The sequence below is a fragment of the Callospermophilus lateralis genome, unplaced genomic scaffold (assembly GCF_048772815.1).
Source record: "Callospermophilus lateralis isolate mCalLat2 unplaced genomic scaffold, mCalLat2.hap1 Scaffold_62, whole genome shotgun sequence".
NCBI lineage: Eukaryota > Metazoa > Chordata > Mammalia > Rodentia > Sciuridae > Callospermophilus > Callospermophilus lateralis.
Genome location: NW_027514663.1, coordinates 994485 through 1066573, shown reverse-complemented (window position 1 = coordinate 1066573; position 72089 = coordinate 994485). Strand labels below are relative to the sequence as shown.

The window sequence follows — 72089 nt, the reverse complement described above, 5'->3', positions numbered from 1 at the left end:
TAGTGCAGTAGAGGAAGGGGATTGATTTGGGGGGGGGAAAGAAAAATGGGGAAAAAATAAGAATGGAATTAATCTGACCTAACTTTTCTATGAACATATATTAATATGCCACAGTGAATCTTACATTTAGGTATATCCACAATGCACTAATTAAAACAAAAACAACAAACAAACAAACACTAAGTGAATGGTTGAAAGATCAGTAGACCAAGAGGGAAGGGAAGTGGGGAGAGAGTATGGGAAGCAAAGGGATATTATTGGGGCTGAATTAGAACAAATTATATCACATGTTTTCATAATTATGTCAAAATGAATCATAATATTATTCATAACTAAAAATAACTTATAAAATGAATTTCAGAAAAAAAAGAAATTATATTAATGGTAGGAATTTTCACTCAAATTCTTGGTTAGTTTGAGACAGCATAAATTACTGTTGTTTTAAAAAAATATCATATATAGCAAATCAAATAATCTGTCATAAAACAAACTTGGGATTCTTCTGAACCTGTTTCAGACATTGTCCTGATGAAATCTTTTTGTTGTGGTTGTTACTATTTCTTTCTTAAACTGGGAAAGTACTATGTCTGAAAGAGATACATTAGATAAATTTCACTTGGGAAATAAAAATGCTAATGTTATAATGAAAGAAAGAAAGAAAGCTGTCCAAGATAATAGGAATATTGATTGCATATTCCTTACTTCACAGGACAGCTGAGGGACTACGGATTCAGACCATCAGGTTATACTTCAGGGCCCGGGTGAAATACTGGGCAACACTCTGGAAGATGTCTTATTTCTAGTGAAGAGGGGAATAAAGCATGTGTTATCCTACACAGTTCTTTCCTCACTCAAGATGTCGCATTCCATAGGAAGGACAAGAACAAGGCCAGGAATGTTTCAGCTGGTTCCTCTCTGTCTCAGAATATTATGTTTAGAGAACATTCTTCAGTTACTCTTGAGAACTATGAGCAAAAAGGGAGAGAACTAAGTCAGTCTGATGTGGTCTATGGAATTGTCCAGCAATCTGAATACAGCAAAATAAGCCAGATCACCTGAGAAGATAGGTCATATTACTTAAACCTAAAAGAAGTTGCACCGTAAGCTAAAGTTTCAGTATCGCCATTGAAAAGGAGAAACAAAATACAATGGTGGTAGATACTAAGGTTTTATAGTCACTTTCTTACTTCCCTGTGGGGAAATAACCATGGATAATGAAATCTTTATCAGATCATAGTAATAATGACAATAATTATTGTTATTGTCAATCATTATATTAATGATAATAACCAAAACTTCATTGGTCTCATCACTATAGTAAATACTTCATACATTTTATTCCTCTTAAGAAACTTCAGAGCACAATTGATTTTTTTTTTTAATTTTAAATCACTGTCATTATAGAGATGAGGAAAATGATGCTTGGGGAGGTAAAGAATTTGCATAAGCCTTGCAGCTGATCAAAGACATAAAGAGGAGATTTACACACACATTTGTCTATCAGTAGACAGATTAAAAGGATCTTACCCAAGTACATATGAACTTTAATTGGAAGTAGGACAGTTGGCAGTTCTGAAGAATAGCTTAGACATTCATTCATTTATGTGGAAGACATATAAGTAGTAACTGATTACCTTTCTCTCTTTGTCCACTGAAACTATATCTTTTATTTGGCCAGTGAAAACTATTCTTTTTATTTTCTTTTCCCTCACCTTTAGACAGAATGATTCATTCATTTACTTGCTTAGTTATAGTCGTGGGTTTCTATGTGTCTTACTACTCTTTTTTAGTCACCTTGAAGAAGTGCTGTGTGAACCCCACCCTCTCATCCACACATGTCCATGTAGCTCAAGATGGTGTGTCTTCATCATGCATAGACTTCACCAGGCTGCTTCTGAAGGAGCCCTGTTGCCTCTTCTTCTGACTATAAAATTATCATCTTCTTTGTAGTTAATTCAGGATGCCTTTCATCATCAGAACCATTAAATCATCTTTTGGACCCAAATCTTGCTGAGAGTGGTTTCCCCAGATAATCTTGGAAGTCTTATTTTAAACGAGGACTGTCTACTGAGTATACTAAAGTAGTTGTGCTTCAAAGGAGCTTGTCCTGGTCTAGTTTGAGAAAATTCTAGTTTGCCTTTAGAAGTGTATATGTATTCTTTCAGAATCTACAATCTCTACTTCATGTAATAAAGGCACTCTCAGAGTAGATTTTTGTCAACCTGCACTCCACTGAAGTAATACTCCTAAACTTGTTTTAAGTAGTAGAGGCTGCTTCCCAGTAAGGACTTCTTCCTTCAAAATTTGGCACTTTGTATTCCAAACAAAACTCTTAATATATCAACCATATACTCATTCAGGCTTTGATAAAATTAGGGATAATGGCTTATATCTATATCCCTCAAAGTTCTCCAGGGAAAAACAAGTAATACAAGATAAGTGTGTGTGTTTGTGTGTGTGTACATGTGCACGCATTTGAGAGGAAAAAAAATTTACTTAAGGAATCCTCGTATGGTCATGAAAGCCAATAAGTTCCATGGTGTGCCATCTGGAAGCTGGAGAACCAGGGAAGCTTATTTTATCATTCGAGATAATTCTGAAAGCCAGAGAATTGTGGGGCCAGCTGCATATATCTTATTCTGATATATGCAGTGATGCACTTATTCTGAGTCCAAAAGCCTGAGAACCAGCAGTACTGCCATCCAAGGGCACAGGAATATGATTTCAAGCAGAGAGTGAATTGTCTTTCCACTTTTTGTGGTTTGATACCTCAGAATATTGGCTGGTATCTGCCCGCACTGGAGAGGGGCAATTGCTTTACTCAGTTCACCAAATTAAATGCTAGTCTCTTCTACATACATATTCACAGACACATCCAGAAATGATATTTTACCAGCTGTCTGGGCATCCTTAGCTCAGTGAAGATGACACATAAAAGTAGCCATCTCATAAGCTAACCCTTAATAATTAACACAATTGCATTTTACCTTCAGGTTTCTGAAGAAGATACCATTTGTCATGGTGGCACTGTTATAAATCCCACACAAAAGAGCATACTATCTAACCCCTGCAGAACACAGTTGCAAACTTGGGACACCGGATTTTTAAAGCTTTGTGGATAAATGTGAAGAAAGAGAAATTATTAAAATAAGGATTTATAGAAAAATTAAATTGAAGGTATTCATATATGTATAAAAGGAATTAAAACCCAGATTGGTACTGAAATGCACTTGAGAAACCTTGAATTGACAATCTGAAATGAACTTTATTCTTGGTAATAGCAAATTTTGAATTTTCAGGGCAGTAGCCATGATTTAGTAGGCACCATTTTATAAATTGCCTCTTTGCTCCCTATTTCTCCTAAGAATCTGTAGGGTACACTACTTTCTCCTACTTAAATGTTTGTGGCAACAAAATGTTATTAAAATTGCTTTTTTGGCTGACAGAATGAGACATGATTTGTTAATCCGTGATTCAGGTTCATAGATGAATTGGATATGGATCCTGTATTCTAAGAACATAAAAACCAGAAAGAGATTTTTTTGTAAAATATTTAATATATTTCCAAAAGTAGATTATGGCTTGGAAACATACATTTAAGGTGTTATAGAGGTAAAAGAAAACAGAGCTTTTATTCTACTATGATAAAGAATAAAGAATAGCCAACAAATATCTAATCAAGACTTGTCTTTTACTACACATCTAATATTTTCTGAAGTTCTATTATATTATTCAATATATTCTTCTCCCAGATGGCTGGAATTCTGTCATTAAACTGATATCCAACTTGGAGATTATAGGAATTACCTTACTAAGGTTTCCAGGGTTGTAGTGGAGTCAAGAGGGTGGCAGTGGCAGCTCTGTCTACACTCTGGTTAGCTCTAGAAGGAAGTGGAGCAATGTTGACAGTTGACAGGATGTTTTCAATCCCCTAGCTTTGTGTTTCTGTAGTTGAATATGAATGAATATGTATCTCATCTGTATGTAACCTTTTAAGAACAACAATGTAATTATGTTTGATGATAACAGAGTAATAAAGGAAGGCTAAGCTAAAAGTCTTTAGGGCATGTTTCTTTAGGAAGGAGAAAAAGGAGCATCACATTTCAAGGCTAAAGAAGGACAAATTTATTTTGGATTCAGTAGTATACCTACTTCATGCATCAATTTGTCATTCCCCACCTTACTTTTCACAGAGTAATGAGACAACTTTCATAGAAGTCACCACACATAGTTTAATTAAGAGGAAATATATTTGGAATTGCAAGTTTAATAACTCTGGTTCCAGTGAAGCAGATCACAATGAGGGAGCAGCTGCTTTGCAATTCAAAACAGATGGTGCATTTCTTTTTCTATTCAGATTTCCCTTTTCTAAATGGCATGTCCATTGAATACCAGAAAAGCTAGGACTTCAACACTTCTAGGTCATGAACATGCTTATGGAAGATGAATGTTAGAAATGTTTTGTGCTTTATATGCATGCTGCCTTTGACCACCGGTTTGTGACCAAATATTGGAATTGACTTTTTCCCACAAAACTGTAAGAAATTAGACCCTGCAAAGAAACCTGTTTTGAATAGTTTAAAAGCATAAGTTGCCAGCTATTTTTCTACAATACATTAACTGATTTTGATATGAAGGTATATTATCTGAGGAGAGAACATGAAAGAAATAATATGGTAGGAAGTCATAGAACCAACAGGTTGTTGCTGATGCTTCATCAGAAGGGCATGTTTTCTTAAAACTCATGAAGGAACTATGAAACCTGTGTGGAAAGACAGATGATTGGGGCTGGGGTTGTGCTCAGTGGCAGAGTGCTCGCCTAGCATGTGCAAGACCCTAGGATCAATCCTCAGAACCACATAAATATAAATAAATAAAGGTATTGTGTCCAACTACAACTAAAAAATAAGAATTTTTTAAAAAGACAGAAAATTTGCTATAAATATTCAGACAATTTTATAAGATTTATTCTAAAAGTCACCTCATTATCAAGATTCTGGCTTAGCTTATTGTATATTTTTCTGAAAGAAGCGAAATCTGTTCAAGTCATCTAAATATACAGTGCAAAGATATAAATATGGTTTTGGAGCCTCAGTGCATCTGTAAGCAAGTCTTGGACATGTGAGCAAAGTGGAGGCTCCGAGGGTTGGGTCTGTCAGGCTGCTTGGTATCCTGCAAAGTCAATTGTCTAAAGTCAGACTCAAGTTTTAAATGTGTGGTTTGATAATTTGTCAGGTTGGCTGCATTTGAGCTGACCTTTAAATCTAAGTGGCAATCCTAAAATACTCTACATTAGCTTTTATATAGTCAGCTAAGAAAAGGTCTGAGATTAAATGTGCACTGATCCTGTTGACAATGAGAAGCTTGTTGAGCTTTTAATTGGAGTTTTGGTCTTGACGCTACTCAGAATGACTGATATTTTAAAGCAAGATTTTTATTTTAAAGACATTCTATATTAATGATTTAGAGCAATAAAAAACTTTGAAACAGTCTTTGTAAATCCAATTTCTATAAGAAAGAAAAGTCATTTTTATACATATGCACACAAACTCACACACACAATTAGGCCTGGCAATATTCCCTATGATAAAACTTTTATGACCTGCTTTCAACCTCTGGTCATACAGTGAGAATCCTTCTAGAAGGTGCATTCATTATATGTTAAAATTGCTTTTGGGTTTAAGAAATCTAAGTTTTTTCCATATACTATGTCCCTCTAGACAACATTTAATATTGCAGTTTAATATTCAAAAGAAAACTATTTTTATAGCACTATAGACTGTAGAAAATAGAGAAAAGCAAAAAAAAAACTATTCAATTTTAACTTTCACATTTATATAAATTCTTCACGTCACAGATCTTGGATAGTGTGTTTTAATAATGCTAACTGAATAAACATATATGATGATTCACTTACAATATCAAGGCTTAACTTTTTGAAATATCTTAATTTAAAAATCTGATACATTGAAGACATTGGTAATGGTTCTCATTTTGACAAGAAGCATGTTTAGACTGACTTCTTAGCCATGGGTCAGGAATTCTGGTAACCAATATTCATAGATAATTAGTCATAATAGAATGCATTATTATTTTAATTTAGGTCATACTTAATCTCAGTGAATAGGTAATGATTCAATAGTCTTAGCATTTATTATAAGCCTGCAACATTATTTTGTAATATATTAACTCTGACTACAACTAGATATATACATTTAAAGCAGTAGAGAGAGTGAAGCATAAAGTATTACCTAAAACTAAAAATGCTTTGACTATATATATATATATATATATATATATATATATATATATATATAAACAAAAAAATGAAAAAAATGAAAATCTCTTAATAGAATATTTTGTGAAGACTTTTTAAAAATCTTGAGATCAGGTGAGGTATAAGGGCAGTGAAAGCCTGAATCCATACTTCCATTCATTTGTCTCATGAATGAGTCCGAATTTAATTCACTTTAAACAAGGATATTGGACAGATGCTGATATGGAATAAAAGTCTTGTTCTCAAATTAGTTTCTTTGGATATTGTAACTGTTTCAGCCACAACATTTTCTTTAGTTCTACTTTTATAATTTAAGATATCTCAAAAGACATATTAATGTATGTATATATGCACCTTGTGCATATAGAATTTAGAAAGAAACACATAGAAAAATATGCCTGCCTTATCAAGAAAAACAATAATCATGATTAAATGAGGGCAACAGAATAATGTGTATAAACATGTGGAAGTATGGTATAAAACATAAAAGATTAAATTAGGAGGGTTGTTAGTGGTTGGCCAAAAATCGGCACTAACTATTAGTTTGCAGCATATGTGCACACACACACAGAGAATATGTTGAAATTATATAATTCACAATGGCTACGTAATTTGAGAATATTCATCCATTCAGGAAAGTATGCTATTACCTGTAATTGAGATTAAAAGAATGTGTTTACACGGATTCCCAGAGATCGTAGTATACAACAGAGTACATAGAATTTTCTTCAGTATCATTAAAATGAACAGAACAGTGTATTGTATATGACTATATTTTTATTATATTCGATATTAACTGCATTTGTTGACGCAGAATTTCTTAGATGTGGCACCAAAAATAAAGAACTGATACATTGAATCTGATCAAAATCTGAAACTTTTGGTCTGCAACAAATGCTTCTGCTAAGAACAATTCAAGCTACAGGAAGGGATTAATATTTGCAAATCACACATCCAATAAAGGACTAGTATCTAGAGTATATAAAAAAATTCTCAAAACTCAATGTTAATAGAGGTAGAAAAATGTTGGAGGTGAGTGATATCTGTATATGATTCACAGGTGCCTATCTGATGCCAAAGTTGTATACATTAAATAACTAGAGTTTTTATATGTCAATCATAGTTCCATAAAGTGGTTTTTAAAAAGGAAAAAAATAAGAGTAATAAACAGACTTTTCAATGGGAAGATGGGTAAAAGACATGAACTGACAATTTACCCATGAGGATAGATTGTAAATAAATGCAAGGAAAATGCTCAACATCATTATGTATCTAAGAAACTCAACTAAAAATCACAATGTGATATCACTGTACTCATATCAGAATTGATGAAATAAAACACAATGATAACCTCAAATACTGGAAAAGACAGAGAAATTGATCACTTGCACATTGAATGTGAAACACTATAATTATTTTGGAAAATAGCTTATCAGTTCTTTTAATAAAGTACACATGGAATTATGAGCTATTATATAACCCAGAAATGGCCCAGTTGTGATCCTGGGCATATTACAGAGAAATAAAAACTTAAGTTTACTCATAAACTCATACATATTTGTTCATAGAGGACGTATTTACAATAACCAAGAACTGAGAGAATCTACAATAGTGAATGAGTAAACAGACTGGCAAGAACACAGAATGCGTCAGTATAGAGGAATGAAATATGGATATATGCAACAATTTTGATCAATCTCCAAGGAATTTTGATGGTTGACAAATGCCACTTCCAAAGGCTTACATACAATCTGATACAACCCATATACTATTTTTGAAAAGACAGAGTTATAGGAATGAATAACAAAAGAACGGTTTTCAGGGATCAAAACTGGAGTAGGAGCATCAAGGGAATAATGGGTGGATGGTGACAGGCCACATGAGATTTTTTTTTTTTTAATTTTGGGTGATAGAAATATTTTTGTACCTGGACTATATCAATGTCAATTTCCTGGTGTTTATATTTTACTATAGTTTAAGAGGACATTATATCTGTAGGAAGATAGAAATTACAACATCTCTTTTGTTTCTAACATATGCATAGGAATCTATAGGCAGTTGAGAGTCATAAATAAATGAAAGAAAAAGGAAGAAAAGAAAAGGAAAAGAAAGGAAGGAAGGGAAGCAATCAAGTTTTTTATGACATTCATTATTTTAATTAGTAATGATTAACTGCTAAGTTTTATGGCTTAACAGAGCACTGTCCTGTTTTTCTGGTCACGTTTCTTTAAATCTTGAAGGGCAGTAACCTAATAACTAGAATGGCTGTCAAAATTTGAAAAAAAGATACTTTCAGCTTAAAGTAGTATGTCATAGTATAAAAATCCATCATTTAAATCTAATTCAGAGAGAGAGATTCTCTTTTATGCATTTTATAAGCATATAGATGTCGAAAAAAATCCTAAGTTTCCAAACTTTATTTCCAAAGTTTACCTAATACACAATTGAGAAAAGAAGAAAGAATAAAGTAGAAAAAGATGTGCCTGGGAAGATGATTTTGGATTCTCACTCTTAACCATCACCTCAGGTGTTACCTCCTGAGTTCATTAATATTAAATATTGGTCACACCAAATCACAAATACTACAAACGTTTAAAATTTAAGTATTATATTAAAGAGGAAAAACATGTGATGGTGACACACATTTCATAGATGCACACCTTTAGTGTCATGTATTTTTAACAAAGATGATCTATCTAATTAGTTTAATATAAAAAGTTCAAAGGAGGCTCACTAGTTAAGTACAAGCAAATTCTTTCCTAAATTCAAGGAGGGATTGTGTATTCAATAAAAACATAGGAGGGTTTTCTTTGTAATTTTATTTTAATATTGGACCCCTTCTGTGAGTCTTAGTATTAATTATCACCATAGAAGCATGGATTTTAACAGTGTAACAAAAGTTGTGTATGACTAGCAACTTTGGAGAATATTAGAGGAGTGATAGATGTGCCAAATCATCTTCCCACAGTTGTGAACTTCTCCAAACATTCTTAACATTACACTGTCACATACTTGACCAGAGCTAGGACATAAGCTTAAAATATTCAGAAAAGGAGTACTATGACTGGAAACCATCCTACTAGATATCTTTCAGAATATTTGAGCATTGATATTGCTACTTAATTTGCAAATTTGATAACAGGAATAACATAATATATTTTGCTCATTTTTTATTTATCAGATATTATGCTAAGAACTTTCTAGATTTAATCAGATATTATGCTAAGAACTTTCTAGATTTAATCTTTAAAAATTTAAGTATAGGTATTATGGTTTAATGAATAAAGAACTAAGAAATGAGAGGAACCAAAAACAAGTGTCACAAAGTTATGGCATGTCCCCAGCCAATCCAATTCTGATATTCTAGCTACTAGGTTCCCTGAGATAGCATGTGATAATTGGGATTTGTAGTTTTCCCAGTCATAAGTAGTTCCTCTTCCTTGCCCCAAGTCATGGCTGATGTTTAAGGGAACATAAGGAGGACAAAGCCACACAACAGTGGAACTTGGTCAACACTTTTCTTATATTCAATACCTAGGAGAGGGTACTAGTAGAAGACAGAAAGAGATAACTGGGAAAAGAATCAGGAAAATAATTATGGAAAGTAAGGAAAAAATCCACCCCCAAATGGATTTCTCATCCTTCAATATCCAGAAATACAATCTCCAATTGGTGTTCAGGTATCTTCTCTTCCCAGGATTGCTCTGGGTACTGAGGTGCCTGTCTCAAACAAAAGCAAGCATTTTTTTTCCTCTTTATTATTTTCTGCTGTCTTCCAAACACCAATGTTCCTTATATATATTTTGCCTTGTTGTTTATTCTTTAAAATAGTGCTAATGGGTAGATGTGTCATGGGGAAGAGTGTCATGCAATTCTGGAAATGAAGTTATGTCGCTTCTCTTAGAGATAAAGAAATCACCTTCCTCATAAAATCCTAGAAAACATGAGGGGGCTTCCTTGGTATTTCTGTTCTCCTAATAGTTTTGATATTATACCTTTGATCATAGTGACTTTATCCTTAAAATGACTTCCAGGCAGAGTAATCAGCTTGTAAAAAATATTGACTTTCAACTCTGAAGCAAACTAACTTCAAATGACTGTACCTTAAGGAAGACAGGTGTGGTCATAGGTGGGGTCAGATTAAACAGGTTGTAATGTGATTGAGGAGAATTGTGATTAGATTGATACTAGTGAAACCAGGGAAAGATTATAATAATAGGTGTTAGTGTATTACTTTCTTTTCCTGATTTCACACAATTTGAAGAGTTTGGTCTGGAAATTTTCTGATTTATTTTACACACACACACACACACACACACACACACACACAAACACACACACACTCCTTAGTGGCAATTGTGTATTTTAGAAGGTGTTCTAGGAAATCATAGACGTGTCATATTTTGATGACATATTTAATTTGACCAACTTTAAGGAAAAATCTTGAATTAAAATAGGAAGTGAGTAGATGTCATTCAAAAATATAAGGGAGGTGACCAGGGTCAGTCCCATTTACACTTGAATTTTGCTTTTATTATATGTCTACAGTAATGCTTTCTATTTTTACTCATAATTCTAAGGAAGGATCTTGTGCATATAGTTTCTTTCAGTTAGCATATTTCCTTGTCATAGCATGTATTATGATTTTATTCCTTTTTATTGGTGAATTTACAGTATTACATTGTATGGCTGTCTCATGTTTTATGTGCCTATTCACTCATTAGTTGGTTGACATTTGAATTTTGGTTATTATTAATAAAACTGCACTGAACAATCATGTACGATATTTTATGTGGACATATTCTTCATTTCTCTTGAATAGATACCTATAAGTAGAATTGCTGAGTCATATGTTAAGTAGGTAACTTTTTACAGTAGCTGTCAGATTTTGCAAATTGGGTGTACCATTTTATATCTCTACCAGCAGTATGAAGGTGTTTTCTGTTTCTCTGTATAGCAGCATTTATTGTCTTTTTGATTGTAGCCATTATCAGTATACTTAACTATAGGTTTAATTTACATTTTTCTAATGACTAATAATGTTGAATGTCTTTTCATATGCTTATTTTTCCCTCTGTAAATCTTGTTTGTGAAATGTCTGTTCAAATCTTTTACCTATTTTTAAATTGAATTATCTCTTACCTATTGAGTTGTAGGTGTTCTTCATGTACTATAGATAAAAGTTCTTTATTTTTACAATGTTTCCTCCCAATCTGTTGCCTAATTTTTGAAAACATGATTATTTTAATTTAGTCTCCTTTATTCTGATTATTAGTATTTATTTATTTATTTTAAAATATTTATTCTTAAGTTTTAGATAAACACAATATCTTTATTTTACATTTATGTGGTGCTGCGGATCGAACCCAGTGCCTTGTGCATGCTAGGCGAGCACTCTACCACTGAGCCACAACCACAGCCCTGATTATTAGAAACTCAAAAACAATTTGCTGGAGAGGACTTCTAAAACTTTTGAGATACAAAAGTATAATTGAATCAAGGGACGGTATTCTCTCACAACCGGTATAAGGGCAGCTACCTTGGGCTTTGCTACAGAAGTGGTACAATCAGATGGATGTAAGGAGAGGCAACTATGGGTGGGTTCAGAACTGCTCAGATAAACTACGTAGAATGCATTATAGCTTACTAATAGAATAAATACAAAAAAGGCTTTAGAGGGAAAACTACTGTTTCTTTGAATAAAAAAATAAATCTGCCTTTCCTTGAAAATCTATCTTCCTAGCTGACATCACCTTTATTTAAATGCTATTTTAAAATTAGAAGTTATAGTAACTTCAGCATTGCCTTGTGTCCTGTAGAGGTTGAAAGATACATTCAAAATTGGTGTTTGTGACTTAAATTTTATTTTACATGGTTAAAAATGGCATAAGCTATTATATGATTTTCCTCTTACACACAGCTGCTGCTTCTGATATTAAATGGAGGCTATATAGATTGAATTCTTCCTAACGGACTCATTCTTTTTGATTCTGAGTCATCTTCAGAAGTTTAGAGATTTTGTTTCACAGAGATTTTGTTTCACACTGAAGCTTTTGCCCCTATTTTGAGAATACTTAGGGGACATAAAAAGAACAATGATATGTTCTAGGTTTCAACAATCCTATTACTTTCTAGAACTTTAAAGAATAGAAGAATATGGTCTAGCAGTAAACATAAGTACCAGGCTTTTATAATTTTATTTAAATCTTAAACCTCTTAAAATGCACTGTTAAAATTGCTGTAATTAAAATTACAGCTCTGGAGAGCTAGTTCTTAGAAACATTGTTTTAAAGACAGTAGTTACAGATTCAGGACTTGCTTTAATTGATTTCTAAATAAAATATATTTGAGTATCTGTAAGAAAAAGAATTTAATTCAGCCCATAGTTGCTGATTAAAGACATTATAAGCCTTAGAGTTTCATTTATTCTTTCTCAGAGGATTATAGTTTTCTAATTTTTTTATCATATTTCTTGAAAATCAGTGGCAAGGTATGGGAAAGAGAAGAGTGTGTGTGTACATTTTTTAAAAGAAATTTCCTTATTTTTTATAGACACAACATACCACCCTATATTTTACCGTTATAATGCAATAATGGCAAAAGCAGTAGAACTTCAGGTCAAACAACTCTTGCTACTAATGTAAACTCATTCTCAGAAAACCATTCTCACATGGACAGTGGTTAGAAAAAAGTACATGAATGTGCTACAAAAATAGAGCCATAAGACTTCTCACAAATAAAAGAAATTCCTCTGTATAAGTCCACAGTTGACCAAGGGCCAGCCTCCTTAACAGTGAGCAACAGGAAATATGCTGCCAAGTAACCATCTTCAGTTCTGAGAGTGAGTTTACATGCTTCCCCAAAGGCACAAAGTCTCATGACGATCCAATGAATCAACAGACACTTGGGAAATATTAATAAACAAGTTTTTATGAACTATTACAACAAAGAACTTCAGCAAGAAGGAAAATGAAGTTTATGATCCTTGAGTAAACATTTTTAGTGTAACAGTCTCTGCGACCAGATATTTAAAGAGAAAAATTAAGGTTATAAAACACCATTTCTCTGTTATCAATTGGAATACACTAAAAATAGGATAATGGAAATACATGTTCTTAAAGCATTTCCACAGGAAATGTCCATAATTATGACATTCTAAACCATTTAGCAATTGTATATGCTACATTAACTAAAACAAAGGTATTCCTTATCGCACATTTTAAAGGTGGAAGGATACTCTAGTTTAAGTGGGGGATATTTAGGGGGAAAATATTTTGGCTCCAAATGTATACTGCGCCAAGGCAGCTTCATTCTAAAAACATAAACCATTTAAAATAAACTTTTATATTTTGAAGCCAATAATCCTTCAACACAATGAATAGTTCATAGTCCACTTTCTGACTAAGTGTCAGAGGTTAATTTTATGGGCCCTGTTTTAAGGCCTGTGAACAGCCCTCACTACTCTGAGAATCGGGTGTAGGTGGAGGTTCATCTTTAAAGCCTGAAGACATTAAGTCTTTTGCAGCAGGTGGTGGCCCATAGTCTTGGGGACCATGAGTTGGAGGTGGTAATGGGGCACCAGGAATGAAGTACTCTCTTGGGCCAAATGAGCCTAAAGGTCTAAATGGTGCAGGTCCTGGAAAAAAATCACGAGGGTCAAAAGGCAAATCCCGTTGTCCAGGTGGAACACCTGGTGCATATTCTCTGAAGCCTATTGGTGGACGCATTCCAGGACCTGGAAAATAAAAAGGAAGTTACGTAAATACCCAGAAATTTCTGAACTTGGGTGATTTCAAGTATGTTAAAATAGTCTTTAATTTCTCCCAAGCCTAGAACATCAACTGGTGAACATCCTGACTTGCCAGATGAGGCAAACTGAAATGGAACAAGTTTAGGTTATAGCCTGGCCAACCAGCCATGAAGCAACATATTAAGGATTTAAACATGGCTCTACCTAGCTCCAGGCTTATCTTTTTTCTTTCCCTACTATATAATTGCAGAATTATTTCTATCTCACAAGAGCTCCATTTATATTTGGAAGTACTATATTACCATGACAAGATGATAGACTATGAAATAAGAACTTTACTACATCAAAGAAATTTTGATAAAAGGAAATCTTACTATTTATTACTGTATCTATTAAAAATTCATAAAGTATTTCTGCATGGACTTTACACATGCCATCAGAATCAAGGTGCATGCCCTCCTGGAAAAGGCCTTCCACAGCCACCTAATTAAATCAGCAACATTTATTAGGTCACTGTTAAATCCTCCTCTTTAACACTTCCCTCTGACTTTTCTCAAGGTAAGGAGGGTTTGACTTTTCCTTTTCTATATTCTATAACCTACTGCTTATGCTTCCATTATGGGTGATTACAAACTTTATGCTATAGGATTTTCATATCTGTAACAAAATTTTAAGTTATGTCATGTGTCTCATCCACCTTTCCATCTATTGCAGTGCATATCAACATATTTTCAACAAACATCTGCAGAAGTATTATTTCTGGCTTTTCTCTATATAGCCCCTTATCCTTGTCTATGAGATAGCTATTGCCTATCTCAGTATAAGATTATGTAGTGTCCCATATGTCCCAGAAAACTGGAGGAAAAGTTAAAATGTACTCAGCTGTATCCTTTCATTGTTAAGACCTGAGATAGCAACCAACTGTTTTAGCAAGCAATAGAAATGAAAGATGAATGTGATTTATAAGTCAATCACTACTGTTCAGATCATCATACCAAATGGTGGAGGAATTGGCCGAGGCCCAAAAGGCCCACCGAGCTGAAATGGCGGTCCATACCAAAAGGGAGGTGGTGGAGGCCGTCCCATCGGGGGTCCCATAGGGGGGCCCATGAAGGGTACCCCTGAGAAAGGAGGGGGCCGTTTCATAGCCATATTAACCTGCAATTTAAGATTTTAAAGCAGTTAAAAGTTTTTAAATTCCTATGTATTAAGACAAAGTACCAACACCGATAAAAACTAAAACCCAAAACAGGCACCTGTCCAGAGAACACCATCAGTGCAACAAAACTCTACCCACCCCTCCTGTGTATTCCCACTGACAGCTTACAGAAGTTAGAAGGATTCCACAAGAGGGAGCAGTTTGTAACTGATTATATCTGCACAGGAAAGGGAAAGGCAAGAGGACTGGCAGAGGTTATTAACACAGATGATTTCTGACCAGTATGTCATGCTGTATTCACTACAACCTATTTCAAAGGGAGTCCTCCCCCTCCCCATCACTTCGTTTTCATCACAATAGCTCATTACTTCCATATTAAGAATGAACAGAATAAAATGAAAAATCCATTCTCTACCCATGTAATAATAGCTACTAGAGTATCTTCAGTAAGTCTTTCATATATTATTCAACCTCTGAGATCTTTAAGTAGACTGTCTTGTTTTAAATAAGAGGAAACAAAAGCAAATGGATTATCATAATTTGTTGAAGGCCACACTGCATATTAAAGGGTCTCAATCCCAGGTTTGCCTCCAAGCCATGCTTTTCCCACCTCTACTCATCTCTAACAATGGGTCTTTGCTCTCTTTTAAGTCTTCTACTACAAAGGGGTTTGGGGGTCTTATCTAAGCTGCCCTTAGATTGCTCCAGAGATGTATATTCCTGGAATATGTATACACTGGAACTTGAGAAGTATTTTCCAACACAATGCTATATACACAAATTAGGAAGACAAGGCTTTAATAATTTACTTTCATTTACTGTACACCATTTGAGATATTGATTTATCATTTCCTATGAGTAGTGGGTTTGAAACTAAACAATTAAAAATTTGTTTTATTATAGAGCTGCAGAAGACCTACCAGATATAATAGCAACACAGTTACAAGAGAATGCACTTATGTGAACAAATGAGACCATTGCTTGGGACTGGCTCAAGAGGTCATTTCAGATTATCATTGTTGCACTGAATCAGTATTTCACTTTCAGAAAATCTGATACCAATCTAATTCAAATCACTCAAAATAGGGTTTGCACAAATGGAGGAATTCTTAAATAGCATTCTTCCAAACAAAAGTAAAAATGATGAATTATATAATTTATGATGAATTTACTTTGCCTTAGATCATTCAACACAAAACACCATATAAAGTTAGAGTGATAACTTTTCACATTCTGTAGTTCATTATAGTTGTACACACTTAAGCCACATTTCCAAGTTAAGGAGAAAAGTAAGCTCAATATTGCATGCCATTTAAAGCAAACAAGATCAGTGTCATGCTCTGAATATCCTTCCCAGAAATGCACAGAATAAAACCCAATTCAGTTCTCAACCTCTAAGTACTTACTCCAACTGGATGCTCAGTCAAAGAAGTAATGGTAGAAACTGAGAGGGTCTCAGGTTCTTGGGGAAGAGTTTGCTTTTTAGAAAACAAATGGGATAGTACAAATAGAACACAAAGAAGGATAAAGCAAAGAGCAAGTACTGTAGGAAAGCTACATGTTCCTGCACGACCACGTGATTCACAGTAACTACAGAACTTACCTTGCCCTCATCCGTCACCTTAGCTGGAGAAGAACTTCTGGAGCTGCTGTTCATGTGAGCTGGACCACATCCTGGGTCTGTTAGAGATCAAAGAATGGATTCAGACTTATTCTAACATGAAAAGAATAAAAATCCTGCATCCACAATTACAGATTCTTTGAAATTACTTGGTCTTTTTACCAGAGGCAACGGGTTTCCCAGATGCCTCAGAAGACCATTGAGTACCAGGTAAAGGTCCATCCATTGACCCTTGGTAAAGAAAGATCAGAGCGCTTGTATGTATTTTTCAGAAGAAATAAACCACTGGTGGACAGGTCAGGGTTCAACAATAACTAGAAAGCAACATTAAAAATGGGTTGGCCAGGGGTTGGGGTCATAGCTCAGTTGTAGAGTGTTTGCCTAGCATGTGTGAGGCACTGGGTTTGATTCTCAGCACCACACCATCTACAATTAAAAATATTTATTTAAAAAAATGGGTTGCCCAATATGTAAATCACAATTTATGAAGAGACTTAAGTAAAATAAAGAACTGCCTTGGGTTGATAGAACAGCAAATTAATACGTACTGGTCCTAAACTTTAAGCTATAGACTTGAAGTATGTGTAGGTTGGCTTTTCTTTAGTCTGTATAACCTGACTTCCAATCTTACCAAGACTACAGTCCTATTTAGAATTGGAAATAAGACTCAGTATTTCATATTGGAAATATGTATGCCACATAAAGTTTAAGGCTACTTTTATAATATTTGGGAAAGGAACACCATAGAGATTTAATTTAAAGATAAAGGTTTACACTTCACAGTGTAAAATTTAAAAGAAAAAAACAATACAGGGACCTCCAGGAAAAAAAAAATGTTTTCTATTCTAGAACAGATTTTACAGAAAACATTCACTAAGATAAAGTAAGAAATCATCTTCTATATATTGTACAGGCCCAAATTCTATGTTTTCATTAGAATATTCAAAAGGGAAAAAAAACCAAAACCTTGAAGCAGTTTACTATAAAGCAACATGTGAATGCTCACCAAATCCATTTCTAGGCATATCTCTTTGATTAAGAGTAGCAGAAGGAGGTCTCCCAGCTGGCTCTGCTGTCAGTGGAGGGGAACATTCTCCACCACTCACGGGGGATGGACCAAAAGAGCCATTATGGCTCAGTGGACCTAAAGATAACAATGCCATGTTACTACTTTAAGGCAGCCTTCTCCCTGACACCAACCCCCACACCTCCCGCTTTAGCAAATCATTCAGATTATTTCATAACCATTACACACAGAAATAAAAAGTAATTTACATACATTCTGCACCCAAGAAATAAAATAGCTCCTTTTACAAAGTGCCCCCTACCTCTCTCAGGAGGATTTTGTAAATTTGGTCTCCCCGGCATTGGTTTTACAATCACAGGTTCATATTGCCGCATTGCCATCTTTTGGGTTATTTCCAGTAGTCTTGAATATTGAGAAAGAATGGGCTGAATTATGAAACAGCAATCATAGATAATATCTAGCATAACCTTAAAACACTATAAAACATATAGTAAGATATAAAAATCACATACTTCTGTCTCAAATTAGCAGCTTCCCTTTTCTCTTCAGCTATAGCTCTTTCTGCAGAACGAGCTTTGAGCTATTAAAGAGAAAATATTCAAATTCAGTTGCGGTAGGCTATGCAAAAAATAAAGAAAAGGGGGAAAAAATCTTACCCAATTATCATGAGCTTTCTTCTCATGCATAGCAATCTGAAAAAGACAACACATTAAAAAATGTTTTTAGGGACTCATTATAATAGCCTATAATTGTCTGTATTAGATTTCAAAGAATTCTGCAACTACAGGACAGTATTAATTACTACCTGGTTTTTAAATGAGCGCTTGGTTTTCTGTAATTCTTCTTCCATCTCTTCAATTCTCCGCCTAAGAATTACAACAATTGAATAAAATTTGAAACATTCTGACCATTTTCCCTTTATTCCATCAGCTATACTTTTAAAGACTTTTATCATACATAAAAAAACATTTCTATAGTTATATGAATCCAGTGTGATCAAAACTAATACTACAGGCCAGGTGCAATGCCACATGCCAGTAATCCCAATGATTGGGAAGCTGAGACAGCAGGATCACAAGTTCGAGGTCAGTCTCAGCAATTAAGTGGGAACCTATGCAACTGAGACCCTGTCTCAAAGTAAAAAAAAGGTCTAAGGATGTAGCTTAGCAGTAAAGCACCAAAAATAAATAAATAAATAAATAAAATAAAAACCTAATACTAATAACTTTTTTATCATTTAATTGCTAGAGATTCTGAATTGATAAATTATAATTTCCTTAACTGTTCATCAGTGTGTTCTCAAGTAATTCTGCTAGAAATATCTTCCTCCTTAAAACTTTTTTTCTTTTTTTCAAATTATATCCATAGAAGATTTCCAAGGTCTATCAAATGCCACACTTTTGCGGGTCTTGATATAACACACAGCAAACTGATTTCTTAAAGAATTACTACAACATACAAAACCCCCAGAACTGTTTGCATTGACCAAGTTCCCTATGGTCTTGCCCATTGGGTATAAGTAAATTTTTGTTAACATTTTTCATTTGTTAAGTTGAAATTTATTTTTTCTCCTGTGTGAATTAAATGTGTTCATATTCTCTCGTTATTTATACTTCCGTGCTATTTCTTCTATCTACATAATGTAAAAAAAAGATTAAAAAGAAAGCTAACACTAATTCATTAGACATTGACACCCTCCTTTAGAAACTGAACTCACTTGTAATTTTTAACTTCCTGAACAGCGGAAACCACCTTTTCATCTGCAGCTGACAGCTGCTGCTCTTTTTCTAGTCTCTCACATTCTTCTTGACTCAGTTTCCTAAAATAAAGCCAGTTATCAAATCAAAAGTTTCTCTTTGTGAATATCACTTCCCACAATTCTATAAAATGCTTAAGCACATAAAATAGGAATTCAAACCTGCAATTTCATAAATCAAACTCTGGCAAATCACTTACATTTTCTAACTTCTCCTCTTAATTCTCTACTTACCAGTAAATAAAATAAATGTGAAAACAACATGTGCCCCAAGGGCAAGTCTCCTGTGTGTAAGATAATAAAAACTCACTTTACTTCAATGTGGAAGATCAGGACTGATCAACCTAACATAATTAAACATATTAGGATAAAGCAGGGGATAATTCTTTTCTCGTTTCTGCCATGGGTAGGACACTAAGTATATCTTTGTCATGGAGGAACTCTTTTCTCAATCCAAGACTGGTACCATAATAAAGATATAGTCAGTCAATCTTCTAGAATATGTCTTTTAGCTATGCAGTTAACCACAGAATATTTTTCACACTTTAGATATCTATTTCAAAAGAATTGTAAATTAAGCAAAAAGACAAATCTGAGTTTTGATAATGTCTATCAACCAGAAAAAGAAGCCAAACTGACCCACTATCAGAGTATTATCTACTGAGAAGTTTTAACTCTGATCATAAAACTCAAGATGTTCATCTACTGACACAAAGGTAGCCACATTTAATGATTTAAAAAATACTATTTTCTGCTATCCTTGACTACTTTAGCCATAGTTCCAATTCAAAAGATAATTAACTTGAAACTTAATTTTCCATAAATCAGAAGAACTGCAGTAAAAAAGGATTAGTGATACCAAATAGAAAAAGGGGACTATATATTCTTATATAGCTTCTAATTTAATTCTTCAGCAAGTATTTTATGAGTGGCTATAATATACTAGTTACCTTGTAAGATGCTAAAGAATAAAAGAGCTCACTGTTTCAGGTATAAATGATGCCTAAAGGAATATAATAATTTTCCCCACTGGCTTAAGAAGGAATATGGAGAAAACTGAATCTTGAAGAAAAGAGAGAATTTTGTTTCCAATTATCAAAGAGTTAGTCTGAGAGCACTAAGAACAATCAAAACATCTTTACAAGAATATAAAATTGTGTTTGAAGGGATCCAAGCTAAAAAGTCAGTGAAGATATATGTATGTGGCCAAGATCCATTAGAAAAAGGAATCTCAGAATTACAAGTAAGGCTGGTGCTTTAAGGTAATTTTCTCCTATTGAAGATAACACAAAGATATGAGTCTGAACCAAGCCTTCATTAAATTCCTGGGCTTAGAGGAAAAAAGAGGCTACCAATAAAGGGACCCTTAATAAAAGCCCTAGCCTTTGAGTTTAGATTAGAAAGTACTGCACACTTAAGTGATGAACAGGCAAAAAATCTAAAAGGAACAATACTGAAACATTGAAAAGACAAGTCATTTTTGAATTACTTAATTGCTGACTAAGTTTAAAGTGACAATCTTACTCAAGTAACCTCAACACTTTTCTATAAGAAGATAACTTCGTCTTAGTCCTCAAATTTCATCTATAATTATCACAACAATGTTGGCCAATCAAAACTGATCAGGCACTCCATAAGACAAAATTCTGTGAGAAAAAATCCCACAGAAAAGGAAACCAACAAATGGGGTTATCCGCACATGTTTTAAAATCACTGTGCTTTGTATAGTCAAAAAAGTAAAGTCAAGATTATGAATTTTAGGGCTGGGAATATAGTTTAGTTCTTAAAGTGCTGCCTTGCATGCACAAGGCTCTGGGTTCAAACACCAGCACCACAAAAGAGGAAAAAAAAAAGATTACGAATTTTGTCAAAGGATTAGAAACTATAAAACCAAGAAATAGTTGGGTGTGGTGACCTACCTACAGTTGAAGATACTCAGGAGGCAGAGGCAGAATTATGAGATTAAAGATAGCTTGGAAAACACTAAGACCCTAGTCCCTTATGAGAAAGAGCAAGGAGTCTGGGGAGGTAGCTCAATAGTAGAGCACATGGCTCAAGGTCCTGGGTTTGAGGTATAGTACTGAAATAGGACTGGGGTTGTGGCTCAGTGGTGAAGCACGAGCCCCAGATGTGTGGGGCACTGGGATCAGTCCTCAACACCACATAAAATAAATAAAATATTGTGTCGGGCTGGGGATGTGGCTCAAGCAGTAGCGTGCTCGCCTGGCATGCGTGCGGCCCGGGTTCAATCCTCAGCACCCCATGCAAACAAAGATATGGTGTCTGCCAAAAAATAAAAAATAAATTTTAAATTCTCTTTCTCTCTCTCTTAAAAAAATCCTATAAAAAATAAAATATGGTGTCCATCTACAACTAAAATAATATTTTAAACCCTGAATTTTTTAAAATCCTAAACTCAATGAATGATTTTAGCAGCAGATTTGGGAAGTAAAATAAATCCTAGCGCTTTTAAGACAGGTCAGAAGAAAATATCCAGAAGAAGTAAATCCAGAATGTAGGAGGCAGGGGAAATCAAATTCAAATATGCATTATTATAATCAGAAGAGAGAATGAGGTAAAAATCAACATTTAGAAAAAGACTCGAAAATTCAAGAAGTGTTTAATGGTCCCAAGCAACATAACTGCAAGAGGAAAAGTGGGTGGGGTGGGGAAAACTACACCTAGGCACTTCCCAATACAACTGTTATAAAAACAGAGAAAGGACTACAGAAACTATGGGAGGGATAAGACCAAACAACAATGATAATGGACTCCTTAAAGAAAAAAATTTAAAACAGATGGTAATTAATTGGATATTTTTAAATTGCTAAAACTAAGTAACAGTCAAAATTCAGTAGCCAAAAGAAAGATCCTTTAATAATGGAAACTGGTTTTAACTCTAATCATGAAGTTCATGTCAACCTAATACAGATTATAAAGGTAGCAATATTTAGTGGATAAAATACTATTCTCTGTTTATCCTTGTACTACCTTTGATACACTAATCAAATCTATCATTAAAGGACAATGTTCAAATAGAATGAAAATAATTTCAAATAAGAAACCAACAGTGTAGAATGCAGAACTACAGAAACTTTAAATATGTGTATAAATTGAATGAATGTCTTGTGGAGTTCACAGAATATGAAGTACTAACATACAATGCCACAACAGTTATCTGATTCAGGAGCTACTTAAAGCCCATAAAAAAAATAATAAACCTATTAATCTATGTCAGGTTTTTATTAAATCCAGAATATATACCATGGCCTTTAAATTATGAGAAGATGAATAAAATTATAATTATATAATTATAATTCCATTATAATTTATGATTACAACAAGCTTATACAGGGGATAAGAAAAATAATTAAAAATATTTAAACTATTAAAAAGATACAAGGAAGAAAAAAAGAACAGGTCATCAAATAGAAAGCAAATTCTTCATAAACCACAGGCACATATTCACATGGACAGACTTATATTTTAGAAAGTCCACTTCAAGTGGCTATAGAGAAAACTACTAAGAATTTGAAATAAGTTATATACAAATATAAAAAATGGAGAATGAAGACAGATGATCTAGGTTAGAAACAGAAAAGATGACACAGGCATGAACTAACATAGTACCTAGGGATGAGTAAAAAGAATACAAACCACAGATGATGACTGAATGAATTTTGGAGGAGTTGAAAAAAATAGTGCTACAATTTAATTGCATTACAAAGAAAATTAATTGCCATTTAGGTCATTCAGATTACTAGTAGGGACAGAGAAAACAAGTGTTCTTTTAAAAAAAAAGTGATAAAATGAGAAATGTTTCTTTGAAACAGGCCAGGAATTTAGAACTGGCCTGAACAAAAATTTGAGATTCTAAAAAGGTTGCTTGGAGATCACAGAATTTTAGAAAAGTTAATGGAAAGGTTTCAATATTTAATGCATTAATTAGGCAACAGAAGTCAAAATACCTAAAAATAGTTAGGTCTGTAAGAAGGTCTGTCTTTGCTTTACAAGATATATATATATATATATATATATATATATACCGAAGAGTAAAATCAGGTGCAAACAAATAAAATCTGACACAACCTATTTTTAGAGAATTCAAGTATTTTTGTGGATTAAAAACTTCAAATGAACTTTCAAAAAATAACTAGCTCCACACTAAGAACATTAATATATAAATATATACTACAAACAAGTACTTCTGTAATCATAACTCCTAAGGTCCTTGCCACAGTTCCATTTTGTGTGAACATCTGAGATATTCAAGTCCAAAACTTGTACCATCAATAAGTAAATATTATTCCTTTTTGAAGTTTTTATTCTGCTAAAACATGTCATTCCAAATCACTCAGTATTTTTAAAGGTCCAGAGTTAGAGATACAAGTTCAAAACATTAGAATTACATGACTGATCACAATGAAAGGTAATTAAAATATATAGGGGGATCATAGAAAGGGTCTAGAACTTTGAGAGGTATTTCCACATCAGTGACTGTTAATACCATTTTACCACTTCCTGCCTTCATATGAATTTGACAATTGATTAAGATGTCCTCACAGCCTTAGTTTATGGTTCCAACTACCTCAGGACTCTTAAGACTGATGATGGAAAGAAAAATGCAACTTATAGGAAACAAAACACAAAGGAAAAAAGACAAATCTCTACTTATTACAACTAGAAGAAATTTTAAATAATCTTAAGATAAAATTATCTATTAGTTCACACAGTGATAACAATAACAAACAATGAAAATCTTACTTTTGTAGTGCCATCTCATCTTTCTGGTAGAGTTCATTTAAAATCTCCACTTTCTGCCTTAGAGTTTTGCATTCCTCTTCCAGTCCAACTTTAGAAGACTGTAGTGAATTGCAGTCACCTTCTAATTTCTTTATTTGGTCTGTAAAGGATAAAACAGCTTATCTCTATATGTGTACAAGGACTTAAGAACTTGTTTGAGGGAGTCCTGTCAAGAAAAGTAAGAAGCATGAAAGCAAGAAGCCATTCTTTATCTTTCCAATAAAATTTTAAGTCTTTCCAACATGGCAATTTCTTCTCAAGAACAACCCACCTTCTAGATTACATTTTGTGGACATCGAGGCTCTTAGCTTAGGTTGTAAAAGTTTTAGATCCTCTTCAACTACTGATATTGTAGTTTGTGTCTAAAATTTGCAGAAAAGAGAGGTATTCTTAAAAGTGAGGCACAGGAAGAATTCACAGGCACTATGGGACTCTTACAAAGAACTATACCCGAGAGACATCCATCATCTGCTTAATTTGATCATTGATCTTCTCATTTCGATCACCTAAAAAACAAAAGACTTTAGCTTTTTCTTTCCTTACTTTTAACTCTATATTCTCCTAACTTCCCCAAACTAAATAATGATTGTGTTCAAACACCAGAAGAAAAAAAAATCAATTAAATAACTAAACTGATTAGACTAATGACTTTTAAGAAAATTGCAAGCTTAGATTTAAAAAAAAAAAGAGAGAGGTGAATTTCAGGCTGGGGTTGTGGCTCAGTGGTAGAGTGCTCACCCAGTATGTGTGAGGCACTGAGTTTGATCCTCAGCATAAAAATAAATAAAAGTACTGTGTCTGTCTTAAAAACAAAACAAAAAAAGGTGAATTTCTAGTTCGCACAACTAAAATATTATCTATGCTATTCTTGTAAGATAAAAGCTTTTCTTCTCTCTCAGATCTATCTTCACCTGGGCAAGTAAGTGTCTTATTTAGAAAGATTCAATCCTCTGTCTTCTCCCTGAATCTACTACCAGGTGTGGTTTGAAATACTTGCTATGTAAGCAATATCCAACTTGGAAGAAAACATCTGGAAATATTTTCCTCATCAGTAAACACTGTTACACTCCCTCTCTCTAGCTTTCTGATAGTCTCTAGCCTCTGTTCTCACAGCCTTAGTTTATGGTTCCAACTACCTCCGGACTTTTAAGACTGACTGTGGACCTTAAAACCACAGAGCCATAGAGATGATGAGTATCAAAATCAACTATCATCTGCATAAGTTAAGAAACAAATTTCTCTTACTGTACAATGTTCAATACTTAGAGGTATAGGATGTGACTATTGTAGCTGCAGTTTACTTACTAGTTTTCAATGGGATAGAAAAAGTCAGTGTTGTTCACATGCCTATTGCTACATTATACCCAAGCAACCCACCTCTGCCAATGCAATAGACATATCTATAGATCCAGTGATATGTGTCTACAACCCTGAAGCTTAAGAAGAAAATCAGCCAGCTGAAAAGTGGCATCTGTATAAATACTTAATTAAAGACACGAAAGCAAAAAAAGGATTCAACCTCCCTGAGACTGATCTTACCTGCTACCTCTCCATTGGTTAATTCATCTGACTCATCTTCTCTATTTTGATCCTCAGATTCAGATTCACATTGTAACTGATTCAACTGTGTGATATAATTAGTCAAAGCCTAGAAAAGAAGCAAAAGGTTGGAAGACTCTCGATTTTAATTCAGAAGATTTCAGGAGAATTCATGAGATGAAACATGTATTTGGAGTATAAATTGACATTAATAGTATCATCTTTGTGATTAAGAGCTACAAGTAGATCTTTCTGGGTCTTCTCAAATGATTTGATTTGTTCACTGAGCTCAGCGTGTGATGTACTCCAGTCTTTGACTTCCTGCTGCAACTGAAAAGTCAAAACACATGAATTCCTATGGGTTAGGGAGGAGTTTCTGCACTGGATACATCAGGACTACAAGACTTAGACAAAGAAATAGAGAACCATACTCCTCGGTGGCCTGCCTCAATAGAGGGGGTTGAGACCTTGGTTAAGGAAGAGGGCAGAGTGGCCCCAACACTCACAGCTGCAGTAAGAACATCAGAGCTCTCAGGAACTTGACCCTGTTTATTGCATTCCCCAGAAAATTGCTGCCAATTCAAATAATTTACCTCCAGCAGGAATGGCTGGGCACATATGACTGTCTCCTAAATTTAGACTCCTTATCATGTAATCTTCCCTTGGCCAGTGAATCAGTAACTACTCAAAAGAGGATTATAAAATATTTAATTTTCTGGTTTAAAAGTTTCTTTGAGGCTATGCAAGTTAATAACTGATTGACATTTGATAAGAAAAGCAATAATCCAAAAATCCAAAACAGATGGAGAACATATATATGCACTCAATTTAGGGAGCATGTTTAAACTTTGCGTATCTAGAAAAGGTCCAACATGAATATTCCTTACCTCAGAAACAGATCCAAGAAAGATACAAGATAATGATATTCACTTCTCTAGTTTACATTATGTATGACATCAAATTTTCTTTACCTGCTCTTTCGTCTTCTTAAGCATGGTATTTTCTTTCTGAAGCTGACAGCATTCCAACTTCACCTTCTCTTCACGAAGCTTAGCTTCATTAAAGACAATTTGAAGCTAATGCAAAACAGTACAGTTAGTGAATTAATTCCAAAGAAAAAACAAAGTTATACTTTCCCAAACCAGACATCATATAGTTCTCATTTTTTGCACATTTTAGCACACTTCAAATTTTTGGTACGCAACAAAACTAAGATGTAGTATTAATATCCCGTTAGCAAGAGTTGGCAGCTTTACCTCTGAAAGTTCAGAAGTATTCACTGAAATGACATCTTTAAGCTTCTCTATAGATTTCTTATTTTCCATTATCTGCCAGGTGAAAACAGAACACAAAATATGCATTAGGATTTCAGTAGAAATAGTGATATGTGTGTGTGTGTGTGTGTGTGTGTGTGTGTGTGTACACACATATATATACTAAAAAAGATAAACACAACAAAATATTTGTCAAGCCATCCCATTACATTTCAGGTAAATACAGGGGATCCAGCTATGGACTAAGCAAAAAATCAAGAACTGAAAGAGATGAGGGAAAATGAAGTCATAAATATTTCATGGCATCCACAACCTTACTGTTTATGAGATAACCAGAAAAAAAGGTCGAAGTATAGAAAATCATAATGCAATAATAAAATGTTTTAAAGCATAGAAAATTAATTAATTACTGTTTCAAATAAACCAGTTCAAATTACTAATTTTTTTCTAGTGATAGTGAAAAAAATTTCCCAAGATAATTTTTTAAATTTTCTTATCTGAAGTAAAAAAATGATAAAATTTAAGGGAGAATAGACTAATCTCACATACAGAAGAATTCCAAAAAATTTATAAATATATTTGCTCCTTAAGGAAGTGGACATAACTCTGCAATCTTTGTTTGCAATGCCTGGGATTGAATCCTGGGCCTCATGCATGCTAGGCAAGTGCTCTACCATGAGCTGCATCCTGAGCTCGTAACTCTTCATACTTTAACTGTGGGCTGTGCATGGTAACGTCCAAAGAATATAATATGAAAAGGATTGGAAAGAATTTTTACAGTGACGAAATCTGATAAATACTACCTCAGCTAGGTAATCAAGCTTACTTGGGGGTAGGATATTTCAGAACACACTCTCTACTATCTTTTGCAACTTTTATGTAATTACAGAAACTTATAGAAATTGGAAATGAAATATGTAAGTAAATTTTTTTTAAGTACAGAAAATTGATTAATTCATTACTCTTTCAAGTAAAAAGTAAACAAATACTGTTCAATTGGACAATAGTTTTTTAGTTGATCTGCATGTTTCCAAGGGCAGAGCAAAGCAATATGAAAATTATCCAAGGTTGAGAATAAAAATAATTCCTAGGCCCATAAAAATAATTTGTTGTATCAGTACTTAAAAGTTCCACAAAATGGGCACAGATGTGGGTTTAAATTCCTTGACTCCTAATCTTACTTTAGTTAACAGCTGGACTAAGTTCAACTTAACCAATTTTACAAAATATTTCAAAAGCCAAATTAAAGCAACACTTAGCAGCAAAACTCTTACCAAGTCATGATTCTTAGCATTCTGTTCTCTTTCAGATTCTAACATAACATGAAGACTTTTAGCTCTCTCATCCAGAAATTCTTTAGCTTTTTCAAGAAGCTTTATTTTATCCTGGGAAAAAAGGTGTCAAGATTACTCACTCATTACATTTACTTTTGAGTTTAGAATGTAATTCCCCCCAAAGAAGGGATTTTTACCTTATATTTAGTTGCTTCATCAGAAAGAATCATATTTTGTTTCATGGTTTCTTGGATCTGTTTCTCTGATTCCTTTATCTATGTAAATAAAGCATTCAGAATTAAGATCCACAAATTATAGTGCTACTATACAAGTTACTTCCAGACAAGTGACCCTTTCCAGAAGAAAGCAGTACTTAATACATATGACTGCTTAGAATTTGGATGATTTGTAGGAAATAATGAAATTAAAACTTTAAAATATGATTTTTAAATTAAAACAGGTAGAAATGATTCAAGCTAGAACCAAGGGAGAAAGAAACAAAAAAATAATTATACCTTCTGTTCATACTTTGAAAATTTCTGTATCAGTTCTTCATCTTCTTTCATGAAATTGATTATCTTTTGGGCAATTTGCTGTTCAGTGACTAAAAGGGGGAAATACAAGATTATTACAATCACTAAATGAAATCCAATTTACTCAATCTACTAAAAGCAAAGACATGTTATATGGTACTATGAGGAAATACTTCTTAGCATAACTATTATGCTTTTAAAAAGCAATCTATGCTTATTAGCAATTAGAGTATAAAATTATTAAAATTTAAGAAAAATATAAGAACAATGATATTTTGCTGGGCGCGGTGGTGCACACCTGTAATCCCAGTGGCTCAGGAGGCTGAGCTAGAAGGATCCCAAGTTCAAAGCCAGCCTCAGCAAGAGCGAGACACTAAGCAACTAAGTGAGACTTGGTCTCTAAATATAGGGGGTTTGGGATGTGGCTCAGTAGAGTGCCCCAGAGTTCAATCCCAGGTACCCTTCCCATCCAAAATGATATTTCAATTTAAGCTTATTTCACAGATGGGAAATACAGTAAAGTGTTGTAGCTTGATATTCCTCCCTTCTCAAAACACTTTCTTTTCAGAAAATGGAATCATTTAATTCTTTGCAAAGAAAAACAGAAATGAAAGCATACTGATTCACATTACCATTCTTTAAATTATCTACTCAATTACTTAATGCATGATTAAATCATTAGCATAGAAATACTCTTCAAATGTAACGCATCTGCATTACATCAATATTCAAAGTTAATCTGCCCCAAATTAAAACTTATCATCTCCCTATCCACAATTTGTTCCTCCTCTTTATTTCCTATCTCAGAGTTGGAACCATCATCATCTACTCAGTTATCCATGCTAGCAACCTAGGAATAGTAAAATTTTCAGGAGGTAAAAAAAGTAATAGACATTAAAAGTCACTGTATCTACTTCTAACATACATAAAACACACATCAAACACCAATACAATACAAGTTTAAGAAACCTAAAAATTTACCTTGATATACTCTATCTTTTACCTAGAAGAGAGAAAAAAGATTAAATTTGATGTCAAACATCTGCTCAATAGAAACAGCATTCCTAAAACAACAGTCAGAATCATAACCAAGTGAGAATTTAATAACATTCTGGTTCAGAATAATAAATTTATAGGATTAAAAATAAGTAAAGGTTAACAAGCATTTTAAATTTAATTGGTAGTTATATTTCATAAATAGGCTCTGACATAAAAACACTAAGATATGTACCTTATTTCACAGTAAAGATGTGTGTGTGTGTGTGTGTGTGTGTGTGTACTCAAAATCATTTACTTGAGAATTCTAAATAACCAGGATAAAGTCTAGAAACAATGACTATTCAAAAGGAATTTGAGGAAACAATATTAAAGGCATAATCTTTGTACTAAGATATGCCACTTTCACTCACCAGAAAACATCTTAGAACTCCAATTTAAATTTGGCTATTGGCTGAATTTAGAAACTAATAGGCTACATCATCTTATTTCTACAAACCACTAAATATATAGCAAGAAATCTGAAAGGGAAGACTGCTAGAAGAAAATGCACAAGCAACAAGAGAAATGACAATTAACATATTTTGGAAAGGACAAAAACAATCATTTCCTAAAGACAGCAATAAACTGCCTGATAATAAAACCTAAGCAGAAATTTTTTTAAAAACATCACTAAATTTCTTTGTAACTTAGCATATACTTGTCCTTTCAAATGTTATAAATGGTGATGGAATACTCAGATGTGTCCATGGATCATCCATGGGATCTTCGTAATAGGAAATTGCATTCAGAAAACTCCAACACAGAAAGAAATGGCATTTCTTTAATGTCATAGCCTTGCTAACCTTTTACTCAAAATGACAACAGAAGAAAATGGGAAGTAGCATAAAAGCAGTCATCTAAGGAAGAGACTAAAGCTCCAAAGTCAAATGCTGAAACTGAGGAGCAACAGCTAGGAACCAGATCCCACATAACCTAGTGAAAAGAGAAACAGATATTGTTTCTTTCTTGAAATGAAAGAAACAAGAGAGAAATATAAAGTGTTTTCATGTTTTTCCCTTCTCTTTATCCTTCTATTTCCTTTTTCCTTTTAGCTGAGAAAAAGTTCAATGAGATTGAACTGTGAAAATTCCTCACAGGAATCCAGGCAAACGATTCTTCTATTTAAGAAGGGAATGCTTTTTAAGAGATCTTACACTCAATTGTACAAGGAGAGGAAACTTATCTTAATGATATGTCTGATATAATTAAGAAATCAGAAAAAGAACACTCAGATTTGAAAAGATTTGTATCCAATGCTTTTGGCCTCTTTAACTGTTAGGCTTTTCATATGCAAAGTCCATTTACCTAAAATAATTTTCTTCCAATTATGTTAAATAACTATGAAACAGAATGACCTACAGTACAAACATATGTATGTATAAGCTTATATATATATGCTTATACATATATGTACACACATACACAGAGATAGACTAATTCTGCTCAGAAAAAAAAAGACTTAATGAACAAAACATTTAATGGATTTTTGGACAACACATAATCTATACTTCCAAATAAAAAGGTATTTTCTGAACATATGATCAAATCATAAAATCTGGGAAAAATATATATAAAAGGCTGGAAAAATTATCTTATCTCCTTTTTCTCATATTACTGTATTTGTTTGTAGCATTTCCCCCTGTTTATATGTGTTTATATTAACATACAGTTCATCAACATTTAAATCTTAGTTTCTGCTTTTTTTTCCACTTCACATTTAATTGTGAGCATTTTCTGTACCTAAAAGCTTTGAAATAGATAAATCTGCCTACTATTCCATTAAGCGAACATACAATATCCCCTAAATGAACTATGTTGTGCTAAGTCTTCAATCTAAACACTGTTCCACTGAAAAACATTACCAAAATCTTCAAAGCATAGTTATTTCTTTAATATAGATTACTAGACATATATGCTACATAAAAGGATATTTATCTAAACTATCCCATCTTTTATCCAACTTTTAAGACTTCTGATATGTATGAAACTACTGGTCAGGATGGCTGTAAGAATTACCAGTTCTACCAACTGCACCCACACTATATTATTTTATAAGGTTAGTTTGACTTAAACCACTAATTTGTGTTTTAGCAACTGAAAAGGAAAAAAAGTGTGGGGGCAGTGACTATATAAAATAATCCTTGTGCTTATGTGCTAAGGTATAAATAAGTTAATTTACTCACAACAAGAACAGTTCTCCAAAAGAAAATGACAAAGGATACCAATCCAAAGAAAACAGTGAAAACTACAGGCTCCCATGGTAGTCCATAAAAATCAGGCCCAGGTTGATACTCATCAGGCAATGTAGTAAACAGCTGAAACAGACAAATTAGAAGAAATGGGAAACCTTAAATTTATAACAAAACAGTCACAAAGAATCATGGCAATTCTAAACCAACCTCCTCGTCAGAAATCCACCTCCTCAATATTTTCCAATAGTTTCTTCAAGAGAAAGGATACTGACAGTCTCATATTTTTTGTTCACTTGCAGTGTTTTCAAGTATAATGAATCTAAATACTTTTTTAAAAAATTTATTTATGTATCTTTAGTTTCAGGTGGACACATTATTTTGTTTTTATATGGTGCTAAGGATCGAACCCCTAACCCTAACCATCTAACCCTAACTCTAACCCTAACCCTAACCCTGTGCCTCATGCATGCTAGGCAAGCGCTCTACCACTGAACCACAAACCCAGCCTGAATCTAAATACTTTAAATTGAGCATACTTTAAATTTTCCAGTTTGTAACAGGCCCTATATCATCACATTGTCTAACACCTGGCTAGAATCCCTCTGGATCATTCTTTTCTTTTAGATAACCTGGTTTTTATAATTTAAAAAATTCATTTAAGACAAAAACTTAAATATATGAAAGAACTAATTAATTTTATGGCAACAAATAAAAACAATGAAACAATAAAAAGATTTCAAGCCCCTTTGGGTATCATTTGATAAGCTAGAAGAATACCTTACTATTCTGAAAAGTGTTTAAATAAAGAAAAGGAATCAAATATTTATCTCCTGCCTTAACTATACAAACCAAATAACTGTGTAAAGAATAATCAATCATAGCCAGGCGCCGTGGCACACACTTGTAATCCCAGTAGGTAGGGAGGCTGAGGAGGGAGGATAGCAAGTTCAAAGTCAGCCTCAGCAAAAGGGAATTGCTAAGCAACTCAGTGAAACACTGTATATAAATAAAATACAAAATAGGGCTGGGGATATGGCTCACTAGCCAAATGCCCCTGAGTTTAATTCCCAATACCCCGCCCCCCCAAAAAAAGAATAATCAAATTTTTATTTGTGTAGGCATCCCATCCTTTAAATGAAGAAAGAAAAATCCAGCAACTCAGACCATTGCTATTTTGCAGCCTATAATATATTAGCAAATCTCACCAACGTCACTGTTGACTAGTAGTCAACATCAAAGGAGAGGATATGCATATGTCAATGCAATATTTCCTATTAAGTTTTCATAAGAAAAAGAATTGAACCTAAACCTGACTATGAATTTCCAAGAAATATAAAGCAACAGAGAGAAGCTGAGGTTGTTAGCTCAGCACTTGCCTAGAATGCATGGAGCCCGAGGTTCAATCCCAGCACCACCACAAAAAAAAAAAAAAAAAGGCAATAGAGAAAACAGGTTAAATTGTTGTACCAGGGGGATGTCATTTATTCACCAAAACTACAATATATCCTAGAAGTCCCACAAACATATTTTTTTCAATTATTGCAAAAAGTTACAACAAAAGGAGAAATCAATTAACTTATATGAGACTTGTTCTCCCACTGAAAGCAACCAGAAAGTTGGAATGAATATATATATATTTGGTACCAGGGATTGAACTCAGGAGCACTTGATCACTGAGCAACATCCCCAGTCTCAGCCCCATTTTGTATTTTATTTAGAGACAGGGTCTCACTGAGTTACTTAGAACCTCACTTTTGCTAAGGCTGGCTTTGAACTCATGATTCTCTCTCAGCTTCCTGAGCCACTAGGATATTAAGGCATGTGCCACCATGCACAGTCAAAATATATTTTTAAAGAGCTATTTTTCAGATAGAAAGCCACAAGGGACATGCAACTGTCACCCCTAAGAGAAGGAGAACAAATAGGTGAGCATTCTACCTTGAGGCACCCTCTAGACCTCAGTTTGGGAAGGGGAACCCAAATGGGGCCTAACAGTCTCACTGAGGAGAAAGAGACCAGAGTTCCAGGAGATTAAGCAGCCAAAAACATGTAGAGAAAACTATCAGAAAGATGGGAGCCACAAAGAAAAAGAGTTCCAGAAATCTGCATGGAGGTGGTCTTCAGTTTGGGGCTACATTCTAAGCAGTACCTGCGAGGGCCAAGAACAACTATAAGTTAACCAAACCCACAGTTGGCACTGAGCTGGGAGAAGTCTGGATTCCAGCTAACCAGAGAGTTGACATACAAAAACAGTATGGTCAACAAGCTCATGAAAAAGTATTTGATCCAGGCATGATAGCACATGTCTGTAATCCCAGCAGCTCAGAAGGTTGAGGTAGGAGGATCCCAAGTTTGAGGCTGGCAACTTATCAAGAGCCTAAGCAAGTTAGTAAGACCCTATCTCAAAAAAAAAAAAGTTCACTCAATATCATTAATTATCAGGAAATAAACTCACAAAGACATACCCACTAGAATGGCCCAAGTGCTAGTGAAGATGAAGTCAAGTGGAAGTCTCCTAAATTGCTGGTGGAAGTATAAAATGATTGTGGTCATTTATTAGCATGGTTTGACAGTATCACATAAGATAAAAACATACATTAAACATAGGAGGCAATTGCACTCCTAGATATGAGTCCGCTTATAGGGGCATATATATGAAATAGTACTGTAGGAAAAATGAATCTACAGTTTTAAAAAAAAAAAAGTTATCAGTGGTTGCCTGGAACAGGTGGTGAAGAAACTCACTTGGAAGGATCCCAAGAAAACCCCTTTTCTAGTGAAAAAAACTGTTCTATATCTTGATTATGGTAGTTTTTACATGGGTATCTACATTTGTTAAAACTCAGAGTGTGATTGCTTTGGCAGCACATATACTAAAATTGGGACAATACAGAAAAAATTAGCATGGTCCCTGAGCAAGGATGACACCCACATTTGTGAAGCATTCCATAGTTTTGTGGAAACAACCCTTCAACAGATGAATGGATAAAGAAACTGTGGTACATATACAAAATGAAATGTTACTTATAGCATTAAAAGAGAAAAAAATTATGGAATCTGCGGGTGAATGGGAATATCAGGCTAAGGGAAGTAAGCCAATCTCAAAAACCAAAAGCTGTATGTTCTCTCTGAAAGTGGATGCTGACCCATAATGGGGGTGAGGTGGGTGGCAAGGGGCATGGAAAGAATGGAGGAACTTTGATTGGGCAAAGGGGAGGTAGGACAGGCGAGAGGGCATAGGGATAGGAAAGACGGTGGAATGAGATGAACCTCATTACCCGAGGTACATGTAGGACTACTACATGTGTTGTGTACAACTAGGAAAAGTTTTGTTCCATTTATGTACAATGAATCGAAATGCATTCTGCTATCATGTATAACCAATTAGAACAAATTAAAAAAAAAAACTCACTGATATTGGCTATCAAGGAATTACTGTTAAGTTGGGTGATGGCCCGTGGGTTCATTATACTATTCTCTAAAGCTTTTCTAATTACATTTATTTTTTAATTAGTACATAGAAATAAACATTATAATTATTGAAGTAGGTAACATGACATTTTGATGCATGTATACACTATGTAACATTTAAATCAGGGTAAATATATCTACCTCCTCAAACATCATTTATGGTAAAACTTTCACAATCTTTTCTTCTAGTATTCTGAAATGTACAGTATGTTATGGTTACCTATAGTCCCCTACTATTCTCTCTGCTCTTATTTGAAAGTTTCCATGATAAAAATACTAAAAATAATTTTTAAATTAAGATATAACTTCAAATATTTAAAGGATTTCTATGTAGAAAAGAATTCAATTTTATAGAGGAAATCATGTGGAGGAAAATTTGGAGTCAATACAAGGATGAATTAGACAACAGAGGAACATATAGCCTTGTAAGAGAGTGACTCATGCTAGGAAATACTGGTGTACAGGCCTCATAACTACTCATCAGGGCCACAGTAAAGAAAATTACAGCAATGAGTGAGAAACTAGACTAACAGCCTTCCAAGGTTTCTTTTAACACTAAGATTCTACTAAGATTCCATTGATCAATGAATCTGATTGGTGCACATCTCCCAAACACATCAGAGCCTATTACTCTCCAGTCCTATCAGATATCATACTACTTGTTTAAGATTTTACATTGACTTGTTCATAATTTTTGCATATATTTGTTAAGTCCTTTTCTTAAGGCTTTCAAAAATCACAATCATGCCTTACACCTGTTAGACTCTTTTAGTCCTCGCACAATGTCCTGTACATACTGGGCATTCAAAATGCCTTTTTGAAGGCTCCTTTCAAATCAGTCTCATAACATTGTGCCTCTTCTTTGCCACTCACGTCAATGTCTTACATATCACCGCAAAATCACTGACCATACCTGCACCACATTCGTGTACCCCGACCTAGACCTAGAGGAGGGCTCTGTGCATACCTAAAAATATGAATAAAGAAATCCTTCCCATATCGTGAGGCTGTAAACTTTCCAAGTGATGTTGATTCATTCTGATAATCAAATTATGACTGTGGAAGACTGCTTTAATCACTGGAAATATCATTATTCTAACTGCCTGGCTTGTACGTACTCCTTACCCAGGTGGCTGCCACCACCATGAACAAACATGGAGCCAACTGAAAAATGATTCATTTCTCCCCATCACATCTTTTCCACCCTGGTGGTCTTTCCTCCCCAGGTATTCATTGTCTTTATACCACCTCTGACTGCCTACATGAGAATTAGGGGGTGCGTGGGGGTAAAAACCCTACAAAATGCCAGACACCTCACCAGACACTTTACCTTGTCAAATCATTTAATTCTTATGATTGGAGTAAGCATTATCTACATTTTTCAGATGGGGAATCTGATATTCAAAATTTTAGGTATTTGCCCAAACTTCTAACTGATAACCTTGGTATTTAAAACCAGATCTACCTGGCTTCAAAATCTATACATTTTACAATGAAAACAACAACATCACTTTTCTTACACAAGTCTTGAAATAACACAACCTACAGGAAACAACTTCAGTTGAGAAGGATTACTGTCACAATGGCCCTAGGACCATCTTATCCTCCAAGCTCTAAAAGCTTTCTCATTCCTATAATTAAACTCTAAAAGTCCAATATCAACAAATACCATGAGGGGGAGGTAAGTCCTAAAATGCTTAGATAAGCTTCTAGACGGATTAAATGTCTTGTTTGGATCATGATTTTCTTTAGAAAGGTCAGCCTTAAGTGACTCTTTCTAAGAAACAGATCTAACCTAATTCCTTTCATTCTTAAAACTTTCTAAGGATCCCCACTATTAATGGTCTAATGCTACTTTGGCTCATGACTTCCTTTAAGATTTGCTGGCCTCTCCAACAGACCATCCCCCTCCAACTTCACACTTTATACAACACCAACTATTCACCTTCTCCTGGCCTCCCCAAATATCCTTTTCTTCATGTTTCCATTTCTCTGAACACATTTCTTCTGACTGCCAGGTTCCCCCACCATCCTCCACCCCAGCCTGTCTAATCAACAACAAACCACATGTCACACTCCTGTTTGCCCTTTGCCTGTGCTTCAAACCCATCTCAACTACTTTCTGACCTTATTGATCACCCTTTCAACCATAATAAATGCATTTATGGACAATAATGTTCTACCATCAAATAAATACCTCTCTTTCTGCCATTATCTTACTGTGTTTCAAGTGAATGATATTATCTCCCTGCCAGAATGAAAGGTTCTGAGGGGAAGAACCAAGATTTTACAGGTGTACAAATGTCCAGCCTTGGTAGACAGCAAATCTTCCTCATATGCTAAACTAAGTAGCCATTAAGCCACACCCCTATGGCTTTTGTTTTAGGAGCTATCTACTAAAAGGGTCAGGAATCATTTTCATAAAGACATTTTAAGTTCTTCACTTCATCACCAGAAGCCACTTAAAAACTAATAAATAATCAACATTCTAATTGAAGAAACTATGTCAAACTTACCATCTTAGTGAAATAAAGCAAGAATGAATATAACAAGGAAAGCACATTGTCCAAATGGGTGGCATCTGCTGGCTCTTCCACCTTTGTCTCCTTTATTTGGTTTTCTATATCAGCATCATCAACAGGAGTACCTTCTGTTATAAGTAGCTCTAAAATTGAAAGGGGAAATGGCTATTTTATTTTATGCTACAGAATAAAAATTGTCTCTCTTCAGTTTCAATATTCATCGAGTGTTTCACTAAATATATGAGTCACAGTGCCTGGAATATGTGGCTCTCCTAAAGACAATTAACACAGAGAAGAAAACTTCAAAATCCTAATTAGAGCTGTCAGACCCTTCAATTATAAAATGAACAAACTCCAGTCTACTCTCCACTACTTCCATGGCCATACAACTGCTATCAGAACAATATTTACTAATGGAAAATTTTTAAAACCAGAGATATATAGACAGGGTCACATTCAACAAACATGGATTTAGTGCTGGTGAAACTCTGTGGTAAAAATTTTAGGAAAGCTGAAAGAGAGGGAGTCTTGGTTTGCAGATTTACAGGTGGAATGAGCCAAGGCTTAACACAGCATCTGGCACCTGGCAGAGATACTCAACAACTATTTATTGAGTGGACAGATGACAGCTATTTAAAAAGAACACAGTAATACCAAGAGAGACTAAAGGGAATTGGGTACAGACCTGCATTGAGGCTCTATGAATGAGGTAGAATTCCAGTTAGACCTGAGAGCTTGTAGGGGTGGAATTTCAATATGAGTTACATGAGCCTGGGGTACGTTTGATTAAACAGCTAGGAGTCCAACATGCAGTTATTAAAAAGTTGGACCAGTTGGGCTGGGGATGTGGCTCAAGCGGTAGTGCGCTCGTCTGGCCGTGCGGCCAGGGTTCGATCTTCAGCACCACATAAAAAAAAAAAAAAGATGTTGTGTCTGCCGATAACTAAAAAATAAATATTAAAACTAACTAACTCTCTCTCTCTCTCCCTCTCTCTCTCTAAAAAAAAGGAAGTTGGACCAGTTGCCTCTAAGTTCTTTCTCAACCCTGAGATTCCATTCACTACTATTTTTTAAGCTTTTGCCTAATTTTTAAATTTTTTTTTTTTAGTTTTTGATGGACCTTTATTTTATTTATTTGTATGCAGTGCAGAGAATCAAACCCAGTGCCTCACATGTTAGACAAGCACTCTACCACTGAGCTAAAACCCCAGGCCCTCCATTCACTATTGGTCTATGAATTTGACTGCTGGTGAAGTCTGCCCATTGGCTCAGCATCTCAGCACCTGAGACACATTAAATGACATTTGGGAAGATTTTACCTATAATGGTGATTGACATCATTTTGTGGTGGAACCTAAAAGGCCAGGGAAATAATTCATGCTTAATTTTGTAAGCCAAGTTTTCCCTAATCTTGAAAGTTTTGGAGCATGAAAATAACAAATCTTAATGGTGCGTGATTCATTTTCAGAACCTTATGGAGTTAAACACAGTTCAGAAGTCAGTAGTGTTCATATATGGATGCAATGTCTTCTGGAAAATGGGAGAACTGATATGTTATTCCTTCTCAAATTAACTGAATCCCCCCTGCTATGAGTTCTCCTACACTCTGTGTGTGCAGATGGGGGCGGGGTCAGGATCAGTGCTGCTAAGCCCTGCACTGGTGCAGGATAATGCTATAGCTATGCTTACAGACCAGAACCTTTAAAAACACAAAATACAGTAATTATGGCTTCATAGCACCATACTGGATGGATAAAATAAAACAATTAGTCATCATCTAATTTACTGATAAAATGAGAGTGAGCAACACAAAAGTAGAATGCTGTTGATGCCATTATTGGGGATTTTTTTGAAAAATTGTTTCTCATCTCCCACTGGATACTCTGCACTATGATGAAGTATTCATAAGTGTCAGTCTAAAATGGATTACAGTTCTGTACTGTTTCCTGTAAGTATATAGTATAAAGATCTGGACCATTGACTGCATTTGAAAAAGTTTAATTACCATGTCCAGGAAGCAAGTCAAAACAGGACTTGAGCTATATTACATTCCATTTAGAATAAAAGGGAAAAAACACAGAATTTATGAGACTATGAACAGTGATTCTCAAGCTAACTTGTACCAGGCCAGACTTTCCTGGAAGGCCTGCTAAACACAGATTGTGGGTCCCACCCCCAGAGTTTCTGGTGCTGTTGGTCTGGTGGAAAATTACAGTTTTAGAGCATAAGGCCTTTGAAGAATAATATTTTAGTTGTAAATGGTTTACACAAGCTAGTCATAGCTAAACATTTGCTTTTAGGTGAGTTATAGTCTCTGGCCTATTTTTGATTTCTAGTCATCTTTATTCTTGATTTTCTCTCACTTAAGAGATTTTTTTTTTTGAACTCACATGTACCTATATCACTCTCTGCTCTATTTTGTACCTTTGGCAACAAACATCCTTAAAAGCCTTCATTATGATAATGCCTCTACTTTGTAGAGAAAAATTGGCAAGCTTTACCTGGGTCTACTTTCTCAGTATTTGGGATCTGAGACACTTCTAAGACACCCATGTCCTCAGTCACAGGTTGACTCAAGAGGCTGGGCTCTTCAGGATGGTTCATATTTAAATGATGACTCAGGAGGCGAGGCTCTTCATGAAGATTTCTATTAAGATGATTTGTGTTCTCTTTAGGAAAATCATCTTCATGGGATGGCTGCATCTCTACAGGAGAGAAGAATGCATTGAGCCAGCTGGATGACAGTATCTACCCCCACTTAAGCCCAATGATCAGCACTCCCCCTCAGCACACAGCTCCAGATACCTCAACACTGCCCTCCATGTCCTGGCATGCGCCCATGAGAACAACTGGGCAAGGATACGGGAGGGTTAATTTTTTTCATCCCATTTAAAGGATGACTGAACTATACAGTCAAATATATAAAGAAGCCTTTAATCCAAAGTATTTCATAAACAAATACATTTATGATAGAGGCTTCAATAACTTACCTTCCCTTGGCAAATAAACATACACCCACATGAATAAATGTGCAGAAGAGAATTCTGGTCCAGAACAAAAATGTGAAATGTCTATTCTGCTCAGAAATAACAGGAACTCTTTCATCTACAAGTGTGCTGGTCTCACCGAGCCAGTATAGAGAAGGGAATTCTGTAAGTCTAGCTTGCTAATGTGCCTTTCAAATATGTTCAAAGTAACCTAGGAGCCAAATGGTGAACCTATCTCCTTCCTGAGCTCAGGACATAGACCAATAGGATCCAGAACAAAGATTATCTCTTTACAGCTTCATATTCTACCCTGAACATTCACTTGTACTTTGCATTCTTATCCAAAATATATCTGCTTTGATTAAATGTACAACTGTTTTCTTCCCCAAATTATCAGGTAAAATTAGCATTCTTGGGAAGTAAATTTTTCCAATGGCTTTATGTCCTTCTGGAATTCTTATCATATACTCTCAGTTGAAATATTTCAGTTTGAAAAACAATGGATAGAGATGATCAAATATGAAACAAGGAAACAGAAAGCTTTTATCAGGATATTGGCTCATTGTCAGTTTGACGAATATTTAATTGAAAGGCTTCTATGTGTCAAGCACTACATTATAAGGCTTGTCATCCTGGTTCCATCCTTGATTAATATGAATGCAAGGACCTTAGAACCCAGAGGAGTAAAACCAGAATAAGTGACCTCTCCCCCAAGAGACTGGAAATAGCATGGTATCCACAAAAGATAAATGCTGGGGAGGGGAATTCAGGCAAGCTATTCATTAAAAGTTATTCTAGGGCTAGGCTTGAGTGACAGAGCACTTGCCTAGTGCAGGTGAGGCACTGGGTTCGATCTTCAGCACCACATAAAAAGAGATTAAATTCTTAAAAAAAAAAAAAAAGTTATGCTAGTCACTCCACACCCACATGATCTAGTACAGATATTTTATGATTAAGAAATTATGTTTAATAAAGCCCTTTTATAATTTTAACATAAATTCTGTACTGTTAACAGGTCTACTTTTGTGCATTAGTTTCTCATTTATATCTTTCTCTTTAGCTTTTTATAAAATTTCTCTTTGAACATGCTAACAAATCCCAACTGTTCTAAAGGAAAAAAAGAATAAGCAATGTCCTTTCATGCTCTAGCCCAAAAAATGAATAAAGGAACATATGGGGCTCCTGAGTCAGCCTTGTTTCTCCTTTAGGCACATGGAAACTGAACAGAACTTTACAATAATACACAAAAACACCTAGATGGAACAACTCCTTTTCTCCAGCTCAAGCCGCAGGCAGGTATTTACCTTCAGCTTTAGCCCAGATTTCCTCTAGAGGAGGCGCTGTTATCAATGGAGCAGTCTCTTCCACTGTGGAGTGCTTGTACCTCACAAAATAGATCAAGTATTGGATATCATCAAGCACTGCAGCCTCTTCAAATATGTTACTTTCCTTTATTCCTATGTCTCTAATATCATTCACATGATTATCAAGCATTTGCTCTGCTACGCTCAAAATGTGTGACTCAGAGGCACGGAAGACCTTATCTAGAACTTTTTCCACGTTATAGGGCAGGCTCTCCTGCTGTGCCGACTTCAGCTTTAATGACATTTCCTGCAACATGGCTTCCAGTTCTTGGACATCAAAGTACTTCAGGAAGCGTTGCAAGGACTTTTTTTCTGTAAAGAAGCTGCAGATTATGGGCAAGTCTTCCTTCTGATCGCTAAGCTCTGGCTTTAGGGCTATATGTGGACTCTGTGGGAGTATATCATCTTCAAGATCTGCAGAAGCAGAACCCTGGCTTTCTGCATCTGTGATATGCCCTATGTCCTCAAGGTCCTCTTTTGAGATTTCTTTTCCAGTAGCCTTTTCTGTAGACCCTGAAGTGTTCAGATGTTCCTTAGGGTTGTCTTTTTCAAGATCGTCAGAATTTTTATCCTGAAATACTTCACTTATCCCTGAAGTCTGAGTGTTTTCCTCATCACTTCCGTCAAAGAGTCCCTGGGCTTCCTCATCTGCCAGAGGACTTTCCTCCTTTCCCATTTCCATATCACCTCGTTCCTTGTCCATCATGTCTAGCCTTTTGGTTGTGGTTTCACTTTTCTTAAAAATCTCCCAAATTATACTCATTTCTTGTTTGTTTTCTTTGGTTTCTAGATCAGGATTGATAGTCTCTAAAATTGCTTTCTCAAGAACATGCTGGTTAACATTCTGAATCCCAGAATGTTTTTCTTTTGACTGTTTTGCACTTACAGCATTTTCATCCTCCAGTAGCTCTTCAGGGGAATAATGATCCTCCTCTACTGCTGCTGGCCTTTCGGTATGGAGACCCGGTACTTCTACCTCATCAGTTTGCTCTGTTTCTTTAATTTCCTGTGTCCCCTGTGTTGCCTTATGCTGAGTCAATTCTTCAGCCGAGGACTGCTCTTTACCCTCGTCCTTGGAAAGCCCTATCTTCTCATTTACATGACTAACTGTAACAATCTCATCTCTTTCTTGTTGCCAAGAAAGATTTTTTCTGGGACTGGGCACCTCTTCTTCCGGTTCTCTTAACAAACCAATTTCTTCTGGAGAGGAGAATCCAGATTGATTTTCAGTTTTCAGATCTAGTCCCTCTTTAATTTCCTGAAGTTGATGCTCCACTGAGTCTATGTGCAGGGTTGGTGTACTTACTGAACCTGGCTCCTCCATTCCATCTTTGGATGCATAATTTTGATTATCTCCCAGGAATATTGCAATACCCAAGGATTCTGGTGGTTTACTCTGTTCTTGGGTCATCAGACTCCCTACAGCTTTATATAGAGATTTATTCTCTAAGCTATCTTCCAAAATCTTCTCTCCAGGTGAAGAGAGTTCTTCATTCACTTCTTTTGAGTCTTTTGAGAAATGGATAACTGCTTCTTTTAGGTCATTCTCTTTGTTTTCAAAGGCTGATTTTAATGTATCCTTGCCCTTTTCAACAGCTGGCAATGAGCTGAGCTTATTGCTTTGGGGAGAAGTATATGCAATCATCCCTTCTGTCTTCTCATCCTCTAATTCTGAAACATCTTGCATCAGGTGCTTCTTAGGCTCCTGAACATCTGTCTCTTTTCCTTTAATATGAAGTTCGATGTCCATTTTTGGCTCTTCATCATTATCTGTCTTAGAGGTTTCCACAAAAAGACCATATTCTGCACTTTCAGGATAAATATAATCTGTTGCTGCTTGTGGTTTCTTCTGTTTTCTATCTGGAACTAAAGCTTCCTCATCTTCTTTTTCTTCTTCTGAATAAGAATTCCCCAAATCCATCATATCTGTTTTCTCGTCACCACCTGTGCCAATAAATAAAGTATCCTCCAAGGTTGTCAGTATATTTTTATCATTATCCTTGATGCCTGGGGGCAGAGTTACCTCAACCGTATCTTCTTCATTTGAATTCTGCTCTTCACCTATTGAATAATTCTCCACTCCAAACTCCACTGGGAATTTCATCCCTTCTTCACTTATAAAGGTTAGTAACGGGAGCTCCCCAAAGCTTTCCTCATTCTCCTCTTCTTCCTTATCAAATGCATAATAATCAGCATCCAATTCCTCATCATCAAAATCATCTTCTAATGAAGTCACCAGTCTGGTCGTCTCATCATCAGACACAAGTGCATCAGCAGTAGAGCCAAATTTGGTTTTCAAGTCTAATGTCATTTCTTTTTTCAAAAGTGTATAAGCATCAGTCTTCTGTTCATTTGAGACCTGAGAACTGTTGCTGGTTTTGTTGTTTTCACTTTCTGGCACTTTCAATTCATCTTGTAGTATTTCTTCAAAGGGTTCAAATGAAGTTTGTTCACTCTGAGCATTATCTGTTTGACTATCTGCATGAGGATGGTTCTTCTGAGCCAAAAATTGTTCCTCAAGATCCATAGTGTTTTCTGAGAATGCACTTTCAATTTGCTCTGAGTTTGCTACTACTGGTTTAGGTTCAGGTTCAATGTCCTGGGATACTTCAGGAAATTGTTCCACTTTTTCTATAGCTTTCTCAGAATCTTCATTTGCAGAATCATACAATTCCAAAAATCCTAGAAGTTCTTCTACATTATAATTATCAAAATCATCTCTTCCACCATCAAAACAGACAAAATCTGTCTCCTGTAAGGAAAAGGAAAACATTAGTGTGTCAATAACAAAGTGTCACAAAAGCAAACTCATCCACGCTCCCAAATTCAGGATTGGTTCTAAAGAATCTTTGGGGTCAACCAGATTACCCTCCTCCAACCCCCATTGGCTAACTCCTTCTATGGCTGAGTAAATCTGTCTTTTTCTAGACTACAGTGTTAGAAAGTCTATTCTTTCTTTCTTTCTTTCTTTCTTTTTTAAACATGGGTCATGTTCTTTAAAAAGCATAATGAGTAAAAATGGTGACAATTTGGTCTCCAACAGCCTGACTCTTGGGTCTCTCTCAATTTGCTCTGAGCATAAGTAGGAAAAGGCAAGGTATCACTTATAGGATCCTCCAGCTCTTAATATCTACACCTATGTTTCAGAAATTTAATTCTTAATCATTTGCTCAGGAGAAGCTGGAAGATCCTGCAGCATTGAGAAAGATGAATCAGTTTTAAAGTATCTTACTGAGATACAAGTACATTTGATGGAATAAAGAATGACATTAAGGAGGCTCCTCACATTATTACCACAAGAACAAACTGAAAATAAGATTCAACAAGTTATACACCTTCCTCTTCATCAGGGTTACACAGTCACTAAGATCTCTCTCAGGACTATCTATATATTTATCTAGTCTTCCTTCTTGCCACTAGTAAGCAAATTGACATATAAAAGAAGCCATAGTATGAATGGAAATTTTTTTAAAATTTTCCATCTCCTAATTAAATCTTCATAATATTCTGCGGGGGTTCTGGGGGTGGGGAAGGCAGTTCAATGTAGTAGGGATGAGTGATTTCCTCTCCCCATCACATGCATTTCTAAGCCATGAGGGATGCATGTAATGGGAAACATAATGAGAAGGCAGAGTTCAAAACAAATGAGTTCTCTGTAATCAGTGAACGGCTGTCACAGCTTAAATCCCAAGAACTAACTCTCTTTACCAACTGCTGGGAGCCACAGCCAATTAATATGATGCATGGCATTTTTGATTGAAAGGTGATGCCAGCTAGCCATTGAGATGATATGATTATGTTAAAAATTACATTCATATGGATACCGGACTCCTGCTGCGGGACTCCTGGAGAGTTCCCATTGGTTGGGAAAGTACAGTAGGAGGGAATTCCGGGGAGGCGCTTGCGCTGGAGTTCCGGAAAGGAGCAGCAGAACGCCGCGTGGGTGGATCGGGAAGCTTCCCGGGCGGACGTGTTATTGGCGGTTCTTTCAAATAAAGTTTGTTCCTGTTTGAGTGGCTCGTGATCTTGTGCCCAGCCAGACAGCGGCAACTGGTGGCCCTGTACGGGGAGCGCCTGAAGCTTGGAGGTGAGTAAAATTGCTCGCCCCTGAGGGAAGGCGACAGAATGGGTGACCATTTCAAAAAACAATGTGTTCTTCTTTTGATTTATTTTGTTTTTGTTTCAAGCTGCCTATCCCTAGAATTTTCTCAGGCAAACTGGGAAAAATGGTTGGCTCAAGGCTTGAAGTTGTTTGGCCCGGAGAAAGAGAAAATTGATACAACTATTCTTTGCTCCGTTTTTGTTTCATTCTGTTTCGGGTTTGTTTTATGCTACCTAACTGGGTTGCGTTACCTTTATAGTAGATTAGAAACTAGTAAAAAACAAACCGAAAAACTGTTAAGTAAATTGTTAGAGGTCCAAACTGTGGTAGAAAACATGTCAGGTCAAGCAAAAGAGAAGGTCTCTCCAGCTAGTCAGACAGAGGAAAATTTGAAGAAAGAAAGCTTAGAGGAAAAACGACCATCAGTTGGGGAGTTACAACAGGAGGCTGCTACTAACTCCGTTCTATCACCAGAGGGCGTAAGAGCTGAGCGGCCCTCAATTCCTGTAGTTAATGCACAAAATCCTAAGGCAAGATCCCAAAGACTAGCATGCCCTGTACTTGAGCAGGCAGGAGGGCAACGAATTCATCGCGCTCTAGATTTCAAAACAGTAAAGCAATTAAAAGAGGCTGTAACAACCTATGGCCCGCAAGCACCCTTCACCATAAGCATGGTTGAATCTATTACCAACTTAGACATGACACCAGCAGATTGGGCTAACATGTGTCGATCTGTGCTAAATGGAGGACAATATTTGTTATGGAAGGTTGCCAATGAGGAATTCTGCATGGAGACAGCTAGGCGAAATACAGCAGCCGGTTACCCTCAAAGAAATCTGGAGATGTTGTTAGGAAAGGGACCTTATGAGGGTCAACGGCAACAAATTGAATATGATCCTGGTGTATACGCACAAATTGCTGCAGATGCAGTTAGGGCATGGAAAACTTTACAGGGGCATGGAGATTTACAAGGACAGTTATCTAAGGTAATACAAGGAACTAACGAACCTTACGCTGAATTTGTAGATAGGCTTATTCAGACAGCTTCTAGGATATTTGGAGATGTAGAACAAGCAATGCCATTTATAAAACAACTGGCTTATGACCAAGCAAATCGTTGCTGCAGAGAGGTCATTAGACCATGGAAACATGAAGATTTAAACACATATATTAAATTATGTAGAGACATTAATGAACAAGGACAAGTCTTAGCAGCAGTACAACAGGCTTTAGATGCCAGGCCAAAAACATGCTACAATTGTGATCAGACAGGACATTTTAAAAGGAATTGTCCCATAGGAGGAGGGTTTAACAAAGCTAGGTATCAAAGAAATAGAATACCAGGTATTTGCCCACGATGCCGTAGAGGGAGACATTGGGCTAATGAATGCCGTTCTCAAACTACCATAGAGGGCACTCCGTTATCAAAAAACGGACAAGGATCAAGTGTTTACCCACGATATCGTGGAGAAAGGCATCAGGCTCCATTGCCAAAAAACGGACTGGAGGGCCCAATGCTCCGGGGCCCAAAACCACAAATATACGGGGCAATGGAGGAACCCAACAGCACCATCAAGGTAGTGCCCAGGACACATTATCCATTAAATCCCTCATCAGACAAACTAGAGGGAGCGCAGGGCTGGACATCTGCGCCTCCGCAAGAGCAGTACTAACTCCAGAGATGGGAATTCAAATTATTCCCACAGGAGTAAAAGGACCTCTTCCCCAAGGAACGGTAGGCTTATTATTGGGACGCAGTTCTTCCACACTAAAAGGACTTATGATAAGTCCCGGGGTAATTGATCCCGATTATGAAGGTGAAATAAAAATTATAGCTAGTTCTCCAAGAGGCATATCAGTTATCTCACCAGGGGATAGAATAGCACAGTTACTAATAATACCCAGCCTACATGATAAATTTTCTAGTCGTACTGTAGAAAGAGGTACCAGGGGATTGGGCTCCACAGGTGTAGATTGGGCTATGCTGTCTTTAAATTTAGATTCTCGCCCCATGCTAAAACTAAATATTCAAGGATACGACTTTAATGGGCTACTGGACACAGGTGCAGACCTTAGCATCATATCTAGTCAGGAATGGCCAAAACATTGGCCATTACAACAAGCCACTCAAACGCTTCGAGGCCTAGGAGTGGCTACTAATCCCCATAGAAGTGCAATGGTATTAGATTGGAAGGATCCTGAAGGATGTGAGGGAACTATACAGCCATATGTATTGGATCATCTTCCTATAAATTTATGGGGACGAGATGTCCTAGATCAATTAGGTTTAACGTTAACAAATAACATCAATCCTAATGCGCCCACTACTAGGGCTAAACAAGGTTTTAAAAAAGAAAAAAGATTAGGAAAACAAGGACAAAATATAGCAGCACCAATTCAAATAGATCAAGGAACAGACAGACATGGGTTGGATTTTCAGAAAGGGCCACTGAGACAATAAAAATTACTTGGAAATCAGAAAGACCAGTGTGGGTTCCTCAGTGGCCCCTGACTAAAGAAAAGATACAAGTAGCCCATGATCTGGTTAAACAACAATTAGCGAAAGGACATATACAACCTTCCATATCTCCCCATAATACTCCCATTTTTGTTATTAAAAAGAAATCTGGTAAATGGAGATTATTACAAGATTTAAGAGCCATTAATAATGAGATGGTTATTATGGGACCTGCTCAATCAGGGATTCCCCAATTGTCTGCTTTACCAAAAACCTGGTATGTTTTAGCTATAGATATTAAAGATTGTTTTTTTTCAATTCCTATTCATCCTGAGGATAGTCCACATTTTGCATTTACTATCCCTGCACTAAATCATGAAGGTCCTGATCAGAGATATGAATGGAAAGTACTCCCTCAGGGGATGGCTAATAGTCCAACTATGTGTCAAATTTATGTTAACAAAGCAATCCAACCACTTAGAAATCAAAATCCTGAACTACAAATATTTCACTATATGGATGATGTATTATTGGCACATAAAGATAAAAACATATTGCTGGAATGTTATGCCACACTTACAAACTTATTAAAAAATTATAATCTAGAGATAGCAATAGATAAAGTACAATTAAATCTTCCAATTAATTATCTAGGAGTCCTGTTATCCTCAACCATGGTCCGTCCACCAAAAATTCAAATACGAGTAGATCAACTCAAATCACTTAATGACTTTCAAAAGTTATTGGGAGACATAAATTGGATAAGGCCTTATCTAGGCATACCAACAGGAGAGCTAGGACCTTTATTTGATATCCTAAAAGGTCCATCAGATCCAAATTCACCCCGCATGCTAACGCCTGAAGCAAGAAAGGCATTAAAAATCATTGAAACATATATGGAAAATATGCACTTGGATAGAATTGATATAAGTTTGCCTTTATTATTTATTGTACTACCAACAAAAAATATTCCTACAGGAGTATTTTGGCAAGAAGGTCCATTATTGTGGATACATTTATCTTATTCTCCTAATACTATTCTTACTAGATATCCTGAGGCTGTAGGACAATTAATACTCAAAGGAATAAAAGCAGCAAAGGGAGTGTTTGGGATTTCTCCCAATAAAATTATTACTCCATATACTATGGATCAAATTGATGAGTTAGCCAATGAGTTAAATACTTGGGCAATAATCATGTGTAAATCTAATGTTTCATTTGATAATCACTTGCCATCTAATCCTTTGTTGTCTTTTTGGTCTAAGCATCCTGTAGTTTTTCCAAAAATGACAAGAAAGACCCCTATCATGAATGCTCCAAATATATTCACTGATGGGTCAAATAATGGTACAGCAGCAGTAGTTACCCCTGATCAAACTTTTACATTTTTAGTACCCAAACAATCAGCTCAAAAGGTAGAGCTTAATGCAGTATTACAAGCTTTTATGATGTTTAAAGATTCTGTATTTAATTTATTTTCTGATAGTCAATATGTAGTTAATGCTATAGTATCCCTTGAAGATGCAGGTAGGATTTCCCCTTCTTCTACTGTTTTCTCTTTGTTTTCCACTATACAAAGTCTAATCTGGGACAGAAAAGATCCATTCTTTATAGGACATATCAGGGCACATACAGGATTGCCTGGAGCCCTTAGTTTAGGCAATGAATTAGCAGATAAATCTACACATGACATACATATTTTCTCCACAATAGAAGAAGCTATAAATTTTCATAAAAGGTTTCATGTCAATGCTAATACTTTACAAAAACGTTTTAAAATAACTAAAGAACAAGCCAGACATATAATAAAACAATGTCAAAATTGTGTGACATTTTTACCACAAGTTAATCTTGGAGTCAATCCTAGAGGACTGATACCTAACCATATTTGGCAGATGGACGTCACACACTTGCCAGAATTTGGAAAATTAAAATATTTGCATGTTACAGTTGATACTTCTTCTGGATTTTTGATGGGCTCCCTTCATGCCGGAGAAAAAACTAAAGATGTTATAGCTCATTGCTTACAAAATTTTGCCACTGTGGGCGTTCCAAAACAGTTAAAAACAGATAACGGTCCCGGTTATGCTTCTACCTCTTTTAAACAATTCTGCTCATCATTTGGCATTACTCACATAACAGGAATTCCATACAATCCACAGGGACAAGGCATAGTTGAAAGAGCTCATCAAACTATTAAAATGTACTTATTAAAACAAAAGGAGGGAATTGGAAAGGGGTATATATCCCCCAAAGATAAACTTAAAATAACCCTCTTTACTCTAAACTTTTTAAATTTGGATTCATCAGGACTTAGTGCTGCGGAAAGGCATATGTATCCAAAAAATGTGCATAAGCCTAAAGTTCTTTGGAAAGATATTCTAACAGGACAATGGAAAGGTCCTGACCCAGTAATTGTCTGGAGTCGGGGCTCTGTTTTCGTGTTTCCACAGGGAGAACAGCAGCCGATTTGGATTCCAGAAAGACTAACTAAAACGATTTCTACAGATCAAAAAGAAGATAATTTGACTCAAATCCATAACAGCTGATATCCAGAACTCCAGCTTGGCCATTCTTACATCTGCGACTGATTAACCAGGATGCTTTTTTCAATATCTATTTTATTATTGCATTTTTCCATATCATAGGTTCTATTTTATTTTTGAGCTCATACAGACCTAGGTTGATGTTTTTCTGATCAGTTTTATTTTTTAACTGTGGAGTTTTTAACATTGCAATGGAGATTTCACCTAGGTGAAACTACAAGGCCTTTACTATTGTCTTATGTGTTGTATGTTATATGTGCACACTTCTGTTTTGTGTTATGTGTCTATATGTGCGTATGTCCATAGATCATATATGAGGAGTGCTCAAAAAAAAAAAAAAAAAATGGATCCAAGTACTTTTTATTATTCACGTCATTTTAATGGTTTAATTTAAATTGGGTAAACAGCTGTTAAAAATTATTTTAATATGTGTACAAATAAGCAGGTTAACAAATCTGTTTGTTTATTTTCATCTTTCCTTTTCATTATATTTAATAATTCTGTTCAAGATAATGTAAATTGTTCTAAAAAAAAAAAAAAAAAATGTTTTCTTAGTACCTGTTAAAATGTTACATTTTTTTTCTTTTTCTCTTTAACATCATTGTCAGAATTCTTATTTTTCATCCCAGTGCCGGTGAAGACAAAGATGAAACCAAACTACAACTTCTTCGATAATTATCACAACAAACTGTATAAACTGATATATCAATGATCTTGGGAGGAAATGGACATATTGATAGATTCCTCCACTTTGAACTGCTTACAAAACTTGCCTGGACTATGTATCACTTGTATGCACTGTGATCTATCCGTTGATACAACAAATTATGGTAATGCTGGCGTATCTTTGCTGATGTGTCACCAGTGATGCAATTTTCCCTAGGAGTCGTCAATTGATGTGGTGTTGTGGCATTTCTGTATCCTCCTCCCTTCTACTAGTGATGGTCTAATTTTGGGGGCCAACAGAGGTGAGGCAAAGAACCTCACCCCCCCACTGGCACCAAGGCCAAATCTGGGGGCCAACAGAGGTGAGGCAAAGAACCTCACCCCCCCACTGGTGCATAGGCCTATCCACAATTATGGCTATTTGCTGGACCGGTAGTCAGTGACGGGTATGATCCAATTGCAATGGTATCAACCTAAGACAGGAGGCTGACGCCTAAAGGTCAGTTTTCCAATGACGGGTAAGAACCATATGTTGAATTGGACAAACCTAACAGGCACGGTCCCTAGCCACATTACTTGCTTCTTAATTAAACAGAAGGGGGGAGATGCTGGGAGCCACAGCCAATTAATATGATGCATGGCATTTTTGATTGAAAGGTGATGCCAGCTAGCCATTGAGATGATATGATTATGTTAAAAATTACATTCATATGGATACCGGACTCCTGCTGCGGGACTCCTGGAGAGTTCCCATTGGTTGGGAAAGTACAGTAGGAGGGAATTCCGGGGAGGCGCTTGCGCTGGAGTTCCGGAAAGGAGCAGCAGAACGCCGCGTGGGTGGATCGGGAAGCTTCCCGGGCGGACGTGTTATTGGCGGTTCTTTCAAATAAAGTTTGTTCCTGTTTGAGTGGCTCGTGATCTTGTGCCCAGCCAGACAGCGGCAACCAACAATGAAGTCCAACAAGCAACAGAAGTGATTTTATGGCCCCTGAGATTATGAAGAAATTTTAGGAACAGCAACAACAAACAGGATGACTTTATCCATTCACCCCATCTAATCTAAGAACTATCCTAGCCTAGCAGCTTGCATATTCTACAGCCACTACAAAGAGCTGCCCAAAGATGTTTTAATGTTGGTGGGCATCAATTACTACATAATTTAAAACTCTAGAAAATAATCAGCTGAAGTGAGAATTCTAGAACACGAAATCCTTTCAGTCACAAAATCAATTTAAGTCAGAGAACAATACAGGAATGCTGTATAAAGGAAGCAGTTGGGGCCTTAAAAGATCTGAGACTGAACATCACCTGAAACGCTCAGGTCCCCTTTTCCAAATCTATAACATGACTATGATCCCATATGTGACTAAGAATAAGAAAACCTTTGTAAGTACATATTTCTAGCCTAGTATAAAAGTTAGAGTTTATTAATTTAACCTAAATATACTTAAAATGTCTAATAACTATCCAATGAGTAGTTTTCAAGTTGGAATACCTCCTTTTGCCTGTAAAATGAAATTATTTACCTCTTAAATTTAATAGCCAAGTACAAATATATTAAATTATTTATTTTTCACATATAAAACAGAAGAGAAAAGCCCTATAGTTGAGTAAACAGCCTTCTACAAGAATATCTGTTTCAATATATTAGAAAACTCTAAGATTATAATATGATCACCCCTGAATGCCTTTCAAAGTTTTTTTAATAGGTAGTCTGATTTCAAATGAAAATCTGATACACAAATGTTATAAACACATTATAAAACTTTCAGAAGCAGTTAACTGAATATAACGGATGGATTTATAAGCCAGTTTACAATTGAGAACAAAAAAGAAATCTATAACTTACATCTGTTGGAATTTGTAGCTCTTCTTTAGTATATTCACGAACTACCTTGATGAAATCTTTTGGAAAATGTCCAAAAATATGGCCAACCTATAGTGCAAAAGAGACAAATATCAATAGAAGTGGCAGAAAATATACACATAATAGATAGGTATATGGGATAACCAAGAAAGAAAGTTGCTATAACAATTACACTGAGATTGTTATTCCAAATAAAAATTAAGTACAGAACTGTTAAAACAACATTTCCAACCACTGAAGTTTTCTTTTTTACATTTAGCTTAATTCTCAACACAGAGCATATAAAGTTAAGACTTCTGAAGTAAATAAAAGATCTGCATAGGAGATTATTGTATATTATATGGTTAAAACTATATAAATCAAAGCTGGTTATAAATGCAATTCCAAATAACCTCTAGCAAGAATTTACCTGTACATTTTGTAGCATTGCTCATAAACCGATATTTATGTCTTTCTTACCCAATACACAACAGTCATGAAAATTAATAAGTAAAAACAATACAAAATCTCTAAAATGTATTACCACTATAGCAAATGTATTGATAGTATATGCTTTCCTAACTTTTTCCAAATCTACTTTTACAAGTACTTGGGAGAAAATAAAATTACAATATAATGCATACTAAACCACATATCAAGTTTCAGTTTCACCCAAAATAAATCCTCTGCAGAAAAGAACCCCATTTATTTTCAGCACCAACAGCTAAATTATATGAAGTTACATAAAGCGTACAAAAGGTATATAAAGTTCCCCTTGAGAAAGACACTCTTATTACTAACTACTGACTAAAAGGAACAGAAGATTCTTGCCAATAATTAAAGGAAACTGATAGGCAAATCAAATGCCCAAAAAAGAAAATTAAAAAAGGCATCTCATCACTAACTCTAAAATATCCCCATTCATGAATGTTCTTGTTATAAATAGAAACCATCTGAGAGCCAGTATTAGTGGTAGAATACTGCCATGAAGATTAGATAAGACGGAGCAATTAAAAGCTTCATCACTGGCAGATAAAGTCTGAGACTCTAGAAAACCAACAACATTGCAGAATGAAAACTAAAAACTCAAAAGAAGAATCATTTTGAAAACTAAAGAGTTTTTAATTTCCTAAGTATAACATTCATGACACGAGAGGCGAGTCTGAGGGGAAACACACTTTTCCCTTCTGATGAAAATTCTATTAAGGTTAACTTTGGAAAAGGAAAAAAAAAAACAGAGATGTATGGAGAAAGGAAACACATTTATCTCTTATTAATCTGTGTCAACTGAGACCATAGATTATATAAAGTTCCATAATCACACACTGGGTGGTATCCTATTTCTTGTGATATGAAAAAAAAATGATGCAGAATTATGGAGGCTCATGACTGGAAATAATTTTTATACCTAATTTTGCTTCCATACATCATCCCTGCCAAGGTGCTGCTGATTTGATTTGTGGGTGGGGAGCAAAGAACTGCCACAAGAGAACAAATTCTGCATAAGCTACTATCAGAACAAATGTACTTAAGTGCCACTGCCCTGAAAGGAAATATTCAAAAGGAAGATGGATTAGACAGGGGTCCTTTCCTAACTGAGTTTTTCACTTTATAGGGAGCTAAGATAAAACACAACCTGACTGAAGGCAAAGAAGACAAATGAATGCAACAGGAGCAATGCAAACAAAGTGCCACCCAAACACTCATCAGTCGGCAAAGATCCTTTCTGGTCAGGTGCTGAAAGCAGGGCTCCTCAGGAAGACAGGATGAGTGCTGCCACCCAGAATGGCAAGAGTCCTAGAGATGAACATAGTTAACAGGCTACAATGTGACAGGAGAAAATGTAAATCAAGCCCATTTATCCAAAAGCTCAAAGAAGGGGAGAAAGATGACTACTGTATGAAAAATGCCACTTAGGTACATGGAAAAACAGTTCCAAGTTTAAAGATTACGAATCCTATTTGGTATACTTGAAAGAAACAATAGATGGTTCTTTATATGGAGTACTGCAACTGGGACTCTGTCTAAATATAAAGTTTGTACCTAAAGGCACCACACACTGGGTGGTATCCTATTTCTTGTGATATGAAAAAAAAAAATGATGCAGAATTATGGAGGCTCATGACTGGAAATAATTTTTATACCTAATTTTGCTAATTTATACCTAATTTTGAACCAGAAATGGCAACAAAATGAAACTAATTTTCCCATAGGGATTACTCTTATTTTCTGCTGTGTGGTATTTTATTTAGGGTGAGAACTTTCAGGGATGCAACCCGGAATGTCTCTAAACTGGAACATTCCTACAGTCATCAAAGACCCTTGCTACCATTTTAAGTAAACAATCCACATATCACATTTTTTTAAATGAAAAGGACAATACTCATAAATCTCTCAATGAGGTCACTCCTAGTGAATCTCCCCATTTAAAATATCAAAGCATGATATAAACAATGTCATGTCTTTCATCAGAAGATCCATACAACTGGCTAAGTAGAACCCCTGGGGGAACCTTCAGGCATAGATTATAGGAAAAGCAGAAAATGGATGACCCAGAAGTTGCAAAAAAGAAAAAAAAAAAAGCACATAATGAACATAATATTCTGCTTTTTTAGAGTAAAATCAGCACAAATGATTAGGTAAAATACACAAAAAATCAACTTTAAATATGCATGCCTGAGTTACTATATCAGACTTAATTTACAGGATTAACTCTAATGTCCATGAATCCTTCCCTTTTGAAGCAGCAAAGCTAAGAATTGTCAGGTTTTCACCATGACAACCTTTATAATGTGTAGAGCCTTCTGGAACTTGATGTGAGGGGTAGCAACCACAACCAGTTCAGTTCTGTTTCAGAAAGTCTACTGAATTTCTATGCTGTGCCAGGACTAAGGTGTGTTAGGAGCACAGGGCCTGGCAGAGAGGTCAGGTTAACTCTACAAAGACCCCAAGAAATCAGTCATTTAAATCTACACTGCTGAAAAACGCATCAAAAGTAAGAATATAACACCTGTCAAACTTTTACTTACACTTCCGGCCCAAAGTTCTGGTGATACCTCTGCCAGTTTATAGTAGACATATACAGGGTCACCTTTTTTAAAATTCACAAAACGACAATCTGAGCCTCTGAAATCTTCAAGAGCTTCACCTCGGTACATTAACACTGTATATGAACATTGAAAAAAGAAAAGCAAACATTAGGACTTGATTTTTCACAATCCACATTGACCCATCAAGAAATACGAATCCCACTATGAACAAAAATCAAGTTTTTCCAGTACTGGAATCACTTTTAATTCACCTGCTCAAAGTATCTAAAATTCTTAGAGATTTTATTGCTATAAAATACAATATTCCCTGCAATTAGACAAGGGAAAAGGAAGCTTCTCTATTTTTCTCTGTGCTGAGAAATAAAAAGCAATGTGGCTACCACCAACCATGGCTGGTTTCAGTGAAACTCTTGGTTCTTGCAGGCCTCAATTTTTTTGTTTCATAATCATAAAAAGCTTCAATTTGCAAATATGTAAATCCAAGTGTAGACACGGACAGGCTTAAGTATGGCTTCATGCAGAGGTAATAGGGAGGGAAGAGGGAAGAATATCCAGGAACCCCCAAGGGGTTAATTAACTTGAACTAACCGCTAAAAGACATTACCTTTAAGTGGCTGCAAGTGCTACCATGCAGCCGTAAATACTGTCAATTTCATTTGCAGCAGAGTTGCTGTCTCTGTGTTCAGCATCTGGGTAAATTACCAGGAAATATATTTTCTCTGAGCAAATATTGTTGACTATATCCAACATTAAGATTGTTTCAAAACATCCTCATTCGTATTTTTTTTTTAATAAACAAAATCAAAAGTGGGTATCCTATCTGACAAGGAACAAGTTTAACCATGAGAAAAGGTCAGGCAATACCTTCATGCTTAAAATGCAGGACTAGAATCACAATTGATCTAGAAACTGGTAGAAGCAACATTTTTCTTTTGGTTGACCAAATACACAGTTTCTGATTTAAGATGAAATGCACAATAGATGTATGTAAAAAGCACAAAGAAGAAATGGAAATAACACTTTTTCTAAAAGCCAATTAGCAGTAAAATACACAAGAATGTGTGTTTTATAAAAATATATGTCTGAGGAACAAACACAGATTTGGAGAGGGTAACTTGTTTTTTTGAAGCTAAAATAGGACTATTTTCAAAACTGTCAGCATCCTAATTCATATATAATTAAGAGGCCAAGTTGAAGGTGAGAGACACTTTAAGGTGGGGAATTCTCATCACAAGTGGAAATGGCAATGTTTCTCTTGTTCCCCCTTAGGTCATAGAGGGTTTACAAATCAGTAATATATTAGGTGACAACATAATGCATACTATGGAGCACCTATTTAGTTCTTATTTTTTTTTTTGGAGCACTTATTTGGAAGGCACACAAGGACACCTGACATACACACCTCACTACTTCCTACAACACAACACAGACCCACCTGTTGTGTTTGGTCACATCTGTTTGGACACAGGCCATTTCTCAAGTTATGTTACCCCACTGAACCTTACCAACACCATGTCTTAGTACTGAGGAAGCATCAGTGATGAGATTGTCCAGGTAGCCCACGTAGGATAGCGCGTGATAGCAAAGAATAGCAAACATTCTACCATGCTGGAAGCCTGATTTTGTTCACCCAAAACTGAAAGGAAATATCATGGCAGCTGCTTTGCTTTTCTGAGTGTTTATTTACTCCAGCCTTAGGGTTACCTCTAGGAACTGCTTAACATATATTGGAGACATCTTTTTTCTTTATTGGAGTGGAACAAACAATTCAAATTATAAAATTTGTTTTTGGTAACACCAATTTAGGCATAAAGAGCTCAATGGTAAACTTCTTGGCCTTTTTATCATGAATATTTTAAAATATGTACTGCTTACAATTTATGGACAACACGGTCATCAAGTTACAAGGTTATTAGAAACCAAGCGGGAGGCCATAAGAAGTATTCTGGGCCAGTAAATACATAGAGGAAAGAGGTTCCAACAACACTAGTGACTGAGTCTAAAACTGAATTGGCTTATAAAAATCTTGGAGTATTTATTATTGTTATTGCAACAAACCTCTTCATCTCAATCTGAATGGCTACATCCTCCCCACCGCCCACCTCCAATCCAGGACTGGGAAGCAATTCTGTCTGCTTCCTGCGCACAGAAGAGGCTGCAGTTCCCAGGTGGCCGGTGCAGATCCTTGGCCTCTTTCAAAAGCAAAAGATTACTGGCCCACCTGCTACCCTACCTCAAATATGAAGGGAGGCTTCTATGCACAGAAATGACAGGATTGAAGCAGAGTCAGGGCCGAGACCTCGGAACACATTGTGTGCCTGGACTCGGTGCTCTTTCCAAGCCTAAACTCTAGTCCCTGTTAAAAGGCAAAACCAGCCCAATCCCCAGTGCAGCAAAAGGACAAAGGGGCCAGTGAGCCTTTCCCAAGTAGCCCCACCATCAACCTGCCGCTGGGATTAGGGCCACCGGGCCCTGGAGGGCATCTGCCCTGATACCGCACCGGCCCAGGTCCCTGTGGCAGGGGCAGAAAAGTGCTCTGCTACAGCGTGGGGAGCCCCAGGCGTGCAGGGCGCAACCCCATCACCCACTGAGATCCTAGTCAAATCCTGGAAGGGAATAAACTGAGAGCTGTCCCTGGGGAATCCTGTTTCCCAACCCCCGCCTCAGTCAGTAGAGAAAAATAAAACACTGGCAACAAGTGGGAGTCGAAGCCCCCGGCAACCCAAGCAGGCTGTCCGGGGCGCCGGCAGAGCCGGAGGGGACACGCAGGGTCCCGAGGCTCTTGTCACTCCTGCGCCCCACCCGTCATCCTGCGACCCCCTAGCCCAGCCCACGGGGCTGGGGACTGGGGGGGATCAGAGCCCCATGCAGCCCCGAAGAGCCACTGCGGAGACCCGAGGACGCCCGCCCGCCTGCGCACTCACTGCTGCATTTGTGGTCTGCACAGAGTTTGTGCTTCCAGAAGCGCCGGCCGGTGCTCGGGTCCGGTTGGCCCAGCACTCGCCAGGTCGGACAGAGCACGAACAGCCAGAAGAGCAGCCCTGGCACTGCAGCCATGTTGTGGTCACCTCAGGGAGCCTGTGACGCGGTGGAGTAGGCTGCAGGGCTCAGGGGGCGGTGGGTAGCAAGGCGCAGAGGGGCGGCGCCCGGGAAGGCTTCAGCCTTTCCCGGTTGACACGTCAGCAGGGATATATGGGGGTCGATGCACTGGCTCTACTGGGGAACACACGGAGCCGGAGCTCCCCGTCCTTCTCTAGTGGAGACCTTCTCCTCAACTGAAGACCTTCTCCTCTAGTCGCTGCCATGGCAACTAGGACTCTTTCTCGTCCAATCACCTGCCTTTGCTTCTGTACCCTCACAAGCCACCCTCCGCATGATTCCATTCATCACCCACCCATCCCCCCGCCACTCCACCAACTGGTCCTTTCTGGCTTTCCTCAACCTCTCATTTCTGGTCCATCCTGAACTAGCCTACTCCACTTCACCATCATTACCATCCCCCATTCCTGGTCTGGTACCTCCTTTTCTGAACTACCAAATCCCACCCATGACTTGTGACAGCTAGTCTATGGTTTCAAGCTCCCTCCCCTTCAAACTCCTAGAGGTTCCTTGAAGCCCCACCCCAAGATCCCTCTGATTAGGAAAGGGGAAAGTGGGAAAGTGAATGGAACTGTGAGTGAGGGTGTAAGCTGGAGACTATGGCCTGCTCTTTTTAAGGCGGGGACAAGTGAGGGCAGAGAGATGGGCAGTAGTCTTCGGGCTAAGATCTTGAGATTCTTATCTTTATCCATAAGGGAAAAAAATCATTTAATTCAACAGCATATTTTTAACTTTCATTTTGTGCTACCATTCATGCCAGACGCTGGACAAAGCCCTAGCATGGTGTGGGAGTGGATGAAAATCATAAGACAAGATATCTGGTCCTGGTCCGAAAAAGTCCACAACATAGTGGGAACCAACTGTCAAAACCGATTCTCAGAGAAGAAAGCTATTAGCTAACATTTCTTGAACACTTTCTTTATGTCCAGTTGTTATTCTGAAGGTTTTATACATATCAATTCATTTAATCTTCATAACAATAGTACCTTACAGTAGTAGTAGGTCCTATTCCAATCCTTATTTTAGAGTAAATTGAAGCAGTCACACATCCAGTGAGTAATGGAGCTAAGTTTCAAACCCAAGGAGTAGACGCCTTTTTATCACAACCCATCAACTAACAAGCAAATGTTGTACTTTCTGACAAGAGGAGCAAAATCTGATTTAAATCATAATATAGCTGAATTACTGATATGTACAGTTAAGGGGGGGAAAGGCACAAGCTAGCCAGCCCAAGGAAGAATGTCTGCAATGCTCCCATCCTTAGTGGAGCCATTCTCACTTGTCTGTGACCAAGGGCTTGTTACTATAGTCTCTGCTAAAGTTATTCATCAACCTCCAACAATGAACCCATCAGTTGTTTCCCCAAATTAACTGAATCTTTAAAACTTAGAGAAAAGAATGTAGTCCACCATGTTCATAATGTTAAATAAAGAAAACAATGGAAAAAAGGTGTGCACAAACATTTGTCTACAGGGGTCATGAGAGGTCCCCATTGGTCCAGTGTACTTCTGTGCTTTCTGGAGAACCAGTGGATCATAGAGAGAAACTGAGTCATTCTTCATTTCTTTTCTACCATGTATTTATTATGTTATAAAATGTATCTAGTAGGCATCTCTAACAACATGTTGAAAACTGAACTCATTTTTCTCTCAAAATCTGCTCCTTTCAGTCTTCCCTATCTCAGAAATAAGAATGACAATTTAATTCCCATTATCCAGGTGCTCAAAGCCCAAAACTTACAAACCATCTTTGATTTCTTTTTCTCTCACATTCCAACTCCAGTCCATTAGACAATATTATGTCTTTATTTTTATAATTTTATTGAGATATAGTTGACCTACAATAAATTGCAAATGTTTAAGGTGTACAATTTGATAAGTTTTGACATGAATATACCCATGAGACTATCACCAAAATCAAAAGAGTCTTTCATCCTTCTTTGTAATCCCTCCCCTCACCTTTTCTGGCTGTCTCCAAACATCTCCTGTCATTATAGATTGTTTTGCATTTTCTAGAATTTGATATAAATTATACAGCATTTTATTTATTTATTTTTCTGACTTCCTTCTTTCCAAGTAAGAATTTGAAACATGCCCAGAATCTGACCACTCCTCTGCATCTGCTAAGCCAATATACAGGCCAAACCCACATCATAAGTCACCTGAATGATTTCCATAGCCTTCTTCTGTCCTTGCTTCTGCCCTCATTTTCCCCAATATCTATTGTCCTGATGGCAACTAGACTGATATTTTTAAATATAAATTTGATTGTGTCTCTCTGTTCAAAATCTTCCTATAGCTTCCCATTTCCAAATAAAAGGCAATGACTTTAGCCAGGCCTGGTCGTACTCATCTGTAATCCCAGAAGCTCAGGAGGCTGTCAGGAGGATCCTGAGTTCAATGCCAGCCTCAGAAATGTAGTGAGTCCCTAAGCAATTCAGTGAGACCTTATCTCTAAATAAAATATTTTAAAAAGGACTGTGGGTGTTTCTCAGTGTTTAAGTGCCCCTGGGGGTTCAATCTCTGGTATCAGGAAAAAAAAAGCCATGACTTTATTATGGACTACCCTGCCTTATTATGGACTGCTCTTAATCAATGTGACTCCCCTCATCCTTTTCTCCCCATTTCCTAACATTCTTCTCTTGCTCTGTTAGTTCTATTTAAATACACCAAGCCCACCCCTGCTTCAGAGCATTTACACTTGCAACTTTGCCTCAACCTTAACTCCCCAAATCATCTGACTAGCTAACTACCCCCTCACTTTATCATGTCTTTGTAACAGTGGCATTTCATGTGATAAAGGCCTTCCCTGGCCACCCTACACCAAATAGAGCCTCTTGCCATGACTACCAAGCCCAGCACCCTGCCTTTCTTTCTCTTCAGACTTGCCTTACCACTTTAGACTTCTCTTACTACTTGCCTTACATTTGTTTATCTACTTGACTGCTCCAACCCAACCTCAAACACAATTTCCAACACGAGCAGGAAATTAGTTGTTTTGTTTGCTACTGTTACATCAGTGACTAGGGAAATGCCTAGAATGTATGAGAGAGTTAACAAATGATTTGTTGGATAAACTCATGGTTCCAATGATATTATAAATATACTACACTATTAACCTAAACACATATATTAACTATTAAGCCCCATATATAAATAGTACTGAGAGGAAATAAGCTATGGGAACAAGGCATTTAAGGTCCACCTCTCAGCAGCATGCATCCTCAACTCCAGGAATGTATCCCTGAATGTTTGTGTTGAATAAAAACATAGTTGTTGTGGAGAGTAGTTGTTTGGTTACATGATACTGGAATATTTAAGCAGATCTTTAAAAACTAGTTTTAATTTTTCCTTATTTTTCTTATTATAGAATATGGTATGTTGTAGAATTTTTCTTATTATAGAATAGAGATTAATGATAATTCATTGGTGAAAAAATCAGAATAGCAAAATGATCTAATTGCATATTATCTTCTTGATATTTACTTTGACTCATAATCAGATATAATTTTATATGCATAGTTAGTGCTTCCAGTTACTGAAGAACTAGCTGCTTAGTTTGTAGAGTTTTCAATATTTTGATTTATCAGTATCATTTTTTAAACTTATTGCCTTAAAGACATATTAACTAGTCTGGTGGATAATGAGAAGAAAATTTCTCAACTGGCCACAATAAGGTAGTGGTAGTTCTTTCTACCAGGATACATACAATTAGTGGATGAATCAGCATTCACTTTTACTCATAGCATTTAAATATGTGGCATTGATGTTTAATATAAGGTTATGTTAAAAACCTTCAGAAAAGTAACAGGATAGAATGTGGTGGTGATTGTTGGCATGGAGATAAATAATCTCAAGTGCATTATTTAATACCTCAAAGGGAATTCTTATGGGGTAAGGGTTGAGTAATTGTTAAAGGTAAATGTATCCAGTTTGGGTGGAGGGGACATAAAATTCTAAGTATGAAGGGTTTCTAATGTCAGAGTACAATCTAAATGAGACAAGAAAAACATATCTGCAACAAATAATTGGCAGCACAATAACATATACCATTGGAAACTTGTGAAGGCACTTGCCTAGGAGCATTCAGAAGGCCTAACGCTGCCGTTACCAGGAAGAACCTCATCTATTGTAAATGATGTGCCAGAGAATAGTGTTAAACATTATGGAGGACTAAATCTCTCCAAGAGGGGCAAGAGATTTACCCTCGCATATGAAACATTGGAAAAAAGTGGACAAAATACAAACAACAACAGTTCTCAGATATTAGATAATAAGCAGCATAAGAGTGACCTCTAAGATAAAGTTAAGCATGAGAGATGAGTGCTAGGATTATTCCAATTTATTCCCTGGAAAGAATTTTTCAGGCCACATTCAAAGAAGGGAAACTCAAATAGAAAATCTCCTGAGTTGAAGAGATGGATTTTAAACTCTGAAGAGACGGATGCAGCTAGAAGTCACAGATCAGAGTAAAGGAGAGAGTAGAGAACTGCAGAGGGAGAGAGAGTGTGTACATGTACTAGCTCTCTAGAAATCTATGGAGAGTTCCCCTGAAGTCTGTGGTTAAGTGACAATGGGCACACATGTAAGGCCAGGGAAAGAATCTTCAGAAAGGAACAGGATGGAAGGTGGTGGTGATTGTTGGCATGGAGATGAATTTTTGTAATCACCAGCTGGAATGGAAAATCTATAATAAAAGGGCATCAAGTAACATAGTCAGTAAAAGGCAAAAATTAGCCCAAAATTGAAGGTAACTCCTGTCTAGCAGAATCTTAAAAAGATAAAAATGTTTCCAAGATAGTTCAGAAAAAAGCTGTACACAGCTCAAGAATATTTAAAAGAATACAAAATATGTTTCCAAGATAGTTCAGCAAAAAGCTGTACACAGCTCAAGAATATTTAAAAGAATACAAAATATCCAATACTCAACAAGGTAAATTCACAATGTTCGGAATCCAATAAAAATGTATGAGGCATGCAAAGAGGTAGGAAAATATAACCCATGTTGAAAAGAAAATTAATAGAAATGATCATTAATTACACTGTGATAGAGTTATTATACAAGGACATTAATACAGTTGTATACCATATGTTCAAGATGCTATGGAAAAGCATAAGCATGTAAAGGAGAAAAAAGAAGATATAAAAGTGATCTAATTCAAACTCAGATAAAACAATGGCTAAGGTGAAAATTACACTGAATGAGATTAACAGCAAATTCTACATTGAAGAAGTCAATATCAGCAAACTGAATATGCAGTGATAGAGACTCTCCAAAATGAAACACAGAGAAAGAGACTGAACTGAACAGAGCATCAGTATGCACAGCTTCAACCAGTCCAATATATGTGTTATGGTAGTTCCTAAAAGAGATGAGAAAAACACATTTGAAGAAATAATAAATAAAAATGTTCCATATCTGATGAACACTCAGATTCAAAAAGCTCAATGAACAAGAAAAATGATAAAGATGACACAAAAATACACTAAATGCTTAAAACCAGTGCTAAGAAAAAAATTGTAAAGCATCTACAGAAAACAGATACCATAATGTACAAAGGAGTGAGAGTAAAATCTCAAAATTCATTCAAGAACCATGCAAACCAGAAAACAGTACATCAATATTTTCAAGTTCTGAAAGAAAAAAACACTGACATCCTAGAATTGCATTCCAAATGAAAATATATTTCAAAAAGATGTAGTCTTTAATGCAAAAGAATTAAGTTAAACCCTACCCCACATAAAAATTACCTCAAAATGGACCACAGACATAAATGTAAGAACTCAAAATGGACAACACATATATGTGTAAGAACCAAAACCAAATGTAAGAAAGCATAAGTAAATCTTGGAGTAGACAATGTAGTTAAGACACCAAAGGCCCAAGCACCAAAAGAAAAAAAATAAAGTATAAACTTCATCAAATTTAAAACTTTTAAAGGCTACCATCGAAGAAAGCGAAAATACAATCATAGAAGAAAATATTTACAATTCATGTAGTTAGAATATAACTGCCTAGAATATATAAGCAATTCTTATTGTTCAATATGAAAAGACAAATGGCAAGAAATTAGAATAGACATTTCTCCAAAGAGAATAAGCAAAAGCGAATAAGCAAATGAAAGGATACCCAGCACCATTAGGGAAATGTACAAACTCAGTGAGATACTACTTCACATCTATTAAGATGGTTATAATCAAAAAGGTAATAATAAGTTGGCAAGGATGTGGATCAATGGGAGCCCTCACACACTACTGGTAGGGATAGACTACAGACCTAAATGTAGCAGCTAAACCTATACAACTTCTGGAAGAAAATATAAAAAGCTGCTTGGCAGAGACTCTCTCTGCCTCATGCTCTCTTTTTTCTCTCTCTCCTCTCAGAAATAAATCAGACTTAAAAACTTTGTCTCATGCTGGGCGTGGTGGTACATACCTGTAATACCAGTGACTCAAGAGGCTGAGGCAGGGGGATTGCAAATTCAAAGCCAGCCTCAGCAAAAGTGAGGCATTAAGCAACTCAGTGAGACCCTGTCTCTAAATAAAATACAAAATAGGACTGCGGATGTGGCTCAGTGGTGGTATGCCCCTGAGTTCAATCCCCAGTACTAAAAACAACAACAACAAACTTTGTCTATTCTATATTCATTGTTATGGAAATGGAAAGGTAAGGTGACTGACTAGGACAAAGTATTGGCAAAACATATATCTCTCAAGAGAATGATATCTAGGATATACAAATGATTCTTGCAACTTATTAATAAGAAAAATGACCCAATTTGAAAGAATGGGCAGAAGATTTTTTTCTTCACCAAAGTAGATACAAATATGGTGAATGTGCACAAGAAAGGGTATCCAACATAATTTGAAATGTAAATCAAAACTGCAGTGTTATTACACATACAGTAGGATGGACAAAATTTAAGACTGATCATAACAAATGTTGACAAAGATGAAGACTATGGTATTTCTCTTAGAACTGCAGACTGTAACATGTAGTACAAAGAATGGCACAAACTGTTAGAAAACTGTTTGGCAGTTGCTTTAAAAATTAAATCACATCTGTCGAGATATTTACTCCAGAGAAATAAAAGCATACATCCACACTGAGACTTGTGCACAACTATTCATGGTGGTTTTATTTGTAATAGTCAAAAAATCCCCAATGTTGGACTGTGGGAACATGTCATGCCTCAGAACCCTTATACTCATATTAACCATATAGTAGGCATTTGATTACTAACTATTCCATGAATGTAGAGATTGATTTTTTTTTTACTGTTAATTGAACTTCTCTTTTATTAAATATAACAGACAAAAGAAAATCATGTATAGCACAATGAATTATCACAAAGTAAACATATCCACTAAACCCTAACCCAGGTCAAGAAATTGGACATCAAATGCACCTTCATGAGCCCTCTCTCATTGCTCCCCTAATTATTCCCCCCACTCCCCCAGAGTTAGGCACCATTTTAACTTCAAATAACAAGGATTAGTTTTGCCGTTTTGTTACTTTATTCAGTGTAATCATACACATGTGTTTTTTGGTGTGTGGCTTTTTTAGCTCCATATGTATTTTTATAAGATTTATCCAAGTTGTTGAATGTGAATGTACTTCTTATTTTCATTGCTTAATAATTTTCCACTGTATAAATATAACCTGGTTTCCTTAAAAAAATACCCAATGTATATCAATAGGAAAACAGATAATAAATTTTGGAAACATACTTAGCAAGAATAAAAAACTATTGATAATAGCAAAAACAGGGAGATTCTGAATGAAATAAACTAGACAAAAAGTAATATGCATTGAAAAATTCTTTTTTTTTTGTACTCCCTACTACAAATATCCAAGGGTGCTCTAATGCTGAGCTACATCCCCAGCCCTTTATATTTATTCATTTATTATTATTATTATTATTATTATTATTATTATTATTATTATTATTATTATTATTTGCTATCAGAGATGGAACTCTTGGGAACTCAACCACTGAGGCACATCCCTAGCCCTCTTTTGTATTTTATTTAGAGATAGGTCCCACTGAGTTACTCAGGGCCTCGTTAAGTTGCTAAGGTTGGCTTTGAACTCCCAATTCTCCTGTTTCACCATTCTGAGCCGCTGGGATTACAGGTGTGTGCCACCATGCCCAGTTTAGTTTTTATTTTGAAACAGAGTCTGGCTCAGTTCCCCAAGTTTACCTCAAACTTGCGACCCTCCAGCCTCAGCCTCCTAAATATCTGGGATTACAGACTCTGCCACCACCTCTCAGCAGATTCAGTTATATTTAAAGGTAGAAAGTTATAAACCAGGTGAATCCAAGTAAAGGTCTTAGTAAAAAATTAATAAAAATAAGAGCACTATGCTTGGTCACAATATGGAAAGTCAGAAAATGACAACAAATATCCATTTTCTCTCAGGTTGACCAGAACAATATCATTTCTCAATGGATTTCAAAGGGTCTCCTTCCTTCTTTCCCGGCCCTCCCTCCCTCCCTCCTTTCCTTCCTTCCTTCCTTCCTTTCTGAGTTTTGGTGTGTGTGTGTGTGTGTGTTTGTGTGTGTGGGTGTGTGTGTGTGTACATCATCTTCTGTGCCAGTGTAAGAGGTTTAGGCAATGGATCAACCTTTACACCTGTGCCTAAGGACCCCAATCTTGGATCTATCTCCAAGGGTGGAGGTGACTCTAGATCCTCATTATAATCTCGAGAGTGGGAACTCCTAAAAAATAAACAGGTCATTCTTGGTAACACCAGTTTCCTCTTTGGTAAGAGTTAGTGTAGTGGGAGGGTGGCAAGGGCCCTACCCTGCCACAAAATAAATGCTAAAATGTATTTTGGTACAAATTGTAAACACTAAAGAGTTAAAAGTAAGATATGAGTCTTGGGATTTGAGTTAGCCCTGGATAAGTACATAGGATTCAGATTCTAAAAAGAGAATAAAAGGCAAGTGAATTAAACAGCATAAGAAAGACTCAGCAGAAAGAAATATGTTTAAAGGACAGTAAGGACACCTCATTTTGCTAAGAGGAAAGGATTCTATAAAGGATGACATATTTGTGTGCTTAGGTAAGATTATGAAATTCCTTGAAAATCAAGCATAAGGATTTAGACTTAATAAAAATGCAGAAAATATTAAACTTTAAGTAAAGGGATAATATAACTTAAGTGGAATTTAAACAAGTATCTTGTCCTTAAATCCAGGGAAGATGGAGGTTTAGGCTGGGCATGACCAGTAGGGCTGAGGCATTCCCCACAATTAAAAAGTCATGTCGAAGTGTACTGAACTAATGGGAGTGAGTCATATACAAGGCAAGGTCTTCTGCCAGCATCTACTGTTTGTCTAGCCTTGACAAATATTATTCCACTTTCAACTGTACAAAGAAAGAAACTCAAACATCTGAAATTGCCACTAATATATGGCATGTATATGAGTTCCTGTTTCTGGTTCTGCCTAATTTACCTTGGCATTCTTTTCATGGAGGTCAAATATTTGGTGTGTTGAAATAAACGCAGAACAGATATTGGGGACATGTGGCCTATACATCTCAATTTCCACAGTGCACTCTTTGGCTTTTTTAATATTTATTTTTTAGTTTTCAGCAGACACAACATCTTTGTTTGTATGTGATGCTGAGGATCGAACCCGGGCCACATGCATGCCAGGCGAGCACGCTATCACTTGAGCCACATCCCCAGCCCTGCACTGATCCATTTAGTTTTCAGAAATATAAATTACTTCCTTACCAGAACAACAGCAGAAGTAAGGAATATAGCCAAAAGGATTGTATTAAGAGTCAGAAGTTAATTGTGTGACTATAGGCAACTCATTAACTTTTCTGAGTCTCAGATATTTCATCTATACAAATATGGGTCAAAGTTAAAATTGTATAGTTCATTTTTTAAGAAGAAAATGAGATAATATATGAAAGATTGCCCATTTATGTGGTTTAAATAATTAAACAGCAAAATCCTGGCTGTTACAGCCAATATAGACAATTGACAAAGCAACAAAAGTCTTGGAAATAAATGCTTTCATCACTAAGGAGCCATTTTTAGATAGTGCCTACTCTGGAAACTGTTCTCTTCTCACTGAAACAAAGTAAGGCTGATAACATCCTCCCAAAGTGTGCTTGGAAGATCACAAGCACCTCTTGGAGGAGACAGGGAGAGTGGAGGAGAAAATATGTTCTTTGGGATAACATATAGTCTACCAGAGCATACATTGAAGCAAAGCAAGCCCTCCTGAATCTTCAGCATTTTAACTGATGCATGCAGTATAAAATTAGAAACAGGATCATAAACACTATTATGAAGACTATACTTAGTGGGGGACACTGATCAAACATATATGGGAAAGTAAGTTCTCTGCGATTAGTATGAAAGCTCAGTCTTACCCAAATCCACATGAAATTTGAAATGGTTTGGAATACATAAGAGGATCAGTGAATGACATCAAACCCAAATGATGAAATAGAGAATCTGAACATGATCTTTCTCTTATTTCTCACTGATCCCTTAGAACCACCAATAGAAATATAATATTAACTCTACATGTTAATTAGAGTAATGTAAATTCAATTTACATGTAAATTAAATTTTCTAGAAGTCATATTTTAAAAAGTAAGACAGATGAGCTTCATTTAATAATACATTTTACATAATCCAATATATTCAAAATGTCATCCTTTTAACTTGTAATCAAAATAAAAATATAACTGTTATTTTACACTCTTCACAATAAGTCTTTGATATCTGACTTATGGCACATCTCAGTTCAAACTGGGCACATTTAAAGACAGTCGCAGCATAAGAAAGTAGGGATTGTAAATTAACACTAGGCCATATCATATATTTGCACTTATTTTAAAGAAAAGCCAAGTTTAAAAGTATTTTTTAGGTTTTAAAATATTTTTGGCCAACCTCTCTTGGTACTTACGCAGAAGTGAGAAAAGATGATTGAAGGTATCTCAACATCCCTCTTTTTTTTCACTCAGAGGTTAAGATTTCTGTTGTAATAGCTAGGGATTGCATTGTCATTTCAGATGAATCTCAAGTCTGTAATCAAAAAGTGTAAGTCATCATTAGGTTCCTACACTTGTCATTCTTTTATTACTTTTCATTTTTTATCTTAAATATATTTACTTCTTGACAAACATAAAGAAATAAAGAATTATATTTAAATGGATAATAAAACAATTTGACTGCATAAAGTTCCTTTTCGTTTTAGGTAGACCTACTGGTACAAACAAGTCACCTGGGTGGTCTATTTTTCTTTGGTAACAGGGATTGAACTCAAGGGCTCTAGACCACTAAGCCACATCTCCAGCCCTATTTTGTATTTCATTTAGAGATAGGGTCTCACTGAATTGTTTAGGGCCTTACTTTTGCTGAGGCTGGCTTTGAACTCAGGATCCTCCTGCCTCAGCCTCCAGAGCCACTGGGATTACAGGCATGCAGCACTGCACCCAGCACCTGCTCTGTTCTCTTACTTAACTGCAACTGTGTTTTCCTTGCAGTTAAGTAAGAGACCTTGGTAGATTACTTCTTTGCACCAGGGTTTCTTGATAGAACTTTATTGGTACTTTGGTTTGGACTCTTCCTTCTAGCTGAAGGTTATATACTATCTATGGGCCTGGCCAAAAAATGTTAGTAGTTTCCTCAGTCATGGTGAAACAACAACAAAATGCCCCCAGGCATTTCTAAACTTCTCTTGATAAGATAGTATCACTCTC

At 36.0% G+C, this 72089-nt stretch overlaps 1 protein-coding gene and 1 non-coding gene across 2 annotated transcripts; one reads left to right on the top strand and one right to left on the bottom strand.

Moving 5' to 3' along the window:
* Window positions 1-13517: 13517 nt before the first annotated feature.
* LOC143389758 (transport and Golgi organization protein 1 homolog) lies at window positions 13518-60312 on the bottom strand. The gene is made up of 28 exons (XM_077108357.1): window positions 60180-60312; window positions 57235-57368; window positions 54209-54295; window positions 42528-45339; window positions 40738-40941; window positions 38231-38379; window positions 32235-32366; window positions 29995-30016; window positions 28996-29084; window positions 28678-28755; window positions 28481-28591; window positions 27189-27260; window positions 26904-27008; window positions 26140-26262; window positions 25933-26041; window positions 24844-24899; window positions 24665-24755; window positions 24355-24493; window positions 19552-19653; window positions 18640-18700; window positions 18491-18526; window positions 18347-18414; window positions 18136-18236; window positions 17814-17951; window positions 16970-17038; window positions 16790-16866; window positions 15023-15185; window positions 13518-14012 (listed from the first exon to the last, which is right to left on the bottom strand). Exons 1-28 carry the CDS (start codon window positions 60310-60312, stop codon window positions 13699-13701), a joined length of 5775 nt encoding a protein of 1924 aa, XP_076964472.1. The 3' UTR covers window positions 13518-13698.
* On the top strand, window positions 35093-35199 carry LOC143389782 (U6 spliceosomal RNA). Its single transcript, XR_013090166.1, has one exon. It is a non-coding gene; the product is annotated as a U6 spliceosomal RNA (small nuclear RNA).
* Window positions 60313-72089: the final 11777 nt, after the last annotated feature.

Bases quoted from the DNA above. Each gene is read 5' to 3' on its own strand.
- LOC143389758 (XM_077108357.1), bottom strand. From the start codon at position 60,312: ATGGCTGCAGTGCCAGGGCTGCTCTTCTGGCTGTTCGTGCTCTGTCCG. The intron at 38,380-40,737 runs GTAAAGCTTGCC...TTTCAATTTTAG, and splicing joins TACTGAGAAAGTAGACCCAG to AGCTACTTATAACAGAAGGT. The intron at 30,017-32,234 runs GTGAGTAAATTA...TCTCTCTTCTAG, and splicing joins TTTGGAGAACTGTTCTTGTT to GTAAAAGATAGAGTATATCA.